We start from the raw sequence: 72089 nt of genomic DNA on the forward strand, positions 1-72089 counted from the left end.
AAGGGAGTGGAGATGCGGTCCCTCCTTTTGGTCTCTTGCGGCAGAGCCCTGCAGCGGAGTTGCGGTCCTTTTTAAAACCGATATGGTAACGTGCCGGCGGGTAATTGAGGTAGAGATTGGGAGATGCATGGTCTTGGACGTCTCTGTTAGGGGGCAGGACCTGCGCCTGATTAATATCTATGGACCGCAGTCAAGATGGGGCAGGAAATGCCTCCTCACAGAGATCAAGCCCTTCCTTTTTACGTCCCAGCAGGTTGTCTTTGGAGGTGATTTTAACACCATAATTAGGCCTGAAGACAGGAGAGGCTCCATAGACAGGCTGGCGTACGATAGCGTTTTTCTTAGAGATATGGTGAGACAAGCAGGCCTGGTAGATGTGCATATTAAGCACTGCCCTGGCAGCACGGGATTCACATTTCAGAGAGGGAATAGTCAGAGTAGGATAGATAGGTTTTTTTTAAAGGAGAACTCTGCTTTCTCGGCTCCTGAGTTGAGGGCGGTGGAGTTCTCTGACCACTGTATGCTGTCTGTGACTCTGAATGCCTCGGACACTCCACCCAGGGGAAGGGGTACCTGGAAACTGAATTCGGCTCTCCTGGAAGACGTAGAGGTAAGACAATCCTTTGAGGATTTTTTCCAGGCACAGGTTTCTATTCTGGACTTTTGCAGCACTAAGTCAGAGTGGTGGGAACTTGTGAAACAAAGGGTGATTGGACTTTTCAAGGCCATAAGTAAGAAGAAGCAGCTTGGTATGTACATTGCCTACCAGCATTTGCGGAGGAAGCTTGATCGTCTTGTCTCGTATAGAGGAGATCCAGGGGAGATCTCTGAGGTGAAGTTTCTTCTTAGAAAGTGTCAATACGACCGGCATGCCTCCTTGGTTCTGGAGAGGGATTATGGAAAATATCACTCGCCTGATCCTTACCAGAACTGTAAGCAAGGCATAGCAGTTAAGACGGTCATAGGCCTGAGGGATAGTACGGGTTCCCTGGTGAAGTCCAGATCAGGGATCCTGGAGATCTTCAGATCATATTATGCAGACCTTCTGGGAAGAAAGGACCTTTGTCGGGACAAGATGGAAAGCTTTCTGGATTCTACTCCAGGATTGGGAAATGGTACATTGCCTTTGATGGATTTGACAGTACCAATTTCAGTGGATGAGGTAGTCCATGCTATAGAGAAGCTGGCTACCAAAAAATCGCCTGGGCCAGATGGGTTGACAGCTGAATTCTACAAGTGTTTTAAGTCCATTCTGGCTCCCTTTTTAGCGGAGGTTTATAACAGCTGTCTAGAAGAGGGTTCGCTCCCTCCCTCCATGAGGCAATCCGCTGTGATTCTTCTGTCAAAAGGTAAAGACCCCTCAATGATTGAGAACTGGCGCCCCATCAGTCTTCTCAATGTTGATAGAAAGATCTTGGCGAAGATTCTTTTTTGGCGCTTGTCGTCAGTGGCAGGCGATTTGTTGTCCAGTCATCAGCACTGCTCGGTCCAAGGTAGAAGTACCTTTTCAGCGGTTTTAGCTGTCCGGGAGGCTTTGGAGCGATGCAGGGCTGCTGGATGGAGAAAGTACTTGCTGGCATTGGATCAGGCGAAGGCTTTTGATAGAGTCAATCACGAGTACCTGTATTTGCTACTTGGTAGATACGGCCTGCAGGGGAGGTTTATAGATTGGCTGAAGACATTATATAAAGGGGCTGAGAGCTTCCCACTGGTTAATGGTTGGGTTGGACGGCCTTTTGAGGTTGGCTCTGGTGTGCGCCAGGGATGTCCTCTGAGCCCCCTGTTATATGTATTCGCAATCGACCCCTTCATAAGAAGGCTAGAGAGTGGATCTTTGTGCGGGGTGCCTTTGGGCATTGCTGGTGTGCCACCTTTGAAGGTCGTGGCCTATGCCGATGATGTGTCTGTTATTGTCTCTGGAACGGAGGAGGCGCAGGAGGTGGTCTCTATGATAGAGCAGTACACGGAGGCTTCTGGTTCTAAAGTCAACCATGAAAAGAGTGAAGTTTTCTGGATGGGTGAGGAAGGTGAAAGCTTCGAACTTCCGGATGCCTTCCCAGAGCCCCAGCAGGAAATTAAAGTGTTGGGCATCAAATTTGGTCCTGGTGACTATGGTCATCGAAATTGGGAAAGCAGGTTGGTGTGTGCCAATGCCAAAGTAGCAAGTTGGAAGAAATGGAAGCTTTCATTGAGGGAGAGGGTTGACTTGATCAAAACGTACCTGGTCCCAATTTTTTTATATGTCAGCTTCGTCTGTATCTTGCCAGTATCTCTCTATGCAAGGGTGTACAGCTGCTTTTTCCAACTGTTATGGGGAAGTAGGCTGAACCTGATCAAACGCAATGTAACTTACCTGTCTAGGCGGGAGGGTGGCCTAGGAATGGTCAACCCAATAGTTTTCTTTTCTCTGCTGTTTTTAAAGTACAATCTTGGTAACATGCTAGCAGAGAACCCGCCGGGATGGGTGGGTATTTTTCAATCTTGTTTTAGGCCTTTTCTGCGATCCTGGGAAGATGGCGGGCCAGTGAAAAGTCTGAGAGTCCGACATGGCAAGCTCCCGGCTTATGTTGCCCCGTGTCTGAAAATACTTCGGCAGTGGCAGGTGACAGTGGAGGATATCAAGTCCCTCCCCAGGAAGCTTCTGGAGAAGAGGATTTTGGGCTCTGCTTTCAGTGTGTCACTGGCCTTAAGGGATTGCCCAGGCTCTGTAATGAGGGAAGGGTTGCGTTTAATCAATTTAGAAAGAATCCCCTTGAAGTTTAGGGATCAAGCCTGGCTCGCCTTCCATGGAAGGCTCTATGTGAGAGGGAACTTGAAGCATCGCCCTGTGGATGATCGGGATTGTCCTAGAGCGGAGTGTGTTGGTAAAGTGGAGTCTATGGACCACTTTTTGCTCCAGTGTCCCTTTAACATAGAGGTGTATAAAAAGGTGGGGAGGGCTCTAGGCATCCCCTTTTTCTATCGCATGAGTTATGCGGAGTGGGTGTATGGGGCATTTCCGACTCACTGGGATTTTGATTTGGATACACTGTTTTTAGTTAGTATAGTTGTCCGTTACTTCACATGGAATGCACAGTGCCAGATTACCCTGCGGAAGAAAGTCCTCTCTGTTGAGGTGGTGGTGCACGATATTCTGGGTGAGGTTGGGAAAATTCGGGGTCTTGAGAAGGGCAGGGAGCCTCGGGCAGTCTGGATAAGGGCGTGGAGGAATATCAGACCTGCCTTTGGTGAACTGCCCATCTCTGGGTGAGGAGCTCTTTTCTTTTTCTGGTTCTTTCACTCCCTTAGCTTTTGTTGGTTAATATCTTCTTTTTGAAGAAGGGCTGCATGCATAATGGGTACAGGTTTGTTTCTTAACCTCACAAGTTTGATGTCTGGTGTAATGGTGTGAGTCGTAATAGGATTTATGTTATTGCTGTAAAGTATTTTCTTTTTTTGGTTTGAGAGCAGTTTTGCTATATTTATTTTAATTTATGTAAATATGTATATATTTATGTATATTTATATATTGTGATTTTATGCTTAATGATTGCAAGACTTTTAATAAAGAAAAATTGGGAAGAATGTTCCTTACATTGGTGATCAGTGGGAAGAATGTCCCTTACATTGGTGATCAGTAAGAAGAATGTTCCTTACATTGGTGATCAGTAAGAAGAATGTTCCTTACATTGGTGATCAGTGAGAAGAATGTTCCTCCAGGGTCCCGCAGGCTGCTTGTACCATTCCACTGATTTAGTGATGTGGATTCACCTGAATGGTCGCTAAGTGATAAAATGTGATGGGGGGATTACATTTTTGCTGCATCATGTGTACAGCCCTGAGCACCTGTATGGTTTTCTTCAGGTGGGTGGTCGGGGTAAGGGGGAGGGGGGATGGTAAAACCAGAGACCTGTGTACCACCCTCAAATTTACCTCCAGGATTCCGCAGGCTGCTTGTACCATTCCACTGATTTAGTGGGGGGGGGGGGGGGGGGTATAAAACATAATGATCTCAGCACAGACTTTTGTTGCAGCAATCACAGGATTTTTGTGCCGTGTCATGTCCAAAGTCCAGTGTCATTTTTCTCCTGAGAATGTCACACCCCTCCCCTGTGGAATGGTACAGTCCTCATGTATATAAGTCCAGGTATTGGCTGATCTACTCAGTCTGCTGAGAACTTTGCAAAAATGAGTGACGTTGAGAAGAGTGAGGATCTGAAAATTTGGGAATGGACTGACCCCAAGACACCTAGTCCAGGAGAACAAGCTATACTTGACAAGGTAAGTAGTTGGGGGGTCCAATCCTAAGGGCTCATCACCACCAATCAGCTCGTCCAGTTGAGTTTTAACAAAGAATGTTAGAAGCTGATTGGCTGCCATGCACAACTGCTCCAGTTTTGATAAAATCCCTCTGTATTTTGCATAATGCTTTATTTTGCATGTAACTTCTATACCTTCCTGTGTTTACTGTTCCATATTTCCGATAATGTATTAAATAAACAAATGTGTAGAGAGACATCTCTATCTATACGGCAATCGCTCTGCCTTCCTGATGGTAAAATATCAATTGAAAAGACCACATTGTGACAGATCAGCCCCCTAGAGCTGACCACACAGCTTACAATCTGATTGTATATTGTATCTCCGTTGAACCCCGTCCATTCATATTGTATTCAGTCTGGCTCTACACGATTTTCAGTTGGCTAAAAGTACAATCATGTTGTATTATGTGTGTGTGGTCAGATTCAGAGCGGCTCACTGCGAACAATGGGCGGGGGGGTATGTAGCCGACCTGAGCGGCATTGAAGCACAATGGATGTTCCCACAAAGCAGTGATGTGAAAGTGACCCTAAAATGGTATTAAACCAAAAATATGTATTACTGTATATTGCAGCCAATCCTTGGGTATGGTGGCCGCATTAGTTTTTGTTTTTTAGGCTGCTGGCCAGTAAGTGACAGGGGTGCTTACAAGGGTCATCTTTTATTCCTTTTTGTGTAAAATCTTTATTCCAAAAGGAAAACGGTTGCTGGAAACTGTTATCTGGAGCTCAGCTTCAATCTGTTAGTCAATTCCATCTAAAGCCAGCCATCGATCCTTGGTCAGGTCCCAACTGAACCAGCCAAGATTCCATCCATTTGTGGGCAGGCTGGTTGTACTGAAGATGATCCATCAATTAACTTCATTACAACCAGCCTGTCTGACCTTCTTTTTTTTTTTTTGTTCCATGTGATCACTGCCGGCAACGATCGCTCTGTTCTGCCGGTGGGGAAGGTTCTCTAAAACCAGGTGATGGGTAGCTCGCTGTGACTTTGACGCAGATGTGTTTCACGGCTTAAAGTTGAAATCTTTTTTATGTCACTTCTTTCTTAAACTGGTGTTTCCACCCAAAAAAAAAAAAATATGAGTAAAATTTCCCCAAAAAAAAAAAAAAAAGCAAACATTTTTTTTTAACTCACCTCTAAATGCCTGTTGCTAGGGGGTCCCTCGTAGTCTGCCTCCTTCAGTGCCCGGGCACCCAACGTCATTTCCCCTTGGCACAGTTAGTCATCTGGGACATGTGACAGGTCTCAGATGACTGCACGGCGTATCATGGCGAGCGGCGCCGCTTGCGAATGTGCAGTGGGAGCCTGGCTGTGAAGCCACAGGCGGGTGCCCACAGTAGGAATACCGGCACCATCGAGTGGAGGGGGACGAGCGGAGCTTCATTCCCCCGCATCGCTGGACTCTGGGACAAGTAAGTGTCGTATTATTAAAAGTCAGCAGCTGCAGTATTTGTAGCTGCTGACTTTTAATTTTTTTTTATAAGGGGCACCCCACTTTAAGTTAAAAATCAATATTTTTTTTGCTAGAAAATGACTTGGAACCCCCAAACACACACACACACAGACACACAGACACACTCACACACACACATATATAAATATATATATATATATATATATATATATATATATATATATATATATATATAAAATATAATTTTTGCAGAGACCCTAGGGAATAAAATGGCAATTGTTGCAATATTTTATGTAACACTGTATTTACCCAGGAGTCTTTGCAATTTTTTGGGAAAATATACACTTCAATAAATAAAAAAGCGGAAACAGTAAAGTTAGCACAATTTTTTTGTTTTAATGTGAAAGATGATGTTACGCCGCGAGAATCGTGAGAGAATTATGATCTATCTTCTAAGCAAAAAAATCGTGATTCTCATTTTAGCCAGAATCGTGCAACTCGAGTAAACACAATAAAGGAAGGTAGAAGGAAAAAAATAATAATAATTTGACCTCATTTGCTGATGGTAAACATCATAAAATGAAATCTTTGATCACGTGTGACTCCACCCATGTGGTATATGTACTGGAGTGTCCATGTAGAAAACAGTACATGGGTAGGACCACCAGAGAACTAAAGACAAGGATCAATGAACATGTCGGCAATATAGTGTAAGGATTTGAAAAACATAGCGTGTCACGACACCTCAAATTGAAACACAATGGTGACCCTAGGCAGCTTCTATTTTATGGGATCGATAGAATTTTAATTGCTTTTTAACAAATTTTTAAATATAGATCATTTTTGGAAATTAACCTCTTAGTAGTTTGAAGTAGACAGATAATGGTCATCAATGGTAATATTTATATAATTTCCTGGTGGTGGTCTAGAGTTACCCTTTTATAGTTGACGATTGGCCCTTTAAAAACATTCGGTCAGTAGTCGGTCACGGTGTGGTGTAGGAATAAAAATAACGATAAAACTGTGTCATGCTATTGGTTAGGGTCTATAATAATATATAACAGATGGCTTAGTTGTTAGGCTTTTTAATGTTGGTACATGTTCACTGCTGAGGGTTGTTCAACAGCTCGTGGGTTGCTGACCCATACATAAAATGGCATGTATGGCTTCAGACGTTCTGTCTCCCCGGTAGGACGCCCATATGACGAAACGCATAGGGCGGGGTCAGGATGCTGACGCAGACACGCTGTCCAGGATTGTACTCGCAGCTCACATACGAACCTCAGCGGCTGGAGACGGTTTGGATACATTACTATGCCAAAACTCCATGTCGGTGTCGTGTCTGACACTGAAAAGTGTGAGTGTATCTTTTAATGTTTTAAATTAATCTTTTTATAAATGGCATCACACTATTGGAGCTTCCTTCTTCCTTCTCTTATACATATGGATATCATGACATGATTTACTGGAGAGGACGTGATGCACTTGCTAACAAATATCTCTGATTTAAGCATTGATCGCAAAAAGGAGCAGCTGCTGGTTTATAATTTGACCAGCTATTGGATCTGGTGAGTCAGTTTGGTACGGCTGGTGGAGGATCACATTCAAGTGTTATTGTCACAGTTTTCATCAACTTACAAGTTCCACTGCATGATATTGTTGTAAATTGATATTTGAAGAATCATCTTTCATATACAATTTTTATTTTTACATTGTTTCTCATATATATATATATATAATATATTTTTTTATTATAAAATATATTTTTTTTGTAACACATCTTTTATGGACTTCATTGTTCACACATTTCTTTTTCATTTTATATATGGTTTATTCACAAGCACTTTAATGTTTTGCATATACAGTAAAACCTTGGACTGCGAGCATAATTAGTTTCAGAAACATGCTTGTAATCCAAAGCACTTGTATATCAAAGCGAATTTCCCCATAAGAAAATAATGGAAACTCGGATGATTCATTCCACAACCATTTATTCATTGGTCCTTCAGTTTATAGTCCATATTAAAAGATTATAGCAATATGACCAGGTTGTGTAACCATAAAATGTCCATCCACAAATGGAAGCCTCCACAAGGGGATTAGAAGCAAAATCCAGCAGGAGCTACAGAGTAAGAGAGGGCGCCTCTAAAGCCCCATACACACTATCAGATTTTCTGCTGAGTTTTTCCTTCAGATTTACCAAAACCATGTAGTAAAAGGGCCTGCCTGATTGCATACCCATTGAAACTCCTAAGGTTTGACCTCATATTATATGGTTTTGGTAAATCTGAAGGAAAAACTCAGCAGACAATCTGATAGTGTGTATGGGGCTTAAGTGTAGCAATATGTTGCTAAATGTTGTATCTTCATTAAATGTAACCATATTGTTACACTTAGAGGCGCCTCTCTTCTCTTTTATACTCAGTTATGACATGACGCTATTTGTATATCAAGACGTCGCTTGTATATCAAGTCAAAATTTATAAAACAATTTTGCTTGCCTTCAAAACACTCTCAAACCAAGGTTTTACTGTACATGAATTATGTCACTAGAAGTTATATGACCAATTGGTTATAGATCATATATGTGTGTATACATTTTCTCACTATAGGATATAATTGCAGTAACTATCTGGTTAGTCTGATACTCTGCAGAAATTACTGTATTACAGTTGTTACTGAGTGCGGGTCTAGATTTGAGTCTCTCCAAACCTGATACAGTTTTTCTTGTTTTCAGGTAAAAGAAGAGTTTGAGAGGCGTACACAATTGCGCACCAGCAAATTTCGGGCAGTCCTTGTCCGTACTCTGATGCCTTGTGGCGGCACACATTACCTTTTCTTGGTAAGGCTTTGTGTTCTAAGCAATATTGACAGCTTGGGGTGTTCCTATAATGATAAGCGCATTATGTGTGGTAGCTAAACGGTAAAGGAACCTAAGGCATGATAACCATGGAGTGGATCAGCTGTAGGAAGCAGGAATGGGATTATTATACATTTATATAGCTTTGACATATTCTGAAGTTCTGTACAAAGAATACTGAACCAGTCACATTAGTCTATGCACCAAAGGAGCTTACATTGTAATATCCCCCCACAGTCACAAACAATTATTATTATTATTATTATACATTTATATAGCTCTTACATATACTGTAGTGCTGTACAAGGAACACTGAGCCAGTCACATCAGTCATCAGGTTGTGCTGTTCTGCAATGTGCTGCTGGCTCACTCTGCTTTGATCTCAGCTGGGACAAGCATCAAGCCTGGGCTTGTGCTGCAGGCTTCTCCCCCAACCACCATGCAGTGGGTGGGTGAAGATGAAGGCCTACACCATGTGCTCAAGCTGCAATCCAGGGCTTGTCCCTATGCAAGGGGAGTCCTTACCAGCATTCCAGGATAGAGTGGTAAATAGACTTCACCATATTACTAAGGAAGAACAGAAGCTTACTGTCCTGAAAGCAGATGGAAAGTGCCTGTGTAAGTACAAGCCAGAGGGTGAATGCTAGAGAAACGGTGACAGTATAGATGGAGGGTAAGTAAGTGGCTTTACATGGTGGCTCCAATACTATCCCTGTCTCAGGATCTGTCATGTCTGAGTCAGTATCTGCCCTACTCATTCCCCAGCAGCCTGGGTCATCTCAGGAGGAGGTTGAGGAAAATGGTGGATTGCTGCAGGCCATTACAGAAATGGAATCTCCATTGAGTGGCAGGAAATTTTTGTTTTTTCACTGACTCGTCAGATGAAGATGAGGAGGAGGATGTCATGCCTCAGCCAGTAAGGGAGAAAGTTGTGGAAAAATTTTCATTTGTCAAGTTTGATCATTGCTGCAGTGTCTGCAAATGGCGGACATACTGTTTCAGTTCAGGAAAATGCTGGTGAAGGAGTGCTTGTTGAGAATATCTGTGTATGGATGCCTTTCCTGTGACTACTGCTACAGACAAAGAGACTGCATCTGTCAACGAATCTTTGCAATTGGCAAGGAAAGCAGGAGGAGATGGTGGGAATCCAGACAAAGATGTTCCTGCTGGCTGTTAGATCAAGGAGCAGGAGTCCCACATGAACACCAAGACTACAGAGCCAAAGTGCCGCATGGATGCTAAAACAGCTGGTGTTTTTTCTAAGCATAAGATTTTACCTAATAAAAGGACTGTTGGAAATTGTGGTACTTCTGGGACTATGGGGAGTGGGACTGCTGTGCTGGAGGGGAGGAGGGGGGATCAGATGGTGGGTAAATTGCCAAACCTGATTTCAAAGGTTCCTATGCAGCCAGTTAATATTCCTTTGCAGCCAGTTAATATGTCATCTTTCCAAGTTGGGAACTATGCTAAGGCTGTGTCGGGACAAAGTCATGCTGCTGGTGGAAGGGAACCAGTTGTGGGACTTTCACCTAACACACCTTCTTCCATTAAATGCAGGAACGTGGTACCGCTCAGGTAGGTGGAATACCTCCTCCTTCCTATCAGGAGGGTGGTTGTGGATAGAATCCTAGTCATGGGATTTAAAGTGAAGGATATTTATGCTCTCATCAGTCCGGCAGGTTCCTATGAATATGATTTATCATTTGTGCATCCAGAATCACCGGATCTGTTTTGGGAGCGATATGAGCATGTGTATAGGGGCCAGCCGGACTAGATGGGGCTTGTCCCCAAAGTTATCTCATGACAACCTTTGATTAAAGAAACATGAGAAGGAAGTTGGGACTTTGTGTGAAGCAAATGGTGATTAGACAAGGTAATACATACATGGTGACTTAATGAGTTTATTTAAATAAAGAGGGTATAGAATCACACTCAGTATGGAAGAACTTGAAGGGCACCACATATATGCAAAAGTTGAGTAAAGTACAGTTCATGAACACATAAAATCAGAGAATACAAACACATAATCCAAATAATTCATGTATTTACAACCTTAAAAACGAAAATGGCAGCCCATTCCAGTAGCAATGTATGGAGTGATTACTCCACGTAAGGAAACAAGTAATTAAAAAAATGAGGAATAGATGCAATGATGATTGACTAAAAAAAGGTGCATGCTGGCAGAGCTCATCGTGTTTCATGTGAAGACACTTCATGGGGAGTGAATGCATCCATTAGTCTGTAAAATGTATTATATATATATAATATCTGGTAAGAACGCCAGCAAAGAAAGAGGAAAGAATATTGCAGTCTGATTACTTACATAGGACTGGAAAACGGGAGTATGTGGTATTGCACCTATGAGGAAACACTAGGATAGTCGTCTGTCAAGGGAGCTGAGGAGGCTATACCACACAAGGGGGGAACGCCCAGACACAGGGTCCCCAAGAAGTTGGTTTCTCCATATGGTGTGTATGGTAACACAGAGTAGGGCTCCAAAGGAGTCTGTGAAAAAGGGAGGGTTATACTATGAAGAACTCTCATGGAGTAGGGATGGTGTGAAGCAAGTAAGGGCCAGAAAGCTGGCGAGGGGAAAATTAGAAAATGGTGAAGGGAGATAAGGGAATACCAGAGAGAACCAGAACCAGGTGGACAGATCAAGAGGTGAAAAGTGTATATGGCAATCATATAAGCCAAAGTGAAAAAGAGAACAACTGAAAATTGTGCACAGCAAGAAAAAGTGCGCTGGGCGTGATGGAGGAAGAGAGGCGTCCCTCTCCGGCAGCAGAGCCGTCCATGATGGTGCCAGAAAGCTCCAGCTATGTATCAGCCATAATGTGGAAAGGCACACACGTTGTGACGTCAGGTTGACACCCGGTGTGAAGCGGCAAGCGTGACGCCAATGTGCAGCGAGCAATCCCACCTGCTCCCCCACCCCCTAGCATGAGGAGGGGAGAGGGAGGGCACCAGGCACGCATCGCAGCTCCCTAGTAACAGGCGGGACCAATGATGCAGAACACACACAGCTGCAAAATCAACAAGGAGTTCCCCTTCCCCCCTTTCTATGCATATTCATTAGGGATGCAGGCACCTGGCCAGACCTATATACAGTTCTTCCCATTTACCCATATTTACCTGCGTATCCTGTGTGGCTGATGGATCTCGTCAGCCACACAGGATACGCAGGAAGATAGAGGTGTATATTTGCTACCCTTTAACCCTCCTTGTTGATTTGGTAGCCTGGCTTGCAGCTGTGCGTGTTTTGCGCCTGTGGGGCCGCCTGGCCACCTGTTACTAGGGAGATGCCCATCGCCTCCCCTCCTCATGTTAGGGGGCGGGGAAGCATGTGGGATTGCTCACTGCGCATCGGCGTCACCCTGGTCATCATCCTGACGTCACGATGTGTGTGCCTTTCCATGCTATGGCTGATACATAGGGGGAGCTTTCTGGCGCCATCATGGACCGCTTTGCTGCCCAGAGAGGGATGCTTCTCTTCCTCCATCATGCCCAGCATGATGATGGAGGCTATCTGCGGGTGCACTGGACGCCCTGAGCGCACTCTCTTGATCATGACTTTATTTGCTCCTTTGGTTATGCCACACTTTGTATCCAAGATGTCATCTGATACATTTTCACATGAGGTATTTATCTTGTTACATTTGGCACTTTTTCTTGCTATGCACAATTTTCAGGTGTGTGTGTGTGTGTATATATAATATGTATATATTGTTATAATATATATGACCGCCATATACACTTTTCACCCCTTAATCTATCCCTCCGGTTATGGTTCTCTCTGGTATAACCTTATCTCCTTTAACCACTTTCAAATTTTACCCTCACCATCTCTCCTCCCCTTACTTGCTTCACACCATCCCTACTCTATAAGAGTTCTCAGTATAACCCCCCCTTTTTTTCAGACTCCTTTGGAGCCCTACTCTGTGTTACCACACACACCATATGGAGAATACAACTTCTTGGGGACCCTGTGTCTGCACCTATTGTTTCTCCTAGTGTAGTGGAGGGTGCTGGACCAGCGTTTATGGTTGTGCCAATACCTCCTCCTCAGTGTGGCAGAAGTGCTGCGGTTCGAGGTCAGCAGACAGAGGGGTTGAGTGAGTGATGGATTGGATGATTGGGGAGGGACAGGTGGGAAGAGGAAGGGAATGGAAGTGGCTGGTGCAGAATGCAAGGTGAATGATGTGGAAGTCAGGATGAAAAATGTGGAAGTTCGGGTGAATGATAAGGGGGGAGGGGTTAATGGGGGGGGTTTGGCTGAGAATGTCCTGGGGAGCAGGGGGGAGGGGGTTCTGCCATTGGGATTGTTGAATGAGAATATGGAATGGTTGGAGGCTAAAAGAAAAAAAGAGTAAGAGGTAGACAAAGAGGAAGGATGTCAAAGCTCCTGAACCTAGGAGGCTGGAGGTGGCAATTGCTTTTGAGGTGTTTTCTGAAATGAAGGGTGGAAGTTCTTCTGGTGATGAGTCAGTGATTTCTATGGAGGAGGAATCACAATGGACATTGAAGTGTGTAGGGTCTCCAGGTAGGGAGGGGGGTAAGCAGGCTAAGAAATGTATACCTCAATCATCCTGATGGCAGTTACTCCACTGAAGATGGCGACCATTAATGCCGCCAGCATAAAATCAGTAAGTGCTCTTAATGTGGCCTTATTTTTACTCAGCAGGTTTGATGCTGAAATTTTCTTTTTGCAAGAGACCTGGTTGTCTAGTTTGGCTGATATTCATCTGGCAAAGGAGTGGAGGCACAGCTCCTCTTTCTGGCCCCTTGTGGCCGAGCCTTACACTGGAGTTGCAGTACTTTTTTCTGGCATGTTAACCTGTCGGCGTATTATTGAGGTATAAATGGAGAGATACATGGTCTTTGACGTCTCCATGAGGGGGCAGGACCTGAGCCTAATCAACATCTATGGGCCCCAGACAAATTGGGAAGGGAAATGCCTCTTCATGAAGATCAAGCCCTTTCTTTTTACAGCCCAACAAGTTTTCTTTGGTGATTTCAACACCGTCACTAGGACTAAGAACAGGAAGAGTACCAGAGCCAGGCTGGACTGTGGCGGCTTCTTATTGAACAAAATAGCTAGAGAGGCATGTCTGGTTGATGTGCACATTCATTGCTGCCCAGATGACACGGGATTCACTTTTCAGCAAGGTAGTAGTCAGAGTAGAATAGTTTTTTTTTTAAAGGGGAACTCTGCCTTCTCAGCACCAATGTGTCAGGCAGTGGAGTTTTCCAATCACTGTATTCCGTCTGTGGCTCTTAATAGCCCCAATACACCATCTAGGGGCAAGGGTACCTGGAAGCTAAATTCGGCACTCCTGGACGATGTGAAGGTGAGTCAAACCTTTGAGGATTTTTTTCAGGCACAGATATCATTCATGGACTTTTGACGCAATAAGTAATATTGGTGGGAGCTTACAAAACAAAGCATTGTTGGGTTTTTCAAGACCAAAGGAAGAAATAAACAGCTTGATAAGTATGTCACCTAGTGTCTGTGGAGAAAGTCTGTGGAGAAAGCTTGATAGGCTTGTGTTGAATAATGAGGATCCGGGGATGATATCTGAGGTTAAACTCTTGCTCAGGGAGTGTCAATATGACAGGCATGCCTCTTTGGTTCTGGAAAGGGATTATGGGAAATATCACTCGCCCGACCCTTACCAGAATTGCAAACAAGGTAAAGCAGTTAAGTCAGTTGTAGGCCTGGTTGACAGTACAGGTTCCTTGACAAAGTCCAAGTCGAGGATCCTGGAAACCACCAGGTCATATTATGCTGACCTCCTGGGCAGGAGGGACCTTGATCAGACAGGCATATCAAGTGTTCTGGATTCTATTCCAGGATTGGGAAATGGCAGTTCTCTTGCGAGTTTGACATCGGACATCACAGCAGATGAGGTGGTTAAGGCTATTGATAAGCTTGCCATTAAGAAGTCGCCAGGGCCGGATGGATTGACAGCCAAGATTTATAAGCACTTTAACGTTACTCTGACCCCATATTTGGTGCAGGTTTTTAATGGCTGTCTGAGAGAGGGTTCACTCACTCCCTCCATGCGACAATCTGCGGTGATTATTCTGTCAAAGGGTAATGATTCTAAGGCCGCGTACACATGGGCGGACTGTTCGCCCAACTTTGTCCGCTGAACAGTGTTTCAGCGGACAGTCCGCTCGTGTGTGGGCTTCAGCGGACAGTTTCAGCGGACAGTCTAACGAACAAAGTTTTTCGGAATTCCCGTAAGACAGTCCGCTGAAACTTGGTTTTGTCCGCTGAAACTTGGTTTGAGCGGACAGTCCGCTCGTGTGTAGGCTTGTTCGACAAACTAAGTTTCGCGCTTGCTCAGAAAGGATTTACACGACCGAAGGTTGCATTGCAGTGTATAGGACATCGTTTTTCTAGTCCCGTCGTACGTGCTGTAGACGTCATCGCGCACGGTTTCAGCGGACTGTTCGTTCATCGTGTGTGGTCAAGTCCGTTCATGCAAATTTTGAGCGGACTGTTTGTCGTACTGTTTGACGAACAAAGTTGGGCGAACAGTCCACCCGTGTGTACGCGGCCTTAGAGAATTGAGAATTGGCAGCCCATTAGCCTTCTCAATGTTGATAGGAAGATACTGGCAAAAATAATTTACTGGCGTTTATTGTCTGTAGCGGGCAATCTATTTTGCAGCCACCAGCACTGTTCGGTTCAGGGTATAAGCACTTTTTCAGCAGTGTTAACTGTCCGGGAGACCTTGGAGTGGTGCAGGGCTGCAGGCTGGAGAAAGTACTTGCTGGCATTGGATCAAGCTAAAGATTTTGATCGGGTCAATCATGAGTGCCTATGGCTGCTTCCTGGCAAGTATGGCCTGGAGGGGGGCTTTATTGATTGGCTTGTACAGAGGAGCTGAAAGCTTCATGCTTGTGAATGATTGGATAGGATGGCTCTTTGAGGTTGTGCGTCAGGGTGTCCTTTGAGTCCTCTGCTTTATGCGTTCGTAAACTATCCCTTCATCCATAAGTTAGAGAGCAGACCATTGTGCGGAGGGCCTATGCTGATGATGTATCTATTTTCATTTATGTGACAGAGGAGGCAGAGGAGGTGGTCTTGGTGATGGAGCAGTATGCTGAGTATGCTGAGGCATCTGGCTCAAAGATCAATCAGGGTAAAAGTGAAGTTATTTGGATGGGTGAGGAAGGTGGTGGCTTCAAGCTTCTGGACATCTTCTCAGAGCCCTGACTGGAAATTGAAGTTTTAGGCATCAAATTTGGTCCCGGCGATTATGGCCTTACAAATTGGGAAAGCAGGCTACAAGATGCTGATGTCAAGGTTGCCACCTGAAAGGATTGGAAACTCTCTTACAGGGAAAGGATGGACCTGATCCCGGTATTTCTGTATGTCAGCTTTATCTGTGTTTTGCCAGTGTCTCTCTATGCGAGAATCTAAAGCTGTTTCTTCCAACTGTTATGGGGGAACAAACTGAAACTTGTCAAGAGTAGTGATGGCCGAACGGTTCGCCCGGCGGTCGTTTCGCGGCGAATTTCCGACTTTCGCCGTCCGCGGGTTCGAACGCCTTTTTCCGTCGTTCGCCCCGGCGGACTTACGTGTTTAATGTATACAAGAACTTTAACCTTTCGTGACACGTTTATCATGTGTTACAGGACAACCAATTGAGACATGACAGCTCATGGACACTTGGACATTCCCCCTAACCTATAAATACACCCGATCCGGTGGCCATTTTACATTCTTTCTTCTGTCACTGTAGGGAAAGGATCCTGTGTGGAGTAGGGACAGAGAAAACGCTAGCTATTTGGTACACAAAAGTTCTTTTCAGGACTGGTATAGGTGTTAGGTCAGCAGCCTGAGTTTCTTTTGTCAGTTTAGATAAAGGGACAGAGCGCTGTATGCTGCTATTTTAGGGACAGCTCAGCCAGATTAGTCTTTCTTCATCATCATCATCATCATCATCATTAGCTGTTACTATCAGGTCCACAAAAGAGCTGTTCCAGCTAATCGTTCCAGCCTACTCTTTTTTGCCAATTTGTATAGGGACAGGCAGGAAGCAGTGTGTCAGGCAGTGAGGATAATTTTAAAGACTTGCTGTTACTATTAGTTCCACAAAGGTTCTTTTCAGGACTGGTATCAGTGGTACGGTAATAGGCTTGTACACGTATAATATTCTTTCTTCCAAATATAGAAAGAATATTATACTTGACTGCTGCCCTTCTGCTGCAGTCTGCTAATCATTCACAACTCACTTGTTCCACAAAGCTCTTTATCAGGACTGGTAACTTGGTCTGTCTAGGGTGCTACGGTACATAGGCTTGGGTGCGGTACAGTCTGCTGTTCTGTAAGGACCGCTATCGGTCCACAATACATAGGGTTGCCGTGCACTACTGCTGACCGCTGCCCTATACTGCAGCAGTCCTTCAGCGGTATAGGGACTGACGCACAGTCTGCTAAACACTAATACACAACCTGCTTGGTCCACAAAAGTTCTTATAAGGACTGGTAACTTGGTATAGGGTGCTACGGTACATAGGCCTGAGTGCAGTACAGTCTGCTGTTCTGTAAGGACCGCTATCGGTCCACAATACATAGGGTTGCCGTGCACTACTGCTGACCGCTGCCCTATACTGCAGCAGTCCTTCATTGGTATAGGGACTGACGTACAGTCTGCTAATCACTAACACACAACCTGCTTGGTCCACAAAAGTTCTTATAAGGACTGGTAACTTGGTATAGGGTGCTACGGTACATAGGCCTGAGTGCAGTACAGTCTGCTGTTCTGTAAGGACCGCTATCGGTCCACAATACATAGGGTTGCCGTGCACTACTGCTGACCGCTGCCCTATACTGCAGCAGTCCTTCATTGGTATAGGGACTGACGTACAGTCTGCTAATCACTAACACACAACCTGCTTGGTCCACAAAAGTTCTTATAAGGACTGGTAACTTGGTATAGGGTGCTACGGTACATAGGCCTGAGTGCGTTACAGTCTGCTGTTCTGTAAGGACCGCTATCGGTCCACAATACATAGGGTTGCCGTGCACTACTGCTGACCGCTGCCCTATACTGCAGCAGTCCTTCAGCGGTATAGGGACTGACACACAGTCTGCTAAACACTAACACACAACCTGCTTGGTCCACAAAAGTTTTTATAAGGACTGGTAACTTGGTATAGGGTGCTACGGTACATAGGCCTGAGTGCAGTACAGTCTGCTGTTCTGTAAGGACCGCTATCGGTCCACAATACATAGGGTTGCCGTGCACTACTGCTGACCGCTGCCCTATACTGCAGCAGTCCTTCATTGGTATAGGGACTGACGTACAGTCTGCTAATCACTAACACACAACCTGCTTGGTCCACAAAAGTTCTTATAAGGACTGGTAACTTGGTATAGGGTGCTACGGTACATAGGCCTGAGTGCGTTACAGTCTGCTGTTCTGTAAGGACCGCTATCGGTCCACAATACATAGGGTTGCCGTGCACTACTGCTGACCGCTGCCCTATACTGCAGCAGTCCTTCATTGGTATAGGGACTGACGTACAGTCTGCTAATCACTAACACACAACCTGCTTGGTCCACAAAAGTTCTTATAAGGACTGGTAACTTGGTATAGGGTGCTACGGTACATAGGCCTGAGTGCGTTACAGTCTGCTGTTCTGTAAGGACCGCTATCGGTCCACAATACATAGGGTTGCCGTGCACTACTGCTGACCGCTGCCCTATACTGCAGCAGTCCTTCAGCGGTATAGGGACTGACGCACAGTCTGCTAAACACTAACACACAACCTGCTTGGTCCACAAAAGTTTTTATAAGGACTGGTAACTTGGTATAGGGTGCTACGGTACATAGGCCTGAGTGCAGTACAGTCTGCTGTTCTGTAAGGACCGCTATCGGTCCACAATACATAGGGTTGCCGTGCACTACTGCTGACCGCTGCCCTATACTGCAGCAGTCCTTCATTGGTATAGGGACTGACGTACAGTCTGCTAATCACTAACACACAACCTGCTTGGTCCACAAAAGTTCTTATAAGGACTGGTAACTTGGTATAGGGTGCTACGGTACATAGGCCTGAGTGCGTTACAGTCTGCTGTTCTGTAAGGACCGCTATCGGTCCACAATACATAGGGTTGCCGTGCACTACTGCTGACCGCTGCCCTATACTGCAGCAGTCCTTCAGCGGTATAGGGACTGACGTACAGTCTGCTAAACACTAATACACAACCTGCTTGGTCCACAAAAGTTCTTATAAGGACTGGTAACTTGGTATAGGGTGCTACGGTACATAGGCCTGAGTGCGTTACAGTCTGCTGTTCTGTAAGGACCGCTATCGGTCCACAATACATAGGGTTGCCGTGCACTACTGCTGACCGCTGCCCTATACTGCAGCAGTCCTTCAGCGGTATAGGGACTGACGCACAGTCTGCTAAACACTAACACACAACCTGCTTGGTCCACAAAAGTTTTTATAAGGACTGGTAACTTGGTATAGGGTGCTACGGTACATAGGCCTGAGTGCAGTACAGTCTGCTGTTCTGTAAGGACCGCTATCGGTCCACAATACATAGGGTTGCCGTGCACTACTGCTGACCGCTGCCCTATACTGCAGCAGTCCTTCATTGGTATAGGGACTGACGTACAGTCTGCTAATCACTAACACACAACCTGCTTGGTCCACAAAAGTTCTTATAAGGACTGGTAACTTGGTATAGGGTGCTACGGTACATAGGCCTGAGTGCGTTACAGTCTGCTGTTCTGTAAGGACCGCTATCGGTCCACAATACATAGGGTTGCCGTGCACTACTGCTGACCGCTGCCCTATACTGCAGCAGTCCTTCATTGGTATAGGGACTGACGTACAGTCTGCTAATCACTAACACACAACCTGCTTGGTCCACAAAAGTTCTTATAAGGACTGGTAACTTGGTATAGGGTGCTACGGTACATAGGCCTGAGTGCAGTACAGTCTGCTGTTCTGTAAGGACCGCTATCGGTCCACAATAGATAGGGTTGACGTGCACCACTGCTGACCGCTGCCCTATACTGCAGCAGTCCTTCAGCGGTATAGGGACTGACGTACAGTCTGCTAAACACTAATACACAACCTGCTTGGTCCACAAAAGTTCTTATAAGGACTGGTAACTTGGTATAGGGTGCTACGGTACATAGGCTTGAGTGCGGTACAGTCTGCTGTTCTGTAAGGACCGCTATAGGTCCACAATAGATAGGGTTGACGTGCACCACTGCTGACCGCTCACCTATACTGCAGCAGTCCTTCAGCGGTATAGGGACTAAGAGTTTTGTCACAGGGTCATTTAAAAAATGACATGCAGAGGAAGAGGCAGGCCCTTCCGCAGGGGTGGTAGGGGTAGGGCAGGAGCAACAGGCTTGAGCCAAAGTGGGAAGTTGCAGAAGGTGCGTTCAATTACTTTAAAGGATGCACCAGACTTGGTTGAGTGGCTCGCTCAGCCTTACTCTTCTGCACCCTCCTCATCCTCTCGATCTGCACCCTCTTCTTCACTCTCTGCTATGTGCACCCCCAAAGACACTACCACCAACAACACGACCACCACCACCACCACCACATACCTTCCGCTTGAGTCACTGGAATTATTTTCCGATCCATATCAAGAGGACATTTCTGATGCGCAGCCACTCTTGGTATTGGATCAGGAAGAGGAGGTAGCAACAAGCGCTACTCAGCAGTCTGACGCCAGTACCCAGATCAGCCCAAGGAGGAGGTTGGTCCCCGGTGTTGCTGCCTACTCTACTTATAGCGGTGGGGAAGGTGACGTTGATGATGACGTGTCTAGTGATGTCACGTGGGTGCCCATAAGAGAGGAAGAGGAGGGGAGTTCAGAGGGAGATATGGACCAGCAGATAGGGAGGAGAAGCAGCAATGACTTACATTGCACAGCAGGGACAAAGCAGACTGCAAATGTATCAGGAGCGAGTCATCGACCATGTACGGTCACATCTGGCGCTCCCAGGACACCGGCACATGGCTCCGCAGTGTGGGCTTTTTTTAACGTGTCCGCTGCTGACAATAGCGTTGCCATCTGCAATCTTTGCAGTCAACGCGTTAGTCGCGGTAAGCCCAATACTCACCTAGGGACGACCGCCTTAAGAAGGCACATGAGCAGCCATCACCGAGCCCAGTGGGAGCAACGGAACACACAAAGCCACACTGCAGGCTCTCACCGTCCAGCCTCGTCTTCTACTTCTCCTTCTCCTCTCTCCTCACAATTGTCCTCCACTCCACCTTCCATCACGCCAAGCTCACATTTTTCTGCAAAAAGGCAGGCTTCCGTGGGCCTAATGTTTGAGCGTAAAAAAATGATGACGCCGGATAACCCTCTTGCCCAACGGTTGGCGGCTGGCTTGTCAGAACTCATAGCCCGCCAACTACTGCCATATAAACTGGTGGACTCGGAGGCCTTTCGCAAATTTGTGGCCATTGGAACACCACAATGGAAGGTCCCAGGAAGGAAGTATTTCTCAGAGAAGGGCATCCCAGAGCTATATGGCCATGTTCAGCGGCAAGTGAATGTATCTCTGGCACACAGTGTCGGTGCCAAGATACATCTGACCACAGACACGTGGTCTAGCAAACACGGGCAGGGAAGGTATATCAGTTTTACTGCCCACTGGGTGAACCTTCTGACGGCCGTCAAGCATGTAACCCGTGGCACCCGTGTAGATTTGGTTTTACCGCCACGGATTGCATGCAGGCCTGACTCTTCTTCTCCTCCTCCTACTCCATCCTCCTCCCTCTCCTCCTCAGCTGCCTCCTCCTTTTCCGCTGCTAGCGTCTCTTCCACTGCACCGCCCAAGCTCCCCAGAACCTATTCCACATGCCAGGTGAGACGTTGCCATGCCGTGCTGCGTCTGTTGTGCCTGGAAGCAAAGAGCCACACTGGCCCGGCACTCCTTTCAGCTTTGCGTTCACAGGCAGATGAGTGGCTAACACCGCTCAATTTGACAGTTGGTAAAGTGGTGTGTGACAACGGTGCCAATCTGCTTAGCGCATTGAAACAGGGCAAAATCACGCACGTGCCGTGCATGGCACACGTCTTAAACTTGGTCGTGCAGCGATTCCTTGTCAAATACCCTGGGGTCCAGGACATCTTGCGGCAGGCAAGGAAAATCTCGGCCCATTTCAGAAGATCTTACACGGCCATGGCTCGCCTTGCTGACATTCAGCGGCGACACCATCTGCCGGTCAGACGTCTTATTTGCGATTGCCCGACGCGATGGAACTCAACCTTCTATATGCTTGATAGGCTGCTCCAGCAGAAACGTGCAGTTAACGTCTACCTGTATGAACTCTGCGAAAGAAACGGTTCTGGGGAGCTGGGTTTTTTTTCACCGCGCCAGTGGCTGCTCATGCGCGACACATGCAGACTTCTGCGGCCATTTGAGGAGATCACCAAACTGGTCAGTCGCAGCCATGGCGCCATCAGTGACATGGTACCTTATGCCTTCTTTCTGGAGCGTGCATTGCGTCGTGTCATTGATCAGGCTGTGGAGGAGCAGGAGCGGGAAGATGAGGAAGTCGCAATGCTGGATGAATTCCCAGGGGGGGCTACTCTATCTGAGACAAGTCAACAACAGGAGTCTGATGAGGAGTCAGAGGAGGATGGTGCCGGGGCGGATGAGCAGGAGCAAGAAGAGCATGCTTTAAACCTTTCTGGGATCCCTGTTGTGCGAGGATGGGGAGAGGAGAATGAAGAGGACGACATTATCCTGGATGATGAGCAGGAGCCAGGCCACCACACCGCTTCCACTTTAGTGCAAATGGGGGCCTTCATGCTCCAGTGTTTTAATAGGGACCCCCGTATAAAAAGCATGAGGGTCAAGGACCAGTACTGGGTGGCAACGTACTTAGACCCCCGGTACAAACACAAAATGGCGGAAATGTTACCGCCGTCGCAGAGGGCTGTCAGAATGCAGCACTTCCAGGCCTTGCTTCGAGAAATGCTGCATTCTGCTTTTGCGTGCGCTGGCAGAGGAGCAATTCCCACTCCCAGAGAAGGATTTGCGGGTACCAATCCAACAGCGCCTGCAAGAAGAGGCCGGTTTGAAGATGTGTTGGTGACTTCGGATATGAGGTCATTCTTTCAGCCGACCCATCGACAGGTGTCATCCGGATCCAGCATCAGGGAACGCCTAGACCGTCAGGTGTCCGACTACATTGGGTTAACGGCCGATGTGGACGCTCTGAGGAGTGATGAACCCCTAGACTACTGGGTGGGCAGGCTTGACCTCTGGCCAGAGCTTGCCCAATTTGCAATCGAACTGTTGGCTTGCCCCTCATCCAGTGTCCTGTCCGAAAGGACGTTCAGCGCAGCAGGGGGGATTGTGACCGATAAGCGTACTCGCCTAGCTCACCACAGTGTTAACTACCTCACATTTCTAAAAATGAATGAGGCATGGATCTCGGAGGAATTCAACACATGTGATCAGTAGACCATGTATATGTCTATAAACAATTTTTGGAATCAAGCACACAGACCTTCTTAATTCATTTGGCTCACTTCCCTGACCCAAAAAAGCACACCGTACTATATGCCCCTACCCTCCTCTTTGAAGAGGTTGAGCGGTGTCATATTTCTACTGGGGCTGCTTATTATGAGGGGTTCCCACCATCCCTGTGCTGTGCTGACTTCCTCCTGGGTGTTCTTATTATGAGGGGCTCCCACCATCCCTGTGCTGTGCTGACTTCCTCCTGGGGGTTCTTATTATGAGGGGATCACACCATCCCTGTGCTGTGCTGACTTCCTCCTGGGGCTGCTTACGGTGCTGCTGTCAGCGCTGTATGTCACGGAGCTGCTGTCAGCGCTGTATGTCACGGAGCTGCTGTCAGCGCTGTATGTCACGGAGCTGCTGTCAGCGCTGTATGTCACGGAGCTGCTGTCAGCGCTGTATGTCACGGAGCTGCTGTCAGCGCTGTATGTCACGGAGCTGCTGTCAGCGCTGTATGTCACGGTGCTGCTGTCAGCGCTGTATGTCACGGAGCTGCTGTCAGCGCTGTATGTCACGGAGCTGCTGTCAGCGCTGTATGTCACGGTGCTGCTGTCAGCGCTGTATGTCACGGAGCTGCTGTCAGCGCTGTATGTCACGGAGCTGCTGTCAGCGCTGTATGTCACGGAGCTGCTGTCAGCGCTGTATGTCACGGAGCTGCTGTCAGCGCTGTATGTCACGGAGCTGCTGTCAGCGCTGTATGTCACGGTGCTGATGTCAGTGCTCTGTATTACGGTGCTGCTGTCAGTGCTCTGTATCTCCTGCACCCTCTTGTTTGCCTACCCTGGTCCCTGACCTTCCCTCTCCTCCATTGCCTTCATTAGCTCCATAGTCCTGAATTGTCAGAACAATTTCCCAAATAAAAAAAAAATGCTTGTAGTTATCGATCCCAAATTCACCTCATACATGTATTATGCTATTGTCCAGGTGGTGGGACTACGTGCTACCCCCTAATAATTACCCCGTGGCCGCAAATTCGACCTAAAGGTTTGCGAAATTCGCCTCCCATTGAAGTCAATGGAGCCCGCGGCGAACGGTCGTTTTCGCGAACGTTTGTGTCCGTTCGCGTTTCGCGTTCGCGAAACGTCCCGTCGGAAGTTCGTCCATCACTAGTCAAGAGCTCTGTAACCTACCTTCCCAGGCAGATGGGTGGCCTAGGTATGGTCAACCCGGTGTTTTTTTTTTCTCGGATGTTTTTTTAAACAGAATTTTGCTAACATGCTGGCAGAGGAACCGCCAAGGTGGGTTGGTATTTTTTTAGTCCTGGTTTAGGCCTTTTCTGTAAAGCTGGGAGAATGGTGGGCCAGTGAAAAGCCTGAGGGCCTGACATGGTGAGCTCCTGCCTTATGTTGCCCCACGCCTGAAAATGCTTTGACAGTGGCAAGTTACGGTGGTAGCACCGGCTGTTAAGATCTTTAGAGACCTTGTTCTCAAAGACCTAGCTAAACTTCCAGAGAAACGCATTCGCCACCAACACTTTTCGGACGTAGGACTTAAGTCCTTGTGTGATTGAAAGGACTTGGTCATACGTCCGGCCGATAAAGGGGGTGGGATTTTCATTTTAAACAAAAACCAGTATGAAATAGAAATGTATAGAATCCTTAGTGAACCGGGCACATATAAAGAATTGCCGAACAATCCCACCAGTTTACATAAAAAACAACTTGTTGACCTTATATCAAAAGGTCATGACCTTAAGATTTTAAATAAAAAGGAAAATAATTTCTTGATACCCACAGTTCCACATATACCCACCATATATTACCTACCCAAAATCCACAAAGATCCAGTTAAACCTCCCCGGACGGCCTATAGTGAGTGGCATCAATTCAGTCACATCACGTATAGGTCATTATATAGACTTTTACTTGCACCCTTTGGTCATAAAGACTCCATCATATTTGAAAGATTCAGGCTCCACTATTAGACTACAAGAGAACATCGAAGTACAGGAGAATTACATTATAGCCACAGCAGACGTGGCGTCCCTTCACACTTGTATACCACACAAAAGGGGCATAGAGGCTGTTCGCCACTTTTTGGATCTGGAACACTCCCTGGCACCCTTTCAGTGTGAATACCTCATTGAACTTTTAGAATTAACTACCAGACATAGTTATTTTTGGTTCAATGAATGTTACTACCTCCAACAAAGGGGCATAGCAATGGGGACCAAATTCGCTCCCAGCCTTGCGAATCTCTTCATCGCCAAGTGGGAGGAGGATGTCGTCTATGCCCAACAGAACCCATCATTGGTCCTTTGGGCAAGATACATAGACGACACCCTCCTCCTGTGGAGTGGCACTCGAGAATCTCTTGGAATGTTCTTTGACTGTCTTAATTCTAACGATAGGGGTATCGTACTTTCGTACAAGGCTAGTACAAGTAAGATACATTTTCTAGTTTTGGAAATTGAGATGGTTGATAACCACTTCAGATTCCAAACGTACTTTTTTTGTTTACAAACGGTTTTTATTAAAGGTTATTGAAACATATACAATAAAAAAGGTCAATCGGTACAAAAGTAATCAAAGAGAATAGCATACAATGTAACCTCAATAAATCCTTGATACTCTGATATGACAAAGAGTGGTATGCTAATCCCAACCAAGAGAACTCATAGGAAAATTCCGCTGAACCCTTGCACCTCATTGAGTGAAAATAGAAAGAAAAACCAAACAAAGTAAAGAAAAAAGTAAGAAGAGAAAAGAAAAACTAAAAAGAAAACCAAAATGCTACCACAAGTGAATGTCATCAAAAACCTTCATATACCCTGCCATTAAACACTGTGCTCAGCCGGACTGTCAGGCCTTGGGGTTATCCATTGCAGAGAAGTCCAAACGGACCATTTACGATCAAAAATCTGCATGGAGTCTTGCAAAGTGTGGTGTAATCGCTCCATGAGCTTAATCGACTCCATGCGCTGCAAAACTTGTTCCCAAGGAACCACCGGGGATCTCCAGTGCAACGCCACAGTCCAATGAACTGCATTGACTAGTTTATGGGCTAATTTCTGAGCCGGGGGAGTTAGTCCCGGGATGTCAGCAAATAAAAGGCCAATCCGGCACGTGATATCAATATTAGAGCCCGTAACCTGGAATAATTTATCAGCGACCCGTTGCCAAATGGGCTGCAGTACCCCACAGCCCCAAAAGATATGGGAGAAGGAGCCCGGCTCCGGACATCCACGAAAGCAGCTCCCCGGGACCAGTGGGCAAAATCTATGCAGCCTAGCAGGGGTATAGTACCATCTAGTGTGCAGTTTTAATGCAGTTTCCCTGACCGCCAACGATTTCGTGCATTTACGCATGTTTGAAATCACATCTTCCCATTCCTCCGGGGTCATTTCGAAGCCAACCTCCCTCTCCCAACCCAGCATAGCCTGTGATTTAGCCGGTAGCTGTACCTCTCCAAGAGAACGGTACAACCAGGAGATATTTCCCCGATCCCTAGATGAGGACTTACAAATCCTTTCAAAATCATTAGGAGGGGGAAGCCCCCACTTCAAGTAATGAGTGGCGTAGAAATGCCGAACCTGCAGGTATTTATAAAAATCTTCTCTGGGCAACCCGAACTGCTCCTGGAGAGAAGCAAAGGTACAAAACGGCTGTTCTTGGGAAAGGGCCTCAAGGGTAACCAGGTCTTTCTGAGACCAACCCTCAAAGCTCTCCGGTGCCGAAAAAGCCGGCGGGAATCTAGGGTCCCCCAAAAAAGAGGCCAGGCCGGGGCAGGGTGGGCACAGGGCATATCGCTTTTTGTATAAAGACCAGAGTTGAAGGGATTGTGCTACCACTCCATTCAAAGTGGCTAATTGTTTGGGGCGAACCCCATCCAACCACAGAAGGCCCGGGAGGTAGAAAGGGTTCACCGAGGATCTCTCAAATTGAAGCCATGAGACCGTACCCGGGGGATAATGCCACTGCGCCAGCTGCACCAGCCTGGCCGCGAGGTAATATAACCATAGATGAGGGAGCCCCAGACCCCCACGGACCGCTGGCCTGAAAAGTAGCGTCTTGTGCAGTCTAGGTTTTTTGTTTTGCCAAACGAACCGATTGATCTCTTTCTGTATACCATCAATCGTGTTCCGGGAGACATATAGAGGCAGTGCTCTAAAAAAAAATAAAAGCTTCGGGAGGATAGTCATTTTGATAGCCTGGATTCTACCCATAAAGGATATCCGATAACTATCCCATGATCGCAATAATTGTGTGACCTGGGCAAAGGCTTTGGGATAATTTGCATAATACATTTTAGGTAAGGAGGCAGCCAACTTGATACCCAAATAGGGCAACGAGTCGCAGCACAATGTAAAACCAAAGCTCGCCTGTATACCTGCAAGAGTGGCATTGGGAATGTTAATAGGAAGGGCCGCACACTTAGCAAGATTGACGCCCAGACCAGACATACCATGGAATGAATTCAACAAAAGGATCAGATTCGGCAGCGAGACCACAGGGTCTGATAAAAATAATAGTACATCGTCTGCATACATACTCAGTGTGAAAACCTGATCCCCCTTAGAATACCCCTTAATATCAGGGTGTAGACATATCGCCCTGGCAAGCGGCTCCACCGCCAGGGCAAATAGCAGGGGGGAGAGGGGGCAACCCTGCCTAGTCCCCCTGCCAAGCGGAAAATAGTCAGAGGAACATCCCGGGAGTTTAATTCGGGTGCAGGGGCGATGGTACAGAGCCCTGAAGCCGTGCACAAAAGCCCCCCCAAACCCGAACCTAGACAGGACCGATTCCAGATAAGGCCAGGTGACGCTATCAAACGCCTTATGGATATCTAAGCTTAGCAGTAGCACCTTTTTAGAGAATAAATTGGCGTCCTGAATAATATTAGTGGTAAGACGGATATTGTCTGTAATTTGGCGAGAAGGGATAAATCCGGTCTGGTCTGGGGATATCAGAGTGGGGATAATATTAGAAAGTCTATTTGCCAATAGGCGGCCAAATATTTTCAAATCATTATTAATAACCGAAATTGGTCTATAATTTTGGGGGAGGGAGTGGTCTCTGTTCGGTTTGGGGATCAAGGACATGTTCGCAAGAAGCATGTCCTCGGGGAAAGTGTGGCCTGTTAAAACATAATTAAACAATTTCGCCAAATAGGGAAGTAGTTGGGGTGAAATTTTTTTATAATATATAGAGGTAAAACCGTCTGGACCAGGGGCCCTAGAGGGTTTCAGTGATGAAATGATTGTCTGGAGTTCCTCCGTACTGCAAGGGGCATTCAAAGCCAGAGTTTGCTCCTCAGTCAGGGAGGGGAGGGGAAGGCCATCAAGCCAATCCTTAACAGCTAGACCCGGCGTGGGGGTCGGGGCTGCCAACAAGTCCTGGTAAAATTTAGAAAACAGTCCCAAAACCTCTGCCGGATGAGATACCAATTCGCCCCCTGCGTTCCTGAGTTTGTAAGTGTGTGGCGGTCTCATAGTAGCATTCAACTTCCTGGCAAACATCGCAGAAGCCGAGTTACTGTGCAATAAAAATTTAGCCCTTGACCACCTCAACGCCTTCTCCGTCTGCCCAGAGAGAAGTGTGTCTAGTTCCGCTCTTTTAGTCAGGATCTGTGCGAATATGTCAGGGGAATGGGAGTGGCCATGAGTGTGATATAGTTTCGCTAATTCTTCAGTAAGTCTGGAGATGTCATGTAGTCTCTGTTTCTTCTGCGTGGCCGCTATAGAGATCAAACGACCCCTGAGGACCGCCTTATGAGCGGCCCAAAGGGTGGAGGGGGAGATGTCCTCAACGTCATTTAAAGTAAAATATTCCTTAATGTGCTCTGCAATCTCCGCCACCAGGGCCGGATCCGAAAGCATAGAATCATTAACGCGCCACGAGGCCTGGGATGGGGCTATACCTATATGTGCTACCGAGAACGACACCGCCTGATGATCCGACCAGGGGCACGGGATAATACAAGCCTTAGATGAATTAGCTAACAGTACCGGAGTGCTAAATATATAGTCCAGTCTGGAATAGCTGTCGTGAGGATGGGAATAAAACGTATAGTCTCTGGCACCCACATTATGGGCGCGCCATGTGTCGAGTAGTTGATGGGAACCGAGCAGACGGACAAGGGATCTCGGAAAGGCATTAGCAGTACTCACCACACGGCTTCTATCCAGCTTAGAATGTGCCACCAAGTTGAAGTCGCCACCAATAGATGGGGGGAAAGGTATCTGTCCAAAATCTGGAAAAAAGAAATAAAAAAAGATGCCTGCGAGGTGTTAGGAGCATAAACATTAGCCAAAGTGATCTCCTTACCATTCAACAAACCCTGCAGGATGATAAATCTACTATAGGGATCTTTATAGACGTGTTTAACCTCCAACCTAACTGAGTTTCTAATAAATATAGCCACCCCCTTAGATTTCGAGCTAAAAGTGGTGAAATAATGTTGCCTGTAATGTCGGTCAAAGAAACGAGGGTGATTAGTTTCAGAGAAATGCGTTTCTTGTAGAAACAATATATCCCCCCCCATATGTCTATAATACCGAAATGCTTTCCTACGCTTATGAGGAGCATTGAAGCCCTCTACATTATGGGAGATTATTTTAAGACCCATGACAGGAGGAAGGAGAACGCTATTAATAGGCACAATAACAGTATACTAAAGTACATTTCTGGATGGCAGGGCACCCAATACCAAACTGAAGATAAATTCACATGTGGTAAAAGAAAAGACAATAAACTAAAAAAACATTTGAAAAGAAAAAAGAAAAACCAAGCATTAGTGAAACACCATGGCTTCGGGGGTATACCAAAGACAAAACCAAACTTGTGGATACCCCCGACAAAAATAACATCAGTCATCAGTCAAGTGGACTCTAAAGTCCAATGCTCTATTCCGTAGGCACTGTCAAGCTAAAATGCAGTGCGATTCCAGATCCCAGGATCCAAAATCCGGAGCCCGAATCTTGATGGCAGTAAAGACCGGGGTCACCAGGCACTAAATAGAAAGAGCAGGGGGACACCTAAGCGCGAGCAGTGAGAGTAGTTCTGGTGAAAAAGGCGCCAACCATTCAACAGAAAAATAAAACAGGGGTGATCGAAGCATATATCAAAACGGGAATACGAAAAAAAAAGAAAACTAAAAATATTCATGAAAACCGGGGAAAACCGGTAGCATAACTGGTAGCGCAACAAAAAATTCTCAGAAGAGGGAGCTCACTCATCCGGACGATCTTCAAAGGTGATCACATTTGCAAGTCTCGGAGCTCTTGACGCTGTCGTCTGCGGTCCCGCTGTGGAGACGGGGTAGCCCAAATGGGCGAAGGACGAGGGGTAGAAGGAAGCTTCTGAGGTTGCTCTGGAGCCAGCAGGCCGAGTTTGATAAGTAACTCCTTGCCGCCTTGCAAAGTGGTGACCGTATGGGTTGTTCCATTGTGAGGGACTTGCAATTTGAAAGGAAACCCCCAGCGGTACCTGATTCTCGCCGTTTGCAGAGCCGCTGTGACCTCCTTAAGATTCCTCCTCTTTTCCAAAGTTGCTGGGGACAGGTCAGGGAAGATTTGAATTCTCACTCCATCTAGCTGAATATTAGGGGTATTGCGGGATGCACGCAGAATTTCCTCCTTGATGAGAAAGTCCTTAAGGCATAATACAATGTCTCTAGGCGGCTTATCCTCAGGGGGTTTGGGCCTCAAAGCCCTGTGAATCCTGTCACAGGCAAATGCGGTTTCCGGGGAGTCCGGTAAAAGTGACATAAAAAGCCTCTTAATGGAAGGAAGCAGATCCGTTATCTGTTCCGGAACCCCTCTCACCCTGAGGTTGTTGCGCCTGTTTCTGTTGTCCAAATCTTCGAGATTGGCCTGCAGCTGAGTAACAGTATCTGAGATGGAGTCATAATCTCTGCGTAGATCCGAATACGCAAGGTGCAGTTCATCATGTTTGGCTTCCAATAAATCCGTCCTCCCTCCCAGCGCTGCCAACTCCTGTGTCAGAGTGTTAGTAGATTTATGAAGTTCCACTTGGAACTTATTAGCCAGCTTTTCGTACATGGCAGAGAGGCTAGCATCTAGCTCTGCCTTGGTGAGGTGTACAGCGTACTCACTGGATGGTGCGGTGGACGCCGGAGGGAGACTTGGGCCTGGCGTGACTGCCGAAGCCTGCGGAGGCTGGGCGCCATTTTGCGACATCCCGCTCTGTTCCCTCGTCCATGGAAGGTAAGTAGTCAGGGACTTCTGAGTAGTTTTCCCACGGTGAGCTTTACGTGTCGGCATGCACCTCTGATTCCCCAAGGGGTGTAGGCTGTAACCGATCGAAATTGCAGGCTGAAATCCCCTCGGGGAGTGATAGATCTCTCACGGGTTCACGGAGCTCTCACTCCATGCGTCCTCTCCTCACCGCGCCGCGCATGCGCCCCTCCAGATTCCAAACGTACTTTAAGCCCACAGACCGTAATGGTTTTGTCCCTATAGACAGTTGTCATCATAAATCATGGCTGAACTCAGTTCCACGTAGCCAGTTCCTGAGGCTCTGCAGAAATTGTACCAACAAGCATACATTTAACACACAGGCTAAGATCTTAAAATGGCGTTTTCTTGATAAGGGGTATGATGATAGGTCTTTAGATCTAGAACTTCAGAGAGTGGTGAACTTGGATAGGAAATCTCTCCTTGTAATTAAACCTAAACAAGAACCAGACGAGAACTTTAAATGGGCCATGCTGACGGAATTTTCAACACAATCCAAACAAATTAAAACTATTGTCAACAGACAGTGGAATGTTCTTAGAAATTAGGTTATTCTCAGCACGTCACTACCTGAGTGGGCTAAAATCATTTTTAGGGGAGCACCTTCTTTGTATAACCGCATAGCACCGAATATAGTGAACCCGCCAGTTCGTTCTTCCTTTTTTTATGATCTAATAGGCTATTTTCCTTGTAAGAAATGTGTTGTGTGTCAACACAACTCTTTGGGGAGATGCAAAACTTTAGAATTTACATCAACTGTAACAAATAAAAAATATAAGATCAAACAATTTCGCACTTGTAGCAGCAAGTATATTGTATATTTAATCACTTGCCCTTGCGGCCAACAGTATGATGGCCGCACGATCAGGATGTTTTCCGTGAGAGTGGGTGAACATATTGCTCTTATTAAAAGCAAAGATTCTAAGCATACTGTCCCCAGACATTATAAAGAATTTCATAACAGTAATCCATTAGGTTTACAATTTATTGCCATCGACAAGTATGTTCCCCCATGGAGAGGGGGTGCTATGACTAGAGGAGTGTCTCGTTTAGAGACGTTCTGGATCTATGAGCTCCAGTTCTACTCCCCTTTCAGAATGAATGTGGAGTGGGACATTAATGCTTTCATTAATGAGTCTTAGGAGTGGTAGTCATTATTGATATTTTCAGATTGATTTTCATCTTCTATACAATTTAGTGGGCATTTTCTCTTCCTTTTTATTTATTTATGTTTTGTTTTTGAATTTGGTATCATAATTTTCATTCAGTCACATTGAATTATAATATATGTTTTTTGCCTTTTGGCTGTATGTATCTAAACATCACGATAAGATTATCACTAATGTAAGACCTCTTTAAAATAATCCATCTCTGACATATGTCCCAAAACTTTTGACACATTGTATTTGGGGTTTTAATTTCTTGCTATATATCAGCTTTGTTCAACATAATACTGTATTTGAGACGGGCTGTGGAGCGCAAGCCCTGCTTTCACATTGAGGGTTGGGATGGCCGTCTATTTCACACAAACCGGAAGTTGGACGGCCAGTGGAACGCCTACCACTCCTTGATATAGAGACGTGGAACGCACGGCGGTCCGCCATTTTGGCTTAACCTGGAAGTAACATTTACATTCACATGGTGACACTATGAGCTGGATTCTGGTTAGAAGGGTCATATTCTCTATAAATGTAAGTAAGGCTGCGGTGCAGAGACACCCCAGACAAAGTGTATTGACACAAAACGCATCAGGAGGACTTCACTGCCGCCACCTTTTGTTTTATACAAGCCCTTGAAACACTTTTTTAATGTAAGTGTACAACCTTTTAATAAATTTCCTTTTGTAACATGGAATTACAGTATATGGTCTTCTCTATCCTTTTCTATATATTGGTTGTATCCTGACACTATACTTACCTATGCTAAGACGGACCTTTCTCCAAAAGTTTTGGGACACATCTGCAGGGATCGTTTTTTGGTTGCCTGCTGACATTCTAAGCTCTATTGACTCACAGAACGTACGCTCTGGTGGGTCTAAGCTATCTGGTAAGCTCACATCTTCTCTGGTGATGGTCTTGTCACGCTGATGATTGCCAGGCACTTTTTTTTGACCGTTTGAAGAGTGTGCAAACTTCTTTTTGGGACTTTTGGCACGATCTTCAATGGACTTTTTCACCTAAATATTTATTTTTGCCACTTAATTTTCTTTTTGAGTTTTTTGCTTGAATGTTGTAATCAGTCTTCGCACGGCTCAAATTTTGTTCATTTTATTTTTGTGTATATATATATATATATATATATATGTGATTTCAGTGTTATCACACCAGTCACTTTTCCATTGTTTATCATTTTCTCTGACATCCTCTTATCACAAGATTTGTTGCCAGTACCTATCACTATTCAGTGTGTCATAAGAGTGGTTGCTATTGTTTGCCACTACCTAGTGTGCCATAATATTGACTACCAGTCTCTGTCACTTTTTTACACACGATCGCACTGACATGTGTTCAGTCATGTTATTGTTTTAGTCACTTTAAAGCGCTACACCATATATATCCAAGTAACGGCGGAGGAAATTATGTATGTATACATGGAGATCACATCCCCCTTATATATTTATAAATGGAGATCATATCCCCCCTTATGTATTATACATGGAGATCATATCCCCCTTAAATATTTATACATGGATATCATATCCCCCTTAAGTATTTATACATGATGATCAAATCCCCCCTTAATCTCCTCTTCTTAAAAGGGAATACATTCAGTTCCTCTAATCTTTCCTCATAGCTGAGTTCCTCCATGCCTCTTATCAGTTTGGTTGCCCTTCTCTGCACTTTCTCCAGTTCCCTGATATCCTTTTTGAGAACCGGAGCCCAAAACTGAACTACATATTCCAGATGAGGTCTTACTAATGATTTTTTTGGGGGCTTCTCATGAGTTTGCAATTTAAAGTGGTCCCCCATAGTATCTCAGAAAAGTTATTCCTGATAGAACGCTTACCAATACTTACCAATAAGTAGAATATCAGTGAAAATACACAATTAAAAAGGTGGAATTGTTTTCTGAACTTTCTTCATCTTTTCAGGTTGAGATTGGAGAGCTCCCTCATATCTGCCTTTACGTGTCCCGACCTCTGCATGCAGTTCCGGATCCGAAACCAATTTTGGAGAAAATTCTGCCGGCTGCGAAAATATATGAGAATCCGTTGGTTATCAAATATGGAGATGCGAATGACACCAGAGAATGAAGATGAAGAATCCTCATAGGACAAATATTCCCCAATTCACTTTTTAGTTAGTCATCACAAAATTCCTAATTATATGATATGTCATGGAGAATAAAGTATACATCACATCTCTACAATACATGCATTCCATATGTTTATCTCTATAACCTCTTCCCGCTGGTATAATGCACATATGTGACCACACAGCGGATGGGTCCTAACGCTGGTTGTATAAATCTGACGGCTCTCCACCAACAACTCCCCCTCACTGTTAATGAAAGAGAGCTGGTGGGTGGCGCTTATGATCATGTGACTGCTGCAACAGCCAATCACTGGGTCACATTAGTAGGAACTCCACCTCCCATCAAATGCCTTAAAGGGCCAGCAGCAGCCAGCAACAAGGGGTTAATGCAGTATTAAACTCAACCCATTACGTGCTTTGCCGCATACACACGACCGGTTTTGCCATCGGAAATTAAGTACGAAGGTTTTTTTCAACGGAATTCAACTCAAACTGTCTTGCATACACACGGTCACACCAAATTCCAATGGCCAATAAGCGGCGACGTACAACACGTATGACGGCACTATAAAAAGTAAGTTTAATGCTTCCGCGCATGTGTTGAATTGTTTCCGAGCATGCGTCAGAATTTTGCACGTCGGAATTGCATACACACGAACGGAATTTCCGATAGAAACTTTTTCCGTCTGAAAAATTGAGAACATGCTCTCAATCTTTTGCTGGCCGAAATTCCTCCAGCAAAAGTCCGATGGATCCACGGTCGCATTTTCTGGTGAAAAGCTCTCATCGGTCTTTTGCTGGCTGAAATTCCGATCGTGTGTACGCGGCACTAGATGTCTTCTGAGCTCAGTGTTAGCTCTTCTTTTGTCAAACTGAAGCTTTGATTTCCCCTTTTTCCAGCTGGAACTTGGTGGAGCTCAGTTCCACCACCTCTGGCTCAGGCTCTCTGCCTACCTCTATCACCTGTCAACACAGAAGTCACCTACAGTGGAGGCCCTAGGGCCGGCTGGGTGCTTCAGCTTAATACAGCAACAAAAGTAAGATATGTGGACGATGGTGGAGCTGTTAAGGAAGGGGGGTGGCATAGAGGGGTCAGAGCTGAAGATAGGTGAAAGTAGGATGCAGAGGTAAGCGGCTGTGGAAGAAGGCTGAACTCTGCACTCTCTTTGTAGTGCACCCCCAAACTCTGCACTCTGTATGTAATGCACTCCTGGTGTTTAATGCCCCTTAAGACCCTCCCACTGTTATGCCCTGTACACACAGTCGGACTTTATGACGGAAAATGTGCGATCGGATCGTGTTGTCAGAAATTCCGATCATGTGTGGGCTCCATCTGACTTTTTCCTATGGAATTTCTGACACACAAAGTTTGAGAGCAGGATCTAAAATTTTCCGACAACAAAATCTGATTGTTTAAATTCCGATCGTGTGTAGACAATTCAGATGCACAAAGTTTCACGCATGCTCAAAATAAATTATGAGACGAAAGCTATTGGCTACTGGCCTCTTTATAGTCCCATCGTACGTGTTGTACGCCACCTCATTCTGAATGATCAGATTTTCCGACAACTTTGTGCGACCGTGTGTACACAAGATGAGTTTGGAATGTCCAACCGTGTGTACAGGGCATTAGTGAAATTTAACCACACTATTAACCCACTATGTGATGAGTTGTGGAGGGTCGTTATTGAGTTCCTGCACCTATTTTCTGAAAAAAAAAAAGCTGCATTCGTTTTCTTTTTTTAGGCTTTTTTTCCCTGTCTGTTTTCACCTGGTGATCTGGCCAGCAACACACCTCCTGTATCACAGGAAGAAGGAGCACAGGAGGCACCTCTGGACAGCAGCATTGTCCATCTAGGGGCAGGGGAGTGTTAGATGTACTAGCAGCTTTGGATACACAGGAAAAATTAAGCCAAACTCCAGCTAACATTGCTGTTACATGAGCAGATACAGCAAACTGTTGTTTTTTTTTCTTTCTTTTGGAGTGTACATGAATAAATAAAATCTTATCATTGTAAGTACCCCTTGTCAGTTGAAGGCTCAGTTCACACCGATGCAACATAGGATCTGTCTTGTGAGACCCCAAGTCAGATGACCTGTGAAATTCAATGTTTCCTTATGAGAGCCGTCTTAAAGGATATCTAAAGGAGTTTTTTTTTTTAAAACAAAAATGTTATACTTATGTTCTGTCCTCACAATCCAACATCACCTTATGTCCCGCTTCCTATTGCCTGGCACTTACACTTTTTATCCTTCATGTGGTTCGGAACCTTTAAGTTCTCTTCATAGACTCATTTTTATTTTTGAACCATCTCACGTTATTTATTTTTTGTTTTTTGTTTTTTTTATCTCCTCTCCCACCCTATATTTCTACAGCAACACCTCTAGCTTCCACTGTCACTGCATTGCGAGAAGTATGGAGTATATGTGTCTGCTGTGCAACCGTTCTTGTATATCTCTGCTCATAGATATTATCGATAGGCTTTGTATTCGTTGTAAACTCCTCTACCCTCCACTTCCTTCCCCTCCTTGTCCCTCCCCTGCCCCCCTATCTCCTCCCCCCCTTCCCCTCCTCCTTACCACGACTCGACGTGTTTCCCTCCCCCCCCCTGGACACCTCCCTATCTCCCTTACTTTGCCCCCTTTCCTCTTCCTGCCCCTCTTTCTCCCCTTCCCTTGGCATTCTTTCCCTTCCTTCCCCTCGGACTTCCCACCTCCTTCCGCATCCCCTCTCCCTTACCCCGTCCCCTTAGATCCCTTGACCCTCTTGTCAAAGATCTTCTTTGACTTCGGTTTTATACATTTACTGTTATTTCACCTAATATGTTGACAGTTTGGATGGTTTAATTGTTCTGTTAAATCTGTTATTAGCCTACGCTATGTTTCACAACCAGTATAAATGTTACACTTCTAGATAACGAAATTCTCCCGCTGGTGGCGGGGAACAGTCACTGCTCCCCCGTTTTTCAATGCACCTTCTTCTGGACCATTTTTCCTTGGCCCCGGAGACTGAGCATTGCTTGGTTGGGCGATTTAGCCTGGCTACCTTGTACCTCTGCCTATTCATGGCTCGCCCTATACGCAGAGTCCTTCTCCCCTTCTTCTTTTCCTGCCTCTTCTCTCTTACCCTTGTAATATTCTCTTCACTTACCTTAGGTCGGTCGACTCCTACGCCCTCAACCATATACTATAAGCTTCCCCCATCCAGCCCTTATGGCTCCCCTGAACATACTTTCCCTTAACATCAAGGGACTCAACTCCCCCAATAAGAGGATTATGGCCTTCCGTAACTTTACATCCTTGAAAGCTGGCATTGTGGCCCTGCAGGAAACTCACTATGTCGTGTCCCATACCCCAAAATTTTTTAGCTCTAGATACCCCCAAGTTTTTACGGCCTCAGCTGCCACAAAACACAGAGGGGTTCTGATAGCCTTCCATCATACTTTACCATTCACCCCCACTTTAGAAATCAAAGACCCCGAGGGGCGCTATATTATCCTAGTAAGATTACTCCAGGATACTGAAACCACATTAGTTTCCTATTATGCACCTAATGGCAACCCGAACCCCTTCTTTTCACATCTCCTGCAGGTTATCAACACGCACCGTAAAGGCACACTCTTTATGTGTGGTGATTCTAATCTGACCCTGCACCCCCACCTTGATAAATCGCCATACACACCGGAGCATCACTCCTTTTCGGCTCAATTATGTCAACAGCTACGGAAAGCTTCCCTCCTTGACACCTGGAGAGAATGTAATCCCCTTAAATGAAACTACACCTTCTATTCATATCCACACAAATCCTTCTCTAGGATCGATCACATTTTTACACCGGTAGCTTCCTTCCCGACTGTACTCCAATCCATATTTTGCCCAATTCCCTGGTCGGACCACTGTGCGGTGCTCACCACTATCTCCTCGTTGATCCCTCAGACTAAAGATAGAACCTGGTCTATGAATGAGGCACATCTCACCAGCCAATCCTTTTGTTTTGACATCCGTTTTTCTCTTACAGAATACCTGCAACACAATAATACTCCCGAGATCTCCCCGGTTCTTCTCTGGGAGGCTCACAAACCATAATTCGGGGCAGTTGTATATCAGTTGCTACCCACCTCAAGAGGGATAGATTACTCAGACAACAACAACTTGAATCGGACTATCACTCGCACTTCCTCCAATTTCAAAATTCACCCACAGAATCCCATAGACTAATTTTTGAAAAAACTAAACTTGAACTAGACCTTCTTTTGGCCGAGTCAGCCGATAAGGCCCTGCGTAGAACTAGTCACACAATTTACACTAAAGCCAATAAACCTGATACCTTTATGGCCCTACGTCTCCGACAGCCTGACAGGATCCGCAAACCCATCCGCCTTAAATTAGCTAAGAACTCCTACACTAGCAACCCCATCAAGATACTCTCCGAATTCTGTGAGAAATTAGCCAACCTTTATGCAGCTAAAACCCAGTTTTCCCCCCAACAGGCAAACTCTTTATTTCAGGACTTGCCCATCCCTGAACTCCCACAGTCTGCCAGGGAATCAATAGACAGCCTGATCACGGTCGAGGAAGTGCTCACAGCTATAAAGTCTCTCAAACCCGGAAAACACAGTCGGAAAACGGTCCTGATGGTTTGCCTGCTAGTTACTACAAGAAATTTTCTGATATATTGGCCCCTCTCTTAGCAAACTCATTTAACGCCCTATTGAGGCAGCAGGCCTTCGGCAGAGACACTCTTGCAGCGTCCATAGCCATGATACCCAAACCTAATACTGACAACACCCTATGGTCTAATTTTCGCCCCATATCTCTGCTTAATGTGGACGTAAAAAACGTTGTCCAAAATCCTAGCGCTGCGCCTTAATCCATTCATCGGCAAACTAATTTACAAGGACCAAGTGGGGTTTATCCCTCATAGGCAAGCCAGCGATAATATTCGTCGTGTTATTCTGTTACAGCACCTAGCGAGATCGCGCTCCATAACTATGCATCTTTTGTCCTTGGACATAAGGAAAGCATTCGATACCGTATCCTGGCCCTACCTACACTTTGTCCTGCAGCGCTGGGGTTTTGGACCACACTTCCTTCAATGGATTACGTCACTATATAATGACCCCCATGCTTCAGTTAAATACTCTGGCTTTAGCTCTCAGAGTTTCCCGATACAGAGAGGGACCCGGCAGGGCTGCCCCCTATCTCCATTGCTCTTTGCCTTGGCAATAGAGCCATTGGCAGCTAGTGATGGACGAACTTCCGACGGGACGTTTCGCGAACGCGAAATGCGAACGGACCCAAACGTTCGCGAAACCGAACGTTCGCCGCGGGCCCCATTGACTTCAATGGGAGGCGAACTTTGCAAACCTTCATGTCGAATTTGCGGCCACGTGGTAATTATTAGGGGGTAAAACGTAGTCCCACCATCTGGACAATGACATAATACATGTATGAGGTGAATTTGGGATCGATAACTACAAGCATTTTTATTTTATTTGGGAAATTGTTCTAACAATTCAGGACTATGGAGCTAATGAAGGCAATGGAGGAGAGGGAAGGTCAGGGACCAGGGTAGGCAAAGAAGAGGGTGCAGGAGATGATCACCAGCAGCGTGACATACCGGAATGACACATGCACCGTGATAGAGGCATCTGACAGCAGCACCGTAATACAGAGCACTGACAGCAGCACCGTGACATACAGCGCTGACAGCAGCACCGTGACATACAGCGCTGACAGCAGCACCGTGACATACAGCGCTGACAGCAGCACCGTGACATACAGCGCTGACAGCAGCACCGTGACATACAGCGCTGACAGCAGCACCGTGACATACAGCGCTGACAGCAGCACCGTGACATACAGCGCTGACAGCAGCACCGTGACATACAGCGCTGACAGCAGCACCGTGACATACAGCGCTGACAGCAGCACCGTGACATACAGCGCTGACAGCAGCACCGTGACATACAGCGCTGACAGCAGCACCGTGACATACAGCGCTGACAGCAGCACCGTGACATACAGCGCTGACAGCAGCACCGTGACATACAGCGCTGACAGCAGCACCGTGACATACAGCACTGACAGCAGCACCGTGACATACAGCACTGACAGCAGCACCGTAAGCAGCCCCAGGAGGAAGTCAGCACAGCACAGGGATGGTGTGATCCCCTCATAATAAGAACCCCCAGGAGGAAGTCAGCACAGCACAGGGATAGTGTGATCCCTTCATAATAAGAACCCCCAGGAGGAAGTCAGCACAGCACAGGGATATCATAAGCAGCCCCAGTAGAAATATGACACCGCTCAACCTCTTCAAAGAGGAGGGTAGGGGCATATAGTACGGTGTGCTTTTTTGGGTCAAGGAAGTGAGCCAAATGAATTAAGAAGGTCTGTGTGCTTGATTAAAAAAATAGTTTATAGACATATACATGGTCTACTGGTCACATGTGTTGAATTCCTCCGAGATCCATGCCTCATTCATTTTTAGAAATGTGAGGTAGTTAACACTGTGGTGAGCTAGGCGAGTACGCTTATCGGTCACAATCCCCCCTGCTGCGCTGAACGTCCTTTCGGACAGGACACTGGATGAGGGGCAAGCCAACAGTTCGATTGCAAATTGGGCAAGCTCTGGCCAGAGGTCAAGCCTGCCCACCCAGTAGTCTAGGGGTTCATCACTCCTCAGAGCGTCCACATCGGCCGTTAACCCAATGTAGTCGGACACCTGACGGTCTAGGCGTTCCCTGATGCTGGATCCGGATGACACCTGTCGATGGGTCGGCTGAAAGAATGACCTCATATCCGAAGTCACCAACACATCTTCAAACCGGCCTCTTCTTGCAGGCGCTGTTGGATTGGTACCCGCAAATCCTTCTCTGGGAGTGGGAATTGCTCCTCTGCCAGCGCACGCAAAAGCAGAATGCAGCATTTCTCGAAGCAAGGCCTGGAAGTGCTGCATTCTGACAGCCCTCTGCGACGGCGGTAACATTTCCGCCATTTTGTGTTTGTACCGGGGGTCTAAGTACGTTGCCACCCAGTACTGGTCCTTGACCCTCATGCTTTTTATACGGGGGTCCCTATTAAAACACTGGAGCATGAAGGCCCCCATTTGCACTAAAGTGGAAGCGGTGTGGTGGCCTGGCTCCTGCTCATCATCCAGGATAATGTCGTCCTCTTCATTCTCCTCTCCCCATCCTCGCACAACAGGGATCCCAGAAAGGTTTAAAGCATGCTCTTCTTGCTCCTGCTCATCCGCCCCGGCACCATCCTCCTCTGACTCCTCATCAGACTCCTGTTGTTGACTTGTCTCAGATAGAGTAGCCCCCCCTGGGAATTCATCCAGCATTGCGACTTCCTCATCTTCCCGCTCCTGCTCCTCCACAGCCTGATCAATGACACGACGCAATGCACGCTCCAGAAAGAAGGCATAAGGTACCATGTCACTGATGGCGCCATGGCTGCGACTGACCAGTTTGGTGATCTCCTCAAATGGCCGCAGAAGTCTGCATGTGTCGCGCATGAGCAGCCACTGGCGCGGTGAAAAAAAACCCAGCTCCCCAGAACCGTTTCTTTCGCAGAGTTCATACAGGTAGACGTTAACTGCACGTTTCTGCTGGAGCAGCCTATCAAGCATATAGAAGGTTGAGTTCCATCGCGTCGGGCAATCGCAAATAAGACGTCTGACCGGCAGATGGTGTCGCCGCTGAATGTCAGCAAGGCGAGCCATGGCCGTGTAAGATCTTCTGAAATGGGCCGAGATTTTCCTTGCCTGCCGCAAGATGTCCTGGACCCCAGGGTATTTGACAAGGAATCGCTGCACGACCAAGTTTAAGACGTGTGCCATGCACGGCACGTGCGTGATTTTGCCCTGTTTCAATGCGCTAAGCAGATTGGCACCGTTGTCACACACCACTTTACCAACTGTCAAATTGAGCGGTGTTAGCCACTCATCTGCCTGTGAACGCAAAGCTGAAAGGAGTGCCGGGCCAGTGTGGCTCTTTGCTTCCAGGCACAACAGACGCAGCACGGCATGGCAACGTCTCACCTGGCATGTGGAATAGGTTCTGGGGAGCTTGGGCGGTGCAGTGGAAGAGACGCTAGCAGCGGAAAAGGAGGAGGCAGCTGAGGAGGAGAGGGAGGAGGATGGAGTAGGAGGAGGAGAAGAAGAGTCAGGCCTGCATGCAATCCGTGGCGGTAAAACCAAATCTACACGGGTGCCACGGGTTACATGCTTGACGGCCGTCAGAAGGTTCACCCAGTGGGCAGTAAAACTGATATACCTTCCCTGCCCGTGTTTGCTAGACCACGTGTCTGTGGTCAGATGTATCTTGGCACCGACACTGTGTGCCAGAGATACATTCACTTGCCGCTGAACATGGCCATATAGCTCTGGGATGCCCTTCTCTGAGAAATACTTCCTTCCTGGGACCTTCCATTGTGGTGTTCCAATGGCCACAAATTTGCGAAAGGCCTCCGAGTCCACCAGTTTATATGGCAGTAGTTGGCGGGCTATGAGTTCTGACAAGCCAGCCGCCAACCGTTGGGCAAGAGGGTTATCCGGCATCATCATTTTTTTACGCTCAAACATTAGGCCCACGGAAGCCTGCCTTTTTGCAGAAAAATGTGAGCTTGGCGTGATGGAAGGTGGAGTGGAGGACAATTGTGAGGAGAGAGGAGAAGGAGAAGTAGAAGACGAGGCTGGACGGTGAGAGCCTGCAGTGTGGCTTTGTGTGTTCCGTTGCTCCCACTGGGCTCGGTGATGGCTGCTCATGTGCCTTCTTAAGGCGGTCGTCCCTAGGTGAGTATTGGGCTTACCGCGACTAACGCGTTGACTGCAAAGATTGCAGATGGCAACGCTATTGTCAGCAGCGGACACGTTAAAAAAAGCCCACACTGCGGAGCCATGTGCCGGTGTCCTGGGAGCGCCAGATGTGACCGTACATGGTCGATGACTCGCTCCTGATACATTTGCAGTCTGCTTTGTCCCTGCTGTGCAATGTAAGTCATTGCTGCTTCTCCTCCCTATCTGCTGGTCCATATCTCCCTCTGAACTCCCCTCCTCTTCCTCTCTTGTGGGCACCCACGTGACATCACTAGACACGTCATCATCAACGTCACCTTCCCCACCGCTATAAGTAGAGATCTCGGAGTAGGCAGCAACACCGGGGACCAACCTCCTCCTTGGGCTGATCTGGGTACTGGCGTCAGACTGCTGAGTAGCGCTTGTTGCTACCTCCTCTTCCTGATCCAATACCAAGAGTGGCTGCGCATCAGAAATGTCCTCTTGATATGGATCGGAAAATAATTCCAGTGACTCAAGCGGAAGGTATGTGGTGGTGGTGGTGGTGGTCGTGTTGTTGGTGGTAGTGTCTTTGGGGGTGCACATAGCAGAGAGTGAAGAAGAGGGTGCAGATCGAGAGGATGAGGAGGGTGCAGAAGAGTAAGGCTGAGCGAGCCACTCAACCAAGTCTGGTGCATCCTTTAAAGTAATTGAACGCACCTTCTGCAACTTCCCACTTTGGCTCAAGCCTGTTGCTCCTGCCCTACCCCTACCACCCCTGCGGAAGGGCCTGCCTCTTCCTCTGCATGTCATTTTTTAAATGACCCTGTGACAAAACTCTTAGTCCCTATACCGCTGAAGGACTGCTGCAGTATAGGTGAGCGGTCAGCAGTGGTGCACGTCAACCCTATCTATTGTGGACCGATAGCGGTCCTTACAGAACAGCAGACTGTACCGCACTCAAGCCTATGTACCGTAGCACCCTATACCAAGTTACCAGTCCTTATAAGAACTTTTGTGGACCAAGCAGGTTGTGTATTAGTGTTTAGCAGACTGTACGTCAGTCCCTATACCGCTGAAGGACTGCTGCAGTATAGGGCAGCGGTCAGCAGTGGTGCACGTCAACCCTATCTATTGTGGACCGATAGCGGTCCTTACAGAACAGCAGACTGTACCGCACTCAAGCCTATGTACCGTAGCACCCTATACCAAGTTACCAGTCCTTATAAGAACTTTTGTGGAACAAGCAGGTTGTGTGTTAGTGATTAGCAGACTGTACGTCAGTCCCTATACCGCTGAAGGACTGCTGCAGTATAGGTGAGCGGTCAGCAGTGGTGCACGTCAACCCTATCTATTGTGGACCGATAGCGGTCCTTACAGAACAGCAGACTGTACCGCACTCAAGCCTATGTACCGTAGCACCCTATACCAAGTTACCAGTCCTTATAAGAACTTTTGTGGACCAAGCAGGTTGTGTATTAGTGTTTAGCAGACTGTACGTCAGTCCCTATACCGCTGAAGGACTGCTGCAGTATAGGGCAGCGGTCAGCAGTGGTGCACGTCAACCCTATCTATTGTGGACCGATAGCGGTCCTTACAGAACAGCAGACTGTACCGCACTCAAGCCTATGTACCGTAGCACCCTATACCAAGTTACCAGTCCTTATAAGAACTTTTGTGGAACAAGCAGGTTGTGTGTTAGTGATTAGCAGACTGTACGTCAGTCCCTATACCGCTGAAGGACTGCTGCAGTATAGGTGAGCGGTCAGCAGTGGTGCACGTCAACCCTATCTATTGTGGACCGATAGCGGTCCTTACAGAACAGCAGACTGTACCGCACTCAAGCCTATGTACCGTAGCACCCTATACCAAGTTACCAGTCCTTATAAGAACTTTTGTGGAACAAGCAGGTTGTGTGTTAGTGATTAGCAGACTGTACGTCAGTCCCTATACCGCTGAAGGACTGCTGCAGTATAGGGCAGCGGTCAGCAGTGGTGCACGTCAACCCTATCTATTGTGGACCGATAGCGGTCCTTACAGAACAGCAGACTGTACCGCACTCAAGCCTATGTACCGTAGCACCCTATACCAAGTTACCAGTCCTTATAAGAACTTTTGTGGAACAAGCAGGTTGTGTGTTAGTGATTAGCAGACTGTACGTCAGTCCCTATACCGCTGAAGGACTGCTGCAGTATAGGTGAGCGGTCAGCAGTGGTGCACGTCAACCCTATCTATTGTGGACCGATAGCGGTCCTTACAGAACAGCAGACTGTACCGCACTCAAGCCTATGTACCGTAGCACCCTATACCAAGTTACCAGTCCTTATAAGAACTTTTGTGGACCAAGCAGGTTGTGTATTAGTGTTTAGCAGACTGTACGTCAGTCCCTATACCGCTGAAGGACTGCTGCAGTATAGGGCAGCGGTCAGCAGTGGTGCACGTCAACCCTATCTATTGTGGACCGATAGCGGTCCTTACAGAACAGCAGACTGTACCGCACTCAAGCCTATGTACCGTAGCACCCTATACCAAGTTACCAGTCCTTATAAGAACTTTTGTGGAACAAGCAGGTTGTGTGTTAGTGATTAGCAGACTGTACGTCAGTCCCTATACCGCTGAAGGACTGCTGCAGTATAGGTGAGCGGTCAGCAGTGGTGCACGTCAACCCTATCTATTGTGGACCGATAGCGGTCCTTACAGAACAGCAGACTGTACCGCACTCAAGCCTATGTACCGTAGCACCCTATACCAAGTTACCAGTCCTTATAAGAACTTTTGTGGAACAAGTGAGTTGTGAATGTTTAGCAGACTGCAGCAGAAGGGCAGCAGTCAAGTATAATATCCTTTCTATATTTGGAAGAAAGAATATTATACATGTACAAGCCTATTACTGTACCACTGATACCAGTCCTGAAAAGAACCTTTGTGGAACTAATAATAACAGCAAGTCTTTAAAATTACCCTCACTGCCTGACAACACTGCTTCCTTCCTGTCCCTATACAAATTGGCAAAAAAAGAGAACGATTAGTGGTTACTGGAACAGCTCTTTTGTGGACCTTGATAGTAACAGCTAATGATGATGATGATGATGATGATGATGAAAGACTAATCTGGCTGTCCCTGTAGCATACACCGTCCTTTCCCTTTCTCTAAACTAACAAAAGACACTCAGGCTGCTGCAAGAATCAGCAGCACAGCAAACCTATCAACACCTAACCCCTATACCAGTCCTGAAAAGAACTTTTGTGTACCAAATAGCTAGTGGTTTATCTCTCCCTACTCCACACAGGAACCTGTCCCTATCTTAACAGAAGAAAGAATGTAAAATGGCCACCGGATCGGGTGTATTTATAGGTTAGGGGGAATGTACAAGTGTCCATGTGCTGTCATGTCTCAATTGGCTGTCCTGTATCACATGATAAACGTGTCACCAAAGGTTAAAGTTCTTGTATACATTAAACACGTAAGTCCGCCGCGGCGAACGACGGAAAAAGGCGTTCGAACGTGCGGACCGCGAATGTCGGAAATTCGCCGCGAAACGACCGCCGGGCGAACCGTTCGGCCATCACTATTGGCAGCATTGATTCGGGTAAACCCCGATATTAGGGGCTTGGAGATAGCGTCAACTGTACATAAATTATGTTTGTTTGTGGACGACGCTTTATTATTCGTCACCTCACCTCACACCTCTATTCCCAACCTACTCCACCTCCTGGACCGGTTTGCTCAGATCTCCGGTCTAGAAGTCAACCAGACCAAATCAAAGGCTCTGAATGTGTCTCTGCCAAAGGATACTGTTGCTCTTCTTCAGGGGAACTTCTCATTTCAGTGGTCTGACACCTCTATCCCATATCTAGGTATTAAATTGTCTAGTGACCCAGTAAATCTCTTTCGCATGAACTATATCCCGATTCTGAGACACCTTTCTTCATTACTCCATGACTGGCGTTCCCTTCACATCTCTTGGTTGGGTCGTATTGCTGCAATTAAAATGTCCCTTCTTCCCAAACTTCTGTACCTTTATAGGGTTCTTCCTGTACCAGTACCCTCCTATTTCCACTGTGTCATCCAGAGCCGGGTCTTTAGCTATGTCTGGGGATCCATTAGGCCCAGGGTGACAAGATCTGTGTTACTCCGCCATCATAAATGGGGGGGACTGGGGGTTCCTAATTTTTCCCAATATTACCACGCACCCCAATTGGCTCAAATGACCCTGTACCATGCTAAATTTGAAGTCCCTCTGTGGGTGAGCCTGGAAGCGATAGATATACACCCTGTGCCCTTGGCAAATCTGTTATGGCTTCCCCATACCGCACGGGGCCCCATAGTTAACCCTATAACCCAACATACTCTGAAGCTTTGGGATAGCCTGTGTAAACGGTTTAGATTAATGTCCCTGCACTCCCCGCTCCTCTCATTCATAGGCCACAAACATTTCTATCCTGCATACGCTGAACCTGCCTCTTTCCGGGCATGGATCCAGACGGGTTTAACTCAAATCTGTGACCTAGTGTCTGGCGGCGCTGTCAAAATGTTCCTGTCCATCCAAACCCAAGCCAAACTTCCCAATAAGGAATATTTTTGCTACCTCCAAATCTCTCACTTTGTGCGGGGGGTCGTTAGCCTGGCCCCAAACTCAGACGCCCTCTCAATATTTGAGAAGATCTGTGATTCGGACCCTCATGCCCTGGGCATTATATCTCAACTATATGAACACCTCACCTCTCAGTCCACGATACTTCCAATTTATGCACAACAGTGGGCCAGAGACCTATCACTAACCATGGACAAGGAGGACTGGTCCAGTGTTTGGCACAACACAAAAATCTCATCACAAAATATTGTTGCCCTTGAGGCGAGCTATAAGGTACTTATGAGATGGTACCTAGTGCCAGACAGAATTGCGAAGTTTCTACCGTCCTACTCGCCAAATTGCTTCCGCAACTGCGGCGGAAGTGGTACCCATATGCATTTCTGGTGGACCTGCCCTGGTGCAATGCTTCTGGGCAACTATATTCCAAATGTTATCCACATTGATCCGGGAACCAATAGCTCCAGACCCCACACTAGCCCTTTTAAACTCCTACCCGAATTCCTACACTACAGCACAAATACGCCTATCCCTGCAGCTTACTACGGCAGCCAAGCAAACAATTGTCAAAGCATGGAAAACCCCAGCCCTTCATATAACTGAGGTGAAAAATCGGGTCACACAAGCTATGATTCATAGCAGAATTGAAGCCACTGTTTTAGACACGATCCCCCGACACTCTAAAATTTGGCAACCATGGGTTGACCACTACCTACCACCGAACTTTGACAGACACTTGCTAGACCCATAGACACACATATTCCTATATATAGTCGTTAGGACATGATCTCGGTTTATCTGGTGTGAGTCGGCCGACCTCCCCTCCTTCCCCCCTCTTATTCTTCCTATCGCTCCCATCTTCTTTCCCCTTCTCTTTCATCCAATCCTTCTTCTCCACTTCTTTTCCCACTCTTCCTGCCCCCTCTGTTCCCCTATTCTCCTTCTTTACTGCTCCCTGTTTGTGTATATTCTCCATATGTCTTTGATACCTATCGAGGTAACATATGTTATTATCAGCCTTGATTTGGTTCTTGAGATGTCTTCTGTGGTTTGCAATGTGTTGTACTCCGAGTATTAAATACGCTGCAGTTCCCGCCCTGTCACGTAGTAGGCCTCCTTTGGAGCCCGTGGCAGTGCGGAGACCCATTATCTGGTCATTGTTAGGAGTCCATACTCTATGTCAACAAGCAATTATGTTGTATTTCGTTTGGTTTTATTTGTAACGCACCTAGCTCTCGCTTTTTATTTTCTAATGGTGCTATACGGCTGACATCTCTGTATTCTTTGTACCTGTTGCCAATAAAAACCTTTGAAAGGAAAAATGTTATACTTATCTCCTCGGTGCAGTTGGTTTTGCACATAGCGGCCCCAATCCTCCTCTTCTGGGGTCCCTTAGTTGCACTCCTGGCCCTTCCTCTTCCCGAGTGCCCTGTTGGAGAGCCGTTTTCCCTCGGGGGCACTCGTGCGGGTGTGCTCCAGTGTCCTGCTGCTGTGCCTATTGTCACAGACAGCAGGACTTGGCCTCCGGCTCACCATTGGATTTGATTGACAGCAGCAGAAGCCAATAGCTGCGTTGCTATAAATCTATTGAATCGGGACCCGAAAAACCAGCTGGAGCTGGCATGCGCGTCACCGGCACCGGGTTCAGGTAAGTAAAAGGGGGGCTCTGGGGGCATCCGAATCACAGGAGGTCTTTCACCTTAAGAGTTTACAACCCCTTTAACCACTTCCCACCCGGCCAATGTACATATACGGCCAGGTGGAAGCTCTCTACTTCTGATAGGACGTTCAGGAACGTCCTTCAGAAGGAGGGGGATCGCGCGCGCGTGTGCCCGCGCAGCGGCGCGATCCCGATGTGCTCGTGTCACCCGGACACTGTACATCTCGGATCGGCAGGAGGGCTCTGTGATTGGCCCTCCTGATCACATGACGGCCGTGTCCAATCACGGCCATCATGTGATGTAAACAAACAGCCGGTTGCTAGGCAACCGGCTCCTCCTCTCCTCACACAGAAGTCATCGCTGAGGAGAGGAGAGCAGATCGCTGCATCCGGCTGGTGATCATGAGTATGAGCTGTTTTTACAGCTTTTTACTAACTGATCACCAGCCTAGTGAAAACACACAACACCACACAGTGTAAACACACATGTCACCACAATACGCATGTCACCACATATGTCCTCAAATAAAAAAACACATGTCACCCACATATGTCCCACTAAAATCACATGTTCCAATGATTATCTACACTCATATGTACGTGATCACCTGCACACATCTGTACATGATCATTTGTGTACATATGTCCGTGATCACACCAACCAATTATTATACACTTAACGGATTTTTTTTTTACCACAAACATGTAGCAGAATACATTTTGGCTTAAATTTATGACAAAATTTGATTTTATTGGATTTCTTTTAAAATAGAAAAAAGAAAATATATTTTTTTCCAAATTTACGCTTTTTTTGCGCATATATCGCAAAAAATTAAAAAACAGAGTTGAGAATAAATACCACCACAATAAAGCTCAATTTGTGCAAACAAAATGATAAAAATTTCATTTGGGTACAGTGTAGCATGACCGCTCAATTGTCATTGAAAGTGTGAGAGCGATGAAAGCTGAAAATTGGGCTGGGAAGAAAGGGGGCGAAAGTGCCCTGTATTGTAGTGGTTAACTGACACTACACAAGTTTTTTTTTAAGCCAGCAGCTACAAATACTGCAGCTGCTGACTTTTAAATAGTGACACTTACCTGTCCAGCGCGCCCGCGATGTCGGCACCCGAAGCCGATCGCTCGCTCGTGCCGCCGCCATCTTGGGTATGGGAATCAGGAAATGGAGCCTTTCGGCTTCATTTCCCGGTTCCCTACTGCGCATGCGCGAGCCGAGCCAAAAAGGCTCCAGATTTATTGCTGAAGGCGTATGATTTTAATTTTAGTCTTTTGATGTAGTAGTCAAATTTGTGGTTCAGTAGTTCAGTAAGCTGTCTTCTATGGTCACGAAGGGAGTATAACACTAGTGTAGTGGGATTGGTTTTGTGTGCTAATTCCAGGGATTTGATTTGTTGTAAAAGTTGTTCTATTTCTGCATTTCGTCTTCTGCGTTCCTGGGCTCCCAATTTCATAAAAAGCCCTCGTAGAGAAGCTTTGTGTGCCAACCACACTGTAGCTAGGTTATCTACCAATGCACAGTTGTGTTCAAAGAAACTCCTGATCTCGGATTCTATTTCTTTTTCATAAGTAGGATTGGTGAGTAGAGATGCATTCATGCGCCACACAGAGTGACTAGTGGGACACTGTTGGGGAAATAGGATCAGGGAGATTGGTGCATGGTCTGACCATGTAATTGTGCCAATGTGGGATTCTGAGGTGGATAGCAGAGCTTTTTTGTTTGTGAGAAAGAGGTCAATCCGAGAGTAGGAGTTACCAGGGTAGGAATAAAAAGTGTAATCGCATTCAACATCATGTGCACACCTCCATGGATCATATAAGTTTTCAGTGTCCATAAACGTGGAGAGGGCGGAAGATTCCTTCCTGCTAGGATTGGTAGTGTCTAACAAGGGATCAGGGATATCGTTGAAGTCCCCACATATGATTAGGGAGTCATGATTGACCATTTGTAATTTGGTCCTAAGGCGTTTAAAAAACTTCCTTTGAGATGTATTGGGTGCGTAAACATTCACCAACGTTACGTGCTGGTTGTCAATCGTAGCTGTCAATATTATAAATCTACCCTCCTCATCCGTGTCAATTTGGTGTGGGATAAAAGACAAATTGGAATTAACAGCGATGATTACTCCACACTTTTTTTTACCGTGATTGGAGAAGAAATAGTGGGAATAGTTTTTATGTGTACATTTGGGTGGATTAGGCTGTGCAAAATGTGTTTCTTGTACACATAGTATGTCAGCTTTTTGCCTACAAGCCTCTTTCCAGAGGAGGTTTCTTTTAAAAGGGGAGTTAAGCCCCTTGGCGTTAAGGGATACTATTTTGATTGGCATAATGGTCAGATATGACAGGCAATGCACAGATGCCGAGCGCGACCACAAACAATATAAGACAGTGTATTACAATTCTTATATATGACAACTATATACGTTAACCCATGCAGTTTACAAATTTCGATGCCCGTATTACTATAGCAAGGTGGAAATTTCAAGTTCGTCTCTATTCGTATGTGTACTAAAGAAGAGGCAAGCCTCAGGGACTGACAGTTCTGTCAGATATTGCTGGGTACCAGTGGATGTCAATATGATAGAACGAAAAAAAAAAAAAAAAAGGAAATAATAAAAGGAAAAGAAAGAAAAAATGGAACAGCAAAAATACCCAAGAGGAACAGTCGAATAGTTTACATTCGTGGAGTATCAGAGGTAAAAATAGAAACTTACTGAAGTGTGCTTGGCACACGGTAATTCAGTGGGGGTGTGAGACTGGAAAGGACGCCCTGGCAGGCTTCACATGCTGGGGACAAAAACTGTCATGGAAGACATCAGGTTTTGCTGGTTTTGTTCGGAGGTCGCCGGGGAGGAGGTGGAGAAGCTGCAGGATGCTTCACTGAAGTGTGCGACTTTGAGCGGACAGGGAGCAGGCCCCAGTTGGTTAGCTTCTTGTAGCCGTCTTTGGGAGATAGGATCAGAACAATTTTTTGCTGGTAAGTGACCAGTAGTTTGGTGGGGAAGCCCCAATGGTAGATGATATTGTGTTCTTGGAGTAGGGATGTGACCGGTGAGAATGCTCTACGGAGCTCCATGGTGGCGGGAGACAAGTTCACGAAAAGGGATACTTTGTCGTAAGGAGTTGGTAGGGGCCTCAGGTTTCTGGCTGCGCGAAGAAGTTGCTCCTTGATCTGATAAAAATGGATTCTGGCTAGGACATCTCGGGGTGTGTCAGCCGGGAGATGGTCCGGTTTCGCAATTCTGTGCACTCGGTCAATGATCATATCTTGGGGTGTGAGATCAGGAAGCAGGGCAAGGAAGAGTTGCTGTAAAAAAAAGATAAACTTTTTATTAAAACATTGTAGGAGATTACTCCAAAAAGGGGCCCAATGCTCGTTCCCATGGCCATCTCAGATGTCACAAATCTCTTGATTGCTATATACAAACATCTGAAAAACAACATACAAAATTATTCGGCAAATATTATACATAAAGAAAAAAAGGATTATTATATATAAATTTTCCTCATGTGAATGGATCCACATCCTCCTCTCCGCCCAGGAGGCCACCAGATAGCCCGTATGGCCCGCTCACGCCCCACCACCATATGTACATGTTGGATGTATGGGCCCATGGCAGGAAATGAGGGGCGAACGTCACCAAAACTTCCTATGGCAGCACAGGATGCCCAAGGTCAAAGCACAACAACAGACACCCAGAGCCAGACATCAAGAATACAGGTGACTATTATCATTTCACTATGAGTAATCCACCCAAATTTATAGAAAAGGTTTATAGCTTATCCCTTCATTAAGCCCTGGGTATCGAGTCGCTTCCAACAAATATATTCATCCAGTTTCTAAATATAAAAGTCTGGTATCGATATCCCCCCTCGTTCATGTTGAGTTATATGTTCAAGGCTAAAAGATTTAAGATTTATAGAAGCTTGTGCACCAGATTTCTATGGGGTTCCCACAGACCCAGAATCAACTATGATCAACTGTCCTTGCCCAAACATCTCGGCGGCATAGGACTACCGGATCTCCCCAACTACTACAAGGCAGTACATTTGACAAGGAACATAGACTGGAATATCCATGCGACCAATAAAGACTGGGTACACCTAGAATCCTCATTCATGACACCTCCACTCAGATCTCTACTGTGGATCTAATCCTCTCCCTACCCACAAATTATGCACAAACTCCTCTCTATCTACCATCCCAGGGCCACTGACGCCGCTGAAACTGAACCCCGACTTCCCCCCGGGAATGCACCAAACTTTTCTTAAACCACACTGGTCACAACCACAAATTCTATGGCAACACTTTTACAAAAATGGAAGTCCACTGACACCTACCCAACTGGCTACCACTATGCAGAAACCCCCTATACCTACCTGGACGTTTCAACAGATATCCCACTACCTACAATCGGTAAAGAAAAAGACAGACTGTTCCCGACAACTGACACCTTTTGAGATTTTTTGTTCCTCAACTGCACCCCAGCCGCATCTTATCTCCCAGACACACTCCCTATTGTTCCGGGACCGCAATCCCACTACTTCCAAATTCTGCACCATGTGGGAGAAAGACCTAGATATCACACTCACAGCAGAAGACTGGGAAAAAGTCTTCTTCAATATCCATAAAGGTTCCATAAACGTGTCCACTCAAGAAATTGGTTACAAGGTACTCTCGCGATGGTACGGAACACCGGACAGACTACACAAATGGAACCCCTCTACCCCAGAATGTTGTTGGCGGTGCCACCAGAGTAGAGGTACGCTACTTCACATTTGGTGGTCTTGCCCCTTGCTCCAACCTTTCCTTTCTGGAAGTCTATACATAAGCTGATTAAGAACATAACGACTTACGAATTACCCTATACGTCAGCTCAATTTCTGTTGCATCACACTACTCTACCACAAGCTTCCTATCGTAAATCAATAACGATCCACTTGATCAATGCAGCCAAACAATGCATACCGATCCATTGGAAATCCCAGACCATCCCCTCTATTAAGGATTGGCTCCAAAGGATACATAGAATTTCATAAATGGAGGAATTAAATCACATAGCAAAAGACACCCCTGATAAATATAACACCAAATGGGCATGCTGGAAATACTTAAAAAAAACACCCGAATATGTCCGCATACAAGGACATACAGTGTAATTTGTAAAACCTCATACTGGCATTGGCTGTTTATCGGGCAGCACCACTAATACCTACATGCATTTGTTCTACCCTGTTCGACCCTGGACATTATATTGTATCAAGACATCCCACTAACCCACACCTTAACTAGCCATTTTTACTAGACCTATGACGTAAAAGATACGGCCTGCTACATAGTACTGTACATACTTATTTGCCCCATCTTTAACACAGAGAACAACGGTCGATAGACCCTCATTACCCCCCCTTGCCAATCCCCACCTCCCCTCTGTCTCACCCCTTTCCACCTTCCCCATCCTCCTCCCTGCTACGGGTAATACTTTATGTACCATGCATTAAGTATGGACAGCACCCCTCCCCTTCCCACCATTAGTTAGGTCCTGTCCCTTGAGTCCTGGTTAATAGGAATAATGACCAGCTGATTCCAACAACCTGTACCGACAGGACCACGTTATACCGATATGTATGTTAACTCACAGGTATTTACTGTTACTGTAACACTACTATGTATTATCATATGCTCTACTATGCACCATTTTATCTCTGTACCATACTGGCTGTAACAGTGACTTCATGTATGTTCATTGATATTGTACCCTTTTCTTTACTCAATAAAATTTTCTATAAAAAAAAAAAAAAAAAAGATTTAAGATTGAAATTGTGATATAGCCCTACGTGTCGGCTTATGGGTGTTTCCATCCTGCGTTTGGAGATAAGAGATACACGGTCTCTTATCCTACAAAACAGAGGACGCTTATGCCGCGTACACACGAGCGGACTTTTCAACATCCAAAGTCCGAAGGACCGAGTCCGTCAGACTATTCGATCGTGTGTGGGCTGCAACGGACTTTTGATTCACCAAAGTCTGACGGACTTTAGAATATGGAACATGCTTCAAATTTTTCCGACGGAACTCCGCCGGACCCAGGTCCGATGTAGAAGTCCGCTCGTCTGTATGCTGTTCCGACAGACCTAAAACGACGCATGCTCTGAAGCAAGTACGAGACGGAAGTGCTCGGTCTTGTAAAACTCCAGTTCGTATTGGAAGTAGCACATTCGTCATGCTGCAAATTCTGTGCTCGTTTAAATGTAGCGCATCTTCTTTATAATGCTAGAAGAACGAAGTCTTTATTTATAATGCTAGAAGAACGAAGTTGCTTTGCTGCTCATATTCACTCACAGAGTTCTCACAAAACACATTTCTGTCTTATTTCTCCTCATCTCATGAATGATCTTGTTTTTATTTTAAAGCCCCATCTCATTAATATTTTTTTATTTAAATTTTTTTATTTTTTTTGGAGTAATTTTTTTCCTCCATATTTTTGGTAGAATTCTTTACCATTTTTTTCTTGGGATCTCCATATTTAATTATTCTGTCAAGTTAAAAAAAAAACAAAAAAAAAAAAAAGTTGTTAACTTGACAGAATAATTAAATATGGAGATCACAAGCAAAAAAATGGTAAAGAATTCCCAAAAAAATATGGAGTAAAAAATTACTCCAAAAAAAAAAAAAATGGTGTTGAGTAATTTTTTTCCTCCATATTTTTGGTAGAATTCTTTACCATTTTTTTCTTTGGATCTCCATATTTAATTATTCTGTCAAGTTAAAAAAAAAAAAAAAAGTTGTTAACTTGACAGAATAATTAAATATGGAGATCACAAGCAAAAAAATGGTAAAGAATTCCCAAAAAAATATGGAGTAAAAAATTACTCCAAAAAAAAAAAAAAAAAAAAAATGGTGTTGAGTAATTTTTTTCCTCCATATTTTTGGTAGAATTCTTTACCATTTTTTTTCTTGGGATCTCCATATTTAATTATTCTGTCAAGTTAACACCAAAAACCTTTTTTTTTTTTTTTTTTGGTGTTTTTCATTACCACAATAACCTTTTTATTTTTATTCTGGTGACAAGTTACCACAATAACATTTTTATTTTGTTTGTAACCTCAAGGAGGTTAGTGTCCCTTGTTAATTTCACATTGTCTTTTAGAAATGTATTTGACCAAAAAACACATAGGCAATTATATTTTCAAACAAAAATATCCATTTATTCTGGTTCAACAAACAAAAAAAATGAAGGCAACACTGGAGAAACTTGTGACATTTGTGTAGCCTTTTGGCCCCAGGGCAAACATTAAACTCTGTGGAAAAGAAAATTCAAATATTCCGAAATACAATATGGTCCCAGAATCCCAGACATCAAGAGCAGCATCAGATGGTATATATGTCCCCAGGCTGTGGTACAACAGGCTGCGTCTTTTTGGTGGGACCAGAGTGAAGCCAGGTCATCACCTTCTTCTCTTCGCTCCACCCTTCACTGCACCCTTCCCTGCAGACTTCCCTGTAGCCTTCCTGGGAGGCTGTGTCTCCGGTGGTGGACTCGTGGCAGGAGGAGGAGGAGGAGGAGGAGGAACAGGAGGAACTTGCTCCACAATATTGCTGTTGGCAGTTAATTTGCCACTCAGCCCCTTCTGTAACGCCAAGAAAATGAGCCTTTCACAGTGGAGACGTTGGGCCATCTCTAATTGCTGCAGACGGCTGACGATGTAGCAGCCATAGGCCTCTTCAGCCTCAGGGGGGCTCTTTAAGACATTAGTAGCCTCTCGAATTAGGCGCAGGGATTCCTCCTGTGATAGTGACATTTTTTTGGCCCTTTTTGCTGGAAGACGGAGGGGAGGCACCTGTGATGTTGTCATGCTTCTACTAGGCCCGGCCACCTCCTGGCTGACAGAGGGCACGGCCTCCTCCTGCCTGACAGTGGGCCCAGCCTCCTCCTGCCTGCCACTTTCCCCACCTTCCTCCTGGCTGAGCTCATCCTGTGTATAAAAAAGGGACATTGTTTTAGTTTTTTGTTCATCAATCCTAAACATTTTTCAGCTCCTGACTTCAAAATTCTGTTAATACATATAAAAGAGTATCATTATGACACCACTATTTCTTGTTTCTGCTGGTGACAAACATTTGTGGCCACTACTGTAAATTGATATGTCCAAATTTTTAGGTTTTTTTAACATCAATAATAGCGTTAAAATTCTAACATCTAGTTAACATCATTAATATTATGAATATCACTATTTTTTGTAACAAAATACCTGGCTCCAGCTGGGTGCATCCGCTTCTTCCAGGATGGAAGGCTCCGCTTGCTCATCAGCCTCTGCTGAGGTGGAGGGAATGCTGCAGGGAAGGGTGGAGGGAAGAGTTGAAAGCGACTCCCTGGCTTTACACTGGTCGCCAATAAACCGTAGCTTGTTAAAGTACCACAGCCTGGGTACATGCACAGCACCTGGTGCTGCTCCTGATGTTGTGGATTTCTCGATTTTCCTATTCTCCTTTCGGTACATATTTCGCAATAATTGAATTTTCTTTTCCACAAAGTCCACGTCTGCCTCTGGGATCCAAGTCTGCACAAATGTCACAAATTTCTCCAGTGTTGCCCTCCTTACTGGTTTATTAAAATAATCCTTGTGCTTGGCTTGCCACAGATTTGTCATCTCTTTATATTTGTCTATAAATAGACTTAAAAATTCCGGATCCTTGAATTTCTGATTCATTTTTCTGAAAGACAATACACAAGCCAAAAACAATAATGTTAGCTCAGACTCTCCTAATCTTAGCCCAATATAGACTCCAGGATCTGCCACTTATTTGGGGAAATTGTTTAAACTTACCTTCGTTTTGCTTGCTCCCAACTTCCGTTCCTATTTTCGCAAACGAACATACGACATGTGATTTTTGCCGTTATATACAGTGCGTATGCGTAGAACTACGCCTGCTTTGCCATGACGTTCTTTTAGTCAAGTTCTTGTTTTTCCCGCCCTTTCTGCGCACTTAACGTACGTACGACATGTGCATTTTGGCGTAAGATCCAGTGCGTACGCGTAGAACTACGCCTGTGTTGCCCGCCCATGACGTTCTTTTAGTCAAGTTCTTGTTTTCCCGCCCTTTCTGCGCACTTAACGTACGTACGACATGTGCATTTTGTCGTTGTATACAGTGCGTACGCGTAGAACTACGCCTGCGTTGCCCGCCCATGACGTTCTTTTAGTCAAGTTCTTGTTTTCCCGCCCTTTCTGCGCACTTAACGTACGTACGACATGTGCATTTTGGCGTAAGATCCAGTGCGTACGCGTAGAACTACGCCTGCGTTGCCCGCCCATGACGTTCTTTTCCAAGAATATTTCCCGCCCCCTTTTCTCTACAGTGCGCAGTAGGAGAAACATGGCGGAAACACAACAGGTGCTTGATATTAACGACTCCAGTAGTCACGAATCCCCGGAGCCACAAACGTCCCGATCCGGAAAGAGGAGATTTAAGGCCTCAAATATGGCATTTGAAGAGATGGTGGAGATGGTGGCAATCTTGCGAAGTAAGGATTATGATGGCAAGCATGGACCATACACCCATCCGAACTTGCGCAAGGCCAGAATCATGGCCAAAGTAGTTAAGACCCTGCACAATTGTTTTGGGGTACGACGGTCAAAAGACCAATTGAGGAAACGGTGGTCCGACCTTAAATTGAGGGAGCCGGATCAATACAGAAGGATCAAGAAAGTTCTGAAAAAAAGTAAGTACTTGTCGTGTGTTCCTATTTTATGATTATTGCATACAGATCCATATGCTTTACCTTTGTACAATGTAAAAAATTGCTGCTTTCATGTTGGATACTGTAAAAGAATCGTATCGTTCTTAACAAACCCTCGTAAATTGTTCGTGGCAAACCTCGTTTATGATACAGGGTTTAAACAGCATTTTTTGGCTGTGTAATTTTTAGGACACAAAAAAAGATTAGGACATTGTGGTTTAGCTGTGTTTCAAAATACAATGACTAGAAAAGAACATTCAGTGTAATTGAAGGAGAGGACACTTGGCAGCTGGGTAAAAACACATCTGCACTCATGAGCAAAAGTGTGGGACACCAGAGAACATTTATTAGGGTAAACCACACGGGGTTCCCTGGTATACTTTGGGGGGGGGGGGGGTTGGGCATGTGTGAAACTTGGCACAAAAAGCGAATTATTGTAGTTTTTGGCAAAGTCAATTGATTTATCATGTCTTCACATTTTGCATCTCTTCATAAACCGACAATTGTACAACACTTCTAATCAAGGTTTCATCTTCCTAGTTCTGGCCTTAAATATCTGTGTGCTAAAGTATACCTTTTTGTTTGTTAATTTCTCATAGGGGAGAAAAGACTCACAAAGCAGGATCCCAGGGACCGCCACCCTTGCCAGCATGAATGTGAGGTTAGCCCCATCCCCCCCGTGGATGTGCATGTGGAGGAAGGAGAGGAGATGAGCACCCCACCAGGTGAGTGTCTGACACCACAGCTTCAGGTAATCGATGTATACCTGCATATTTCAAAACACATGTTTTTACATCTATTTTAGGTGATGTTCTGGTTGTGGAAAGCGACACATTTCCAAGCACCAGTGTCCCCCCCGAGGATGTCGAGGAAGGAGAGGTTGAGGAAGGAGAGGTGGAGGAAGTAGGGGAGATGGGCACCCCACCAGGTGAGTGTCTGACACCCCAGCTTGTTGAAATCCATGTATGACTGCATAATTTTTGACCCAATTTTTACCATCTATTGTAGGTGATGTTCTGGTTGTGGAAAGGGCCCCATTTTCCAGTGACAGCGCACATAGGCTGATTGGCCAGATAATGGGCTGGAATGGGGAACTAGATGACATGCGAACTAGCCTGGATCTCATGAAGACTCAGATTGACAATATGCAGCTGGAAATGAAGAACATGATCGATATTTTGGGGAGAATATAATCCGTTTCTCCATAATATCGATCATGTTCTTCATTTCCCTTGTTTTAGTTCAAAGATTGTTACTTCCAAAATTGTTAAGATTGTGGCTGATTGTTGTTACATTTTTCATATTTTTTTAAGAAAAAGAAAAAACACCAAAAAAAAAAATGTTTTTACAAATTATAAAAAAAAGGAAACTAAAAAATGTTTGGCAAAGAAAGTTAAATTAACCAAAAAAAAATTATATCAATAAATATTCAATGGCACATGTGAATGTGGCCAAATTAAAATTTTGAAGAATCAAGAATGTGTGGCGTATTCTTTCAATGCTCAATACCAGTTTGGGAAAAGTGATTTTGTGTATCCAGTGACAATGGGCCTTATTGAATTAATGAAAATACACTTGGCACTACAAGTGCACTAGGATAACATAGGAGACAGCACAAACCAAAAGCAAGCAAGAAAACACATTTCAGATTTGAGGTTCTTTTATTATTTTACTCTTTTTAAAAATTAAATAATCTGTGGCATTGCAATGGCCCCCCTACCGTTAAAATAAGTGACATATCTTTGCCGAACTTCACGGGCACTTTGGGGGGCCAAGCCAGTATGGCCAGTATCCAGGCCTGTCAGCGATTCCGGACCAAGTCCAGCCTCAGGCATTATTGCCGATAAATAATTTGTGGAGTTTTTATGTAAAAAATTGTGCAAAATGCAGCACGTAAGTACGACATGGTTCAGTTTGTATTCGGCTAGGTTAATAGCAGTCAGAAAAACACGGAACCGGCTGGCCATTATTCCAAACGCATTTTCCACAACTCTTCTCGCTCTGGCCAGCCGGTAGTTGAAAACCCTCCTCTCCGGGGTGAGGGCTCTTTGGGGGAATGGCCTCATGATGTGGTTGTCCAGAGCAAAAGCCTCATCAGCGATGAACACGAAGGGGAGTTCGTCCACATTCTCAGAATCAGGTGGCAATCCCAGTCCACCTGTCTGTATACGGCGGTAGAACTCCGTCTGGGCGAAGACTCCTCCATCCGACATCCGGCCATTCTTCCCCATGTCCACATACAGAAATTCATACTGTGCCGACACCACCGCCATTAACACAATACTGTGAAACCCCTTGTAGTTATAATAGTATGACCCCGAATGGGGTGGTGGCACAATGTGGACGTGCTTCCCATCTATCGCACCACCGCAGTTAGGAAAGTCCCAACGGGTGGCAAAATGGGATGCCACAGTCTGCCATTCCTGTGGCGATGAAGGAAACTGGGGAGGCAAAGCAGAAAAAACAAAAATAAGTACTTTTGCACATTAAACATTGTACATTACAACACAAACTTTCTTTCCCGCTTCTGCCTAGTCACAGGACACCGATCGTCTGCTCTCTGTCATTGGGAGCAGTGATCAGGGTCATGTCACTGCTAGCCCATCCCCCAGACAGTTAATAAACACTCACCCAGAACACACTTTAAACCATTCCTCGGCTCCCTTGTGCTTAATAACACCTTCACTGCATGTGACATTTTTACAGTAATCCATACAATTTTTTACAGCATTGATCACTGTATTAATGACAATGGTCACAAAAATGTATGGAAATTGGCCAATGTGTCCGCCATAATGTGGCAGTCACCAGAAAAAAAAAAAAAAATGGTTAGCAACGCCATTACTATTTTCAAAAATGGCAAGATTTTACAAATGCCAGCAAAATAGACCATATTTACGAAACGATAGAACTTTTGCACAAAACAATCAATAAACGCTTAATTGTGATTCATTTTAACACATTTGTTTACAAAAAGAATACGTATCGGCATCAAATGATGTCCAAAAAAATCATGGTGATATATTTTTGTGCCTATATTTCTTATTAGAGCGAAAAGTGAAAATAATGCATATTTTGAAAAATGCATTTTGGGTTTGTTGGTGGTTAATCACCAAAAATAAAAAAGCAGAGGTGATCAAAGACAACCAAATACAAAATCTATTTGTGCTAATAAAATGAAGATAATTTACTAGGAGGAGCCATGTTACAAGGACGCACAATAGTCAATTCAAACAACGCACTGCCAAATCACCCAAAAAAGTGATGAAGGTCAGGAAGGGGGGAAAATCATTCCAGGGTTGAAGTGTGTTAAAAATACAATGTATAACTCAACATTAATTTAAGGACACACAGACTCGTTGGAATTATATTAAGTGTGGGGGGGGGGGGGGGATCCAGTTAAAGGACACACAGACCATTTGGGATACTATTAAGGGGGGGGGGGATTCAGTTAAGGGGACACAGACCATTTGGAATAATCTTTAAATGTTTTGTTTTAGGATAAAGCAATAGAATGGAGCTGACAAAAGACATTTTAAGTGACTAGACTAGGTGGATATGGGCCTACCATAGCATGTTGGTGAGGTTTAATGAAGGCAAATATGCAGGAAAGACAAAAAAGGAGCATTAAAAGATTGCAGCATGCATGAGGACAAAGGGGACATTCACAGCATATTGCAATCATGGTAATTAGAGATTGAGGAAAGAAATACAAGGCATTAGCAAACATTGAAGACAATAAAATGTGATGTTAAATGATAAATCTTACCTTAATATAGTGCTCCTGCAGGACCTGTATGATGGCAGAACAGGTCTCTGGGATAATGATCCCCAGAGCCTGGGGGGAGATGCCTGTCGAGAACTTGAGGTCCTGAAGGCTTCTCCCTGTCGCCAAGTAGCGCAACGTGGCGACGAGCCTCTGCTCCGGAGTGATGGCTTGCCGCATGCAGGTATCCTGCCTGCTGATATAAGGGGTCAGCAAAGCCAGCAGACGGTGAAAAACGGGGTCCGTCATCCGGAGATAATTCCTGAAATCATCAGGATTATTCTCCTGGATCTCACGAAGCAAAGGCATGTGCGAGAACTGGTCACGCTGGAGCAACCAATTCTTCGTCCATGAACTCCTCAACACCCCGTCCACGGACTGTTCTTGGGTTGCAGAATGAACTACAACACCAAGCGCAAGCAAAGCACGAACTCGACGACGAGTACGTACACGCAACATGGCTTCAAAACGGTCGGATTATCAGAACGAACTTAACAGACGTCACTGAAGAACAGCAAGGCCTGTGAAGAGCGAGCTGAAAGTCAGCGAGCGCAGTTAGATCACACTGCAAAATACAGAGACGAACTGACTACACGCACTAAAAAACAGATACAAACCTCACAAGCACAAACTGAAAAGCAGTGAAAAACGTTCTGAAAAATACCAGTCTGAAAAACGTGAATCGTCTCTCACCAAACTTCTACTAACACGAGATAAACACGAAATTAGCAGAAGGAGCCCAAAGGGTGGCGCACTTGGTATTGAACTTCCGTTTTATAGTCTCGTCGGACCTGGTGTACGTCACCGCGTACCAGACGGGCGGACTTTAGTGGGATCGTGTGTAGGCAAGTCCGTTTCCACGGAACTCTGTCGGAACTCTGTCGGAACTCCGGCGGAACTCCGGCGGAAACTCCTTCGGACTTAAGTCCGCTCGTGTGTACGGGGCATAAGTTTTCCCCACGTAAAATGCTCCACATACACATTTCATCAAATATACAGAACCAATTGTTTGACAATTTGTTCTGTATTTCGGTGTCCAAGTGTTCTGATTGGGAAGTAGAATATCTCTCCCTTCCATGATGTAGGGAGAAAAGTTACACTTGCCACATGGATAAGTGCCTGGTATCATTCTTTTAGATGTATCAAGTTTCCTATGATGACTACTCACCAAAGTATCTCTAATCGATCGCGATCGTTTAAACGTAATTTCAGGATAGGGTTTAATAAACTTTACAATCCTGTCGTCAGTTGTTAACAGGTGCCAAAATTTATTATATATGTTCCTCACATTTACATGTTGTCGATTGTATTTTGTAATAATCCTAGTCGTTGCTGATGAGTTAATCCATCTGGGTTTATATAACACCGTTGATCTATCCTGGTTTTTCACACGGTTATATGCCTTTTTCAGACAATTTTTACAATAGCCCCTAGTTAGTAAACGATCTCTCAGAGAATTGGCCTCTTTTTGATGCATTTTCATCTGGGCAAAATGTAAGGCCCAATTCTAGGACCCTATATTCCTGCTCGGTTAATGTGTATGAGGAAAGGTTTATAATGTCAAATCTGTCCCGATCCACATCCTCAGTGGGACCGGGGCAGGTCATTTTAAAGGCTGGCTGGTAGCCCGCATGGGAGTAGGAGCAATCGTTGATGCACATTGAGAATCCATTGTATTGGCATGAAAAATAGGTGCCATTTGTGATTCTCCCAAAGGAGCCACAGTAGATGGATTTTGCTCTGTCGATTGATGCGGCATAGGTCCCGCAGGTATCGACAAGGAGTCAATATGTGTTACCGGAAAGGCCAGAGTTATAAGTGAATGGTTCAATACAGTGCCCATTACCGGAGTATTGGGGGCTGTATGGCTCCGGGATCATTCAGACCGTGTCAATTTTTATTTTTTTCTTCACCTGTGATACTTTCGGATGTCCTTGTGAACCTGTTTCACTAGCTTTTTTACATTTCCTTATTTCCCCACTGGGGTCCCCGAAACGCGTCGTAATGGTAACATATGAAGCAGAGGACATTGATGAGAAGTCTGGCTCAATTATATCTAAATCTCTTATGGGTGGCATTTGATGGTATGTCCCCCTCCGACCAGGGTGGTGTTCCTGTTGGTTCCATTTATACGCCTGTTCCAGATCATATGCTCTTTTGTCGCTGGAAAATTTATTTTCCTTCATCTTAATGATGTTCATAGTGTATTTTGTTAAATGCTCCTTTAGTTTTGTGTCCTTTTCAGGAAAGCAGGTATGAGATACCAGATTATTGTGATCTCCCTGCCATTTTAAGATCTCCACATCCAGATCTGCTATGTCTAATTTGTATTGATCCCCCAATATCTGCATCATCTGTAATAGAACAGGATTGCAGATTCTTCTCCCAAGCCATCTTGACATTAGTCCCTACCTTTCTCATATTCAGGAAAATTTGTATACGTAGTCCCCAAGGGACAATCTGATTGGTCATATATTTAGTAAAGTGTTCTCTATGCCAAAAGAGGCGAGTTTTTTTCTCCACTAAGCGTTGCAGCCCTAAAAAGTATTTATCAACCTCAGTCTCAGTAATGTCATCTCTAGATCGAACCTGCTGTACCTCTGAAACAAAGCCATCCCATGCTTGTCCTCAGTATTCAGTCATGATCACAACCAACTCACCCCACAATGGCGACCCCAAGAGGCCAAGATGAAAAAATGGTACTTCTCTGTATGTACTGGTATGAAGCACAGAAGGACCAATACGACTCACACCGGTGCCCCAAGAGCGGAGAGGAAAACAAAAACCATAAAGCAAAACAAAACACAATTAGTCAAATCAAAAATAGCATATATATATATATATATATATATATGAATCATGGCTTTGCCAAAGCCAAATGCTTAAATTATAAACACATTTAATTAAGGACTATGTTAATAAAAAAAAAACGTATTCTGGAAATTGAACTCTCAACCGTAAAGTATTGTGGGTGTGTTATCCGGACGTTGTTGTAATAGTTAAGGTGTGGCTAGAGATCAATTAAAAAAAAATCTGTATAAATAAAGGTACCAACATCCCATTTCATTTAAAGAATAATAAAGTCCTGGATAAGGGATTTTAATGGTACATATTTCTAATATACACTACAACATATTACTATAAAAATACAAAAAAATATTTTTATTTATACACAACACACAAATAAAAAGATGGATACAGACATATATTCAGAGTCATAGGTATATACACAAAATCCCTATTAGCGACGCCGCCAATGCTGTAATCTCACACTTAAAATACTGCGTCCGAAAACGTCTACATGTTTCGCCAAAAACGACTTCATCAGGAAAAATGGAAGAAGTTGTTCAAAATAAATTTTTAGATAAATTCAGATATAGATTCTCAACCTTAGGTGTATAGAAAAGAGAAAAAAAAAACAAATTAATAAAGAACACATAAACATAAATAGCATTAGATCAGTCCAAGATGGCCACATGAAACCCCATCGGGAACATCCATATCAGATGAAGTCTCCCACCCCCATCCAAAATCCCTCCCCTTTCCCCCCTTCCCCAACCCCACTCCCCTCCCCCCACAAAAAAAACCCTATATTGCAACACTCCATACCTCAGCATAGGTCCAGGGGTGAGCACACACAGGGAGTCAACCAACAATGTCATCCAACAAAAATATTTTGCACTCCGTGGTCAATCACAGCCGTATTGGGTCACCCGTAGGGAGGGATGACTTGATGTCAATTTTATCACAGCGAATACTAAATAATAATACCTAAGGTATAACATATATAATTATAGTCCTTAATAGTCAAATTCTACTATTTGGAGTCTGACAAATTATTTATGTATATATACGGGAGAACAGGTCCATGGACTAAATATAAACAGACCCCAGACTCACCCCTTTATCCTAAGTTTACGCTGAATATATCTAGTATCTCTATTGGGAGCTCAAGCACATGGAGGTCAAACACATAACACACAGTACACCTGAAAATAAAAAAAAATAAAAAAAGTAACAAATGTAAAAGAGGATATACATGAATATACCTCTATATAATTTTCATGATTTTATCTAGAAACAGAGGGATTCAATTCATAGGGAACATATCTCACCTCTTAATAATGTATAGCGTCTTGACACGCACACCTGATAATCAGTTGGTGTGTGTTATCACATGAAAGAGGGAAAAATGTCAAACCAATGTATCTCCATGATACAAACTGAAATGTGTTCTCAATAGATGGTTTATCTGAGAAAAAAAAAAGGGAAACCAATTTGTTATTGTTACTTTTTTCAAATGAAATGTCCAGACCAAGCTGGACAAGGTATCGCCAGTTCTAATCATAGAGATGTGTTCCTTACCCTGTGCTGTCCTCCATGTCGAACATGAGCTCCTCAAGCTGCACACAAAGGCTGCGCAGCTTTTATATCCCTCCCCGTTGGTGCCAAAAAGCGGCGTGTGACATCACGCCACCAATGGCGCCATGCGGACACTCTAGGGTGGCCCACAGGGCATGGACTAAAACCCGGAAACAGGAAGTAACCACTTCTGGTCAGCACAGCCGCAATAACATACCCTGCTGACAGTCAAATTCCATGGTGCGAATATAGAGGATGATATGGCGACAGGCAAACCTGGGAGCCGTGACCAGAGGGGGCCTCAAGGTGGGCACATGGCGGGAAAGACTCGTAAGTCCAACCTACCGTGCACCCTTGGGTGTCCATACGGGGACCCCTATACGGCCTTAAACCTCCCACTGAGTGCAAAAAAAAGGGAAAAAAAGATAAACTTTTTATTAAAACATTGTAGGAGATTACTCCAAAAAGGGGCCCAATGCTCATTCCCGTGGCCATCTCATATGTCACAAATGCATCTCTTGGTTGCTTTATACAAACATATGAAAAAAATATACAAAATTATTTAGCAAATATTATACATAAAGAAAAAACGGATTATTATATATTAATTTTCCTCATGTGAATGGATCTACATCCTCCTCTCCGCTCAGAAGGCCACCAGATAGCCCATATGGCCCGCTCACGACCCACCACCATACATGCATGTTGGTTGTATGGGCCCATGGCGGTAAATGAGGGCGAACATGACCAAAACTTCCTATGGCAGCACAGGATGCCCAAGGTCAAAGCTCAACCAACAAGAGACACCCAGAGCCAGACATCAAGAATACAGGTGATATAGGTAGATACAGGTGTATATTGCGCTGGAGGCACACAACACCCACTAACTCCTGCAGATGGCTCAATTAGAGAACAGCAATAAAGGGTAGATACAGGTTTATACTGTGCTGAAGGCACACAACACCTACTAACTCCTGCAGACGTTGGAACACTACACAAGGCCGCCGCACTGGCGGCCTTATATAGTGTGGGCCGTGTACTAAACAGCCTAAGCTATAATTGGTTAGAGGCATCCGGACTGTGGCCAATCATGGCTCTCCTCGCTGCCGGCACTCTAATTGGCCAAGCATGCGGGGTCACAGTGCATGCTTGGCCAATCATGAGCCAGCAATGCACTGCGATGGCGCAGTTCATTGTGGGCCATGAGCGCCACACGAATTTGGCGTGAACAGCCCACAGAGTTCTGGCTTCGCTGAACGGACGAACAGCCGGTGTTCGAGTCGAACGTGCGTTCAGCGCGAACACCAAGCTCATCCCTAATTGCTATATACAAACATCTGAAAAACAATATAAAAAATTATTCAGCAAATATTATACATTAAGAAAAAAAGGATTGTTATATATAAGTGTTCCTCATGTGAATGGATCCACATCCTCCTCTCCGCCCAGGAGGCCTCCAGATAGCCCATATGGCCCGCCCATACCCCACCACCGTACATGCATGTTGGTTGTATGGGCCCATGACAGGAAATGAGGGGCGAACGTGACCAAAACTTCCTATAGCAGCACAGGATGCCCAAGGTCAAAGCACAACAAGAGACACCCAGAGCCAGACATCAAGAATACAGATGACTCTTATCATTTCACTATGAGTAATCCACCCAAATTCATAGAAAAGGCTTCATTAAGCTCTGGGTATTGAGTCACTTAAAATAAATATATTCATCGAGTTTCTAACTATAAAAGTCTGGTATCGATATCCCCCCTCGTTCATGATGAAGTAAATGTTCAAGGCTAAAAAATGTAAGATTCAAATTGTGATATAGCCCTACGTGTCGGCTTATGGGTGTTTCCATCCTGCGTTTGGAGATAAGGGATACACGGTCTCTTATCCTACAAAACAGAGGACGCTTAGTTTTCCCCATGTACCCTACTCACCAAAGTATCTCTAATCGATCACGATCATTTAAATGTAATTTCAGGATAAGGTTCAATAAACTTTAGAATCCTGTCATCAGCTGTTAACAGGTGCCAAAATGTATTATATATGTTCCTCACTTTTGCATGTTGTCGATTGTATTTTGTAATAATCCTAGTCGTTGCTGATGAGTTAATCAGTCTGGGTTTATATAACACCGTTGATCTATCCTGTTTTTTCACGCAGTTATACGCCTTTTTGAGACAAATTTACTATAGCCCCTAGTTAGTAAACGATCTCTCGGGGAATTGGCCTCATTTTGAAAGTCACTATATTCGGTACAGTTTCGCTTCTATCTTAGAAACTGACTGTAAGGAATACTGTCAATCAATTTTTGTGGGTGTGAACTATTGGCATGTAGTAAACTGTTACCCGCTGAGGGTTTCCTATATAAGGTGGAGTTTAATGTTCCCATTTCGTTGGCATAAATTTCAACATCCAAAAAAGTGATTCTCCTCTGATCAAAGGTGTAAGTAAATTTTAAATTATAATTATTTGTTTGTAAACTTTCCAAAAATGACGTCAGGCCCTCTTTCCGATGAGACCCCCTCCCGCTGAATGCAGTGGTCCGGTTCGCTCCAGGAGCGATCCGGGATGAGGGGATGGCCGTTGGTTTCTGGCCATCCCCTCTCGATCGCTCCTGGCGAATGAGAAGCTTCCTCCCCTGTGTATTGTAAACACAGGAAGGAGGAAGTGATGTCACTCCCCACGTGGCGGTCTTTTTGACCGGAAGGCAAGGAGAGAAGTAAGTGCACCAACAGTCCACTGACACATAGGTACACATAGGCACACTTTTCACCCCAGTCACCCCCCGATCGGCCCCTGCCCCCCCTAGTCACAGTGTCACTGGTTGCAGTGATCATTTATTTACTGATCACTGCATTTAGTGTCAGTTGTGACTGTCAAAAAGTGTCAGGGCAGCTAGTGTTAGGCCCCTTTAGGTCCAGGGTAGCCCCCTACCCCCTCAATAAAGGTTTAACCCCTTGATTGCCCCCCCAGTTTACCCTTTCACCCCCTTTTGCCAGTGTCACTAAGCGATCGTTTTTCTGATTGCTGCATTAGTGTCACTGGTGTCGCTAGGAAGCTAGTTTTTTTTTAGGTTCACCACCAGGTTTTTTATAGCGTTAGGTACTCCGATATATAACCTAATAAAGGTTTTAACCCCCTGATTGTCCCTAGTTAACCCTTTCACCAGTGATCACCGTATAAGTGTTACGCTTGTTAGGTAGTTTGCTTTTTATAGCATCAGGGCACCCGCCATTTATTACCCAATAAAGGTTTAACCCCCTGATCACCCGGCGGTGAATTAGGTTTTAGGGTCAGATAGGGTCTGCGTTGCCCCAGGCAGTGCAAGGTTAGTGCCAGTACCGCTAACACCCACGCGCAAAGCATACACCTCTAGTGATGGACGAACTTCCGACAGGACGTTTCGCAAACGCGGACCGCGAACGCGGCCGATAGTTCGCGAACCGGAGCGTTTGCGGCAGGCCCCATTGACTTCAATGGGAGGCAAACTTCGCAAACCAACAGGTCAAATTTGCAGCCACAAAATAAATAATAGCTGTGCAAACCTAGTCCCACCACATGGCCAATGACATAACACATGTATGAGGTGAATCTGGGATCGACAACTACAAGCATTCTTTTTTTATATGGGAAATTGTTGTGACAATTCAGGACTGTGGAGCACATGAAGGCAATGGAGGAGAGGGAAGGTCAGGGACCAGGGTAGGCAAAGTAGAGGGTGCAGGAGATGATCACCAGCAGCGTGACATACAGCAATGACACCTGCACCGTGATAGAGTCACCTGACAACAGCACCGTGATAGAGAGCACTGACATCAGCAGCGTGACATACAGCAATGACACCTGCACCGTGATAGAGTCATCTGACAACAGCACCGTGAAAGAGAGCACTGACATCAGCAGCATGACATAAAGCACTAACACCAGCACCGTGATATACAGCACTGACAACAGCACCGTGATAGAGAGCACTGACATCAGCAGCGTGACATAAAGCACTGACACCTGCACCGTAAGCAGCCCCAGGAGGAAGTCAGCATAGCACAGGGATGGTAGGAGCCCCTCATAATAAGCAGCCCCAGGAGGATGTCAGCATAGAACAGGGATGGTGGGAGCCCCTCATAATAAGCAGCCCCAGGAGGATGTCAGCATAGCACAGGGATGATGGGAGCCCCTCATAATAAGCAGCCCCAGGAGGAAGTCAGCACAGCACAGGGATGGTGGGAGCCCCTCATAATGAGCATATCACAGTGATGGTGGGAGCACCTCAAAATATGCACAGCAGAGGTACAGCCCCAGGAGGAAGTCAGCACAGCCTCATAATGAGTATAGCACAGGGATGGTGGGAGCCCCTCATAATGAGCATAGCACAGGGATGGTGGGAGCCCCTCATAATAAGCAGCCCCAGGAGGATGTCAGCATAGAACAGGGATGGTGGGAGCCCCTCATAATAAGCAGCCCCAGGAGGATGTCAGCATAGCACAGGGATGATGGGAGCCCCTCATAATAAGCAGCCCCAGGAGGAAGTCAGCACAGCACAGGGATGGTGGGAGCCCCTCATAATGAGCATATCACAGTGATGGTGGGAGCACCTCAAAATATGC

General features: G+C 45.5%; 1 protein-coding gene across 1 annotated transcript; it reads left to right on the forward strand.

Annotated features, from left to right (window-relative positions):
• Positions 1 to 4108: 4108 nt before the first annotated feature.
• LOC143981666 (uncharacterized) lies at positions 4109 to 34673 on the forward strand. Its single transcript, XM_077479663.1, has 3 exons — positions 4109 to 4260; positions 8454 to 8558; positions 34396 to 34673. Exons 1-3 carry the CDS (start codon positions 4168 to 4170, stop codon positions 34555 to 34557), a joined length of 360 nt encoding a protein of 119 aa, XP_077335789.1. The 5' UTR covers positions 4109 to 4167; the 3' UTR covers positions 34558 to 34673.
• The last annotated feature ends 37416 nt before the right edge of the window (positions 34674 to 72089 follow it).

This window comes from Lithobates pipiens, unplaced genomic scaffold, assembly GCF_037356315.1.
Source record: "Lithobates pipiens isolate NorthernLeopardFrog02 unplaced genomic scaffold, aLitPip1_a1.2 Scaffold_16, whole genome shotgun sequence".
NCBI classification, from domain to species: domain Eukaryota; kingdom Metazoa; phylum Chordata; class Amphibia; order Anura; family Ranidae; genus Lithobates; species Lithobates pipiens.

What these genes read in the sequence shown, in the direction of transcription:
- LOC143981666 (XM_077479663.1), top strand. Translation starts at nt 4,168, where the DNA reads ATGAGTGACGTTGAGAAGAGTGAGGATCTGAAAATTTGGGAATGGACT. An exon ending in AACAAGCTATACTTGACAAG is followed by an intron (nt 4,261 to 8,453) that starts GTAAGTAGTTGG and finishes TCTTGTTTTCAG; the next exon opens with GTAAAAGAAGAGTTTGAGAG. An exon ending in GCACACATTACCTTTTCTTG is followed by an intron (nt 8,559 to 34,395) that starts GTAAGGCTTTGT and finishes TCATCTTTTCAG; the next exon opens with GTTGAGATTGGAGAGCTCCC.